Here is a 71,723-nt window from a genome sequence, read left to right as displayed (position 1 = left end):
AAGCACTCTTTGGGTGTGATCTGTCAAGCAGTTACAGATCCATCTAACAGTAACAGGATCCAAACCACATTTTATCAACTTGTCAACGAAGATAGTATGTGGAACCTGAAATCAAGATAAATGATGTCTACAGCATTCCCCCAATCCAGCAAGGTAGTCACTTTCTCAAAAAAAGAGATCAGGTTAGTCTGACTTGACTTGTTCTTGAGAAAACCATGCTGGCACTTAGTAATCACATCCATTCTTTCTAAATGTTCCAGGACCGACTGTTTGATGATTTGTTCTAAAACTTTTCCAGGTATAGACGTCAAGCTGATCCTTTTTTCCCCCTCCTTGAAGATGTGGACCCATGCCCCTCCTGGCTTATTAAATCTTGCCAGAGGGAGCTTAGATATCCTGTATGGGATATCATAAATAGATCCCTGACGGAAGGGCACTTTCCAACACCGCTTAAAGAGGCGGTGGTCCGTCCCCTCTTGAAAAAAACGTTAGACCCGGCCCAACTGGCACATTACCGGCCGGTCTCAAATTTGCCCTTTTTGGGCAAACTTATCGAGAGGGCAGTGGCTATGCAGTTACAGACCTTCCTGGAGGATGCTTCCGTCCTTGATCCCCTTCAGTCCGGCCTTCTCCCGGGCCTAGGCCGTGGGACGGAGATGGTGTTGGTTGCCCTGGTAGATGATCTTCAACAGCATCTGGATCGGGGCGGCTCGGCGGTGCTGATGTTGTTGGACCTATCGGCAGCGTTCAATACGGTCGACCATCGGTTACTGGCTTGCCGCCTCGCCGACGCGGGGATTCAGGGGTTGGCCTTGTAATGGCTTTCCTCTTTCCTTGAAGGTCGGGGACAGAGGGTCGCGATTGGGTCGCAATTGGGGGTGAGCTGTCCCCGAGACACACGCTTGATTGCGGAGTGCCTCTGGGTGGGGTTCTCTCCCCGATGTTATTTAACATATATATGCGTCCCCTTGCCCAGATTGCCCGAAGGTATGGGCTGGGTTGTCACCAGTATGCTGATGACACCCAGCTCTATCTGCTTATGGCCGGCCGACACCCCAGAAAATCTGGACCGGGCGTTACAGGCCGTGGCTGGGTGGCTCAGACTGAGCAGGCTGAGGCTAAATCCGGTGAAGACAGAGGTCCTTTGCTTGGGTCGTCAGGGTCCGGGAAGGGAAATCCCCCTGCCAGCTTTTGACGGTGCGCCGTTGATTGTGTCGCACAGGGTCAGAAGCTTGGGGGTACTGTTGGAGCCTTCCTTAACGATGGAGGCTCAGATAGCAGCCACTGCCAAGTCCGCATTTTTCCATCTTAGGCGGGTGAGGCAGCTGGCTCCCTTCCTGGAGCGTGACGATCTAGCAACGGTGATCCATGCAACGGTCACCTCATGGTTGGACTCCTGCAATGCCCTCTACATGGGGCTGCCCCTGTGCCGAACCCGGAAGTTGCAGTTGGTGCAGAACGCCGCCACCCAGTTGCTATTGGGGCTCCCAAGATGGAAGCACATTTGGCTGGGGCTCCGAGTTCTGCACTGGCTGCCAATAATTTTCCGAGTCCGGTACAAGGTGCTGGTCATTACCTTTAAAGCCCTATATGGCCTAGGACCTGCCTACCTGAGGGACCGTCTCTCCCCACACGTTCCCCAGAGAATACTGAGATCGGGAACCCAAAATCTTCTCGTTGTCCCCGGGCCAAAGGAAGCCCGCCTGAAATCTACTAGGGACAGGGCCTCCTCCGTAATGGCCCCTTCCTGGTGGAACCAGCTGCTGGAAGAGGTGAGGGCCCTGCGGGACCTTGCCCAGTTCTGCAGGGCCTGTAAGACAGCCCTCTTCTTGCTGGCTTATACCTAACTGGCACCCGAAACTGAGTGTAGCTTTATTAGACCGCTGTATGTTTTCCTTTTTAATGTTTTAACTGTGTAAATTGTGTAAAATGTTTAAATGTTTATATTTTTATGTTAGATTTTATATGCTGTAAGCCGCCCTGAGCCACTTGGTGGGAAGGGCGGGATAGAAATCATAAATAAACTAAAAAAAATCTGCAAGCTCTTTTAGAACCCTTGGATGCAATTAATCTGGCCCTGAGGACTTTGCTAATCTGGCTATTTTTCAGCAAAAGTACACAAATGCCCAGGGATCATTTTGTAGAAAATTAGGTGGTGGAGCTCTAAAGCATAACTCATTAGCATATGCCACCACCCTGCAGCCAAAAGCAATCCAACACAAGAAAAGAGAGCTCTGGGTGAGCAAGGCCTGCTTGGGTTGGCTAGGGATCCAGCCAACCCAAGCAGGTCTCGCTCACCTGGAGCTTTCCTTGGCCTCTGCCCCCCCACCCCCCAGTCAAAAGGCCAGCAAGCAACCCGCCATCCAAAATCACATAAGAAGTGGAGAAAGGGTGGTGCAGCTTCTCCGGGGTTAATGAGGGCTGCTGGAGGTGGCTGGCTGACTGTGCGCTCTCCTAATCTAGGGATTGTTATGAAGTTGCACCTACTATTCAATGGACAAGGTAGGTAAGGAGGAGGAGGGGGAACCCTCAGGTTCAGGAGCTGTGCTCCTACCGAATCTGAGGCCTGCGAATGCCACTTTTTAAAGGGCTGTGTTGCAGCAACAGGATGCACAAGCAAGCTGGAGATGCCCTTCCCAGCAGCCGAGCTAAAGGAAGCTGCAGCCCTGCAGGAGAAGGGAAGAATAACCACCTGCTGGACTCTCCCCGTGGTGGAGCGCAGCTAGAGCTTGGCTCAGCCCTTGTGAACCCAGGCTACCGGCCTTGGGGCTTTTTAAAGTGAAAGTGCTGTGGACTCCCAGAGATGGCGGGAAAGGCTTGCATGGCTGAGTTAGAGGGGAGGGTGAGGAGGCAGAGCACATGGCAGGGAGGAACGGGGTGCCTCTCGCACAAGGTGGGCACTGTTTGTTTCCATTGCTCAGGAGGTGGGGTTTCTCGCTCGCTGCCACCATTCGCTGGCGTGAGGATCCTGAAAAGTGGCGGGGTGATGTGCTTGGGCCAGGAGGAGGCGGCTGCCGCTGCCTCTCCCGCTGGAGAAGGGAGCCCAGGGCAAAAGGAAGAGCCTGGGGGCTGTAGCTGGAGGTGTGGGGGGGAGGAGTCTCTCTTGCCAGCCTGGCAGCACAGCAGCCACTGGTGACGCCCAGGAGCTGCTGCCACTGGAGCCCCAGGAAGAGGGGGGGGGAGGGGAAAAGGCAGGCAGGAAGGATGCCACGCCCATTCACCCCTGCCATCCTGTGCAGCCTCCCCCTCCCCTTCCCAAGTTCCTGGCACAGCCCTGCCTGCAGCCAGCCTCTCCTCTGGCCATGGCTACCCTTCTGAATCCTCCTGGCCTGTGCCTTGAGCAGCCCCAGCTGGGCTGGGGGTGGAGACACACATGGTGGGTGGACCAGGGAGACAAAAGCTGGGCACCCACTGCTACGGGGGGGGGGGGGCGGAGGGAGAGGGAGCGGAGGCCCCCTAGTGGGTGGGATGGCCCTGCCCCTACACCAAACTAGCAAAAGCAAGGTAAATGCAAGGTACCCTCTTGGTCAAAAATCATGAAATGGCCACTTCACACTTGGCTGGAATCTGACACCTGGAAGGGACACTAAGATTTGCAAGGGGCTAGATGGCATCTTCCTAGAGATTTCAGGAAAGGATTTTTTTTACCCATAACATAGTTGGAAAATAGAAAAGAAAATCTATGGGCATGGAGGGAGAGGGCATCATTTTGGCAGGTTCCAACTGGAAGAATGAGCTCTCACACCTGAGCTCCACCTCGAAGGAAACCATTGCCACATGGAGGACTAGCTGCCCAGACGAGGTCTTTAAAGTAATGGAAAACTTCCAAGCCTGCCTTAGAGTAAGACTAGAGTTGAAGGGCAGAGGAGTATGTATTCACTCATTTTCTTTGTCTTCCTTGCTTAGTCCGCTGCTGTTCAAGAGTGTGTGTAGACGTTTTCTTTTTAGTAAATTCTGCACTGTTTTGAATGTTAGAGGTTATTCTGTACATCTGTTAGACCTCCGCCATTCAAATATGTTATTTGAAAGAGGCACCAAGGAAGGGAGGCAGTTGGTAGCCATCCCCAAAGTGACCAATCTCTGGGTAGTGGGAGATGCAGGCAGTATGTGTTAATGGCCAGTACAGAAGGAACGCTAAGGGGCTGTTCAGACACACAGTATAATCAGTTGTCGCTGCTGTTTCATACCGTGGCTGATCAGACAGCAACATCTGCTTCCCGGTATTACCTCGTAGTAGCCCCCCCCCCTCCCAATCCTTCTCGGAACCGGAGCATTTTGTTACCTGCTTCTTTGCAGTGTTTTTTGAGTTCTCCGGTTTCACCTTGTAGTTTCCCCGTCTGGATAGTTCTCGACCAACTTCCTGGTGTCTGAAGGCTGTCCCGGAGCAAAAGGAGCCTCAGACATCCGGTTTATGGTCGCCATTTTTTTTTTACTACTTAGCGATATGTGCATAACCACATAATGTTTTAACCTATGAACATGCACATGTGTGCATATGTGCATAATGCGCGCATACAAGTGGAGAAAAAATGAACTGCATGGTGCCGTCGTGTGGATGGCAGAAGACGGTTTCACCACAGAGTAATTCAAATTGCAGTATGGCAGTATGATCGAGAATATCCGGAACAAAGATATTCGGAACAGAACCGGATCAGTTTAACACGGACTCAACACGCTGTGTGAACAGGGTAGAAGAGTGCTGGCCCTCTTGGTGTGTAATTCCCAAAATAGCCAGCTGATGGAGGTTGTCTGAAGAGAAGTGAGGGAAATGAACTCCTCCAAGCATTAGATGGGCTAGGAGAGCACATCAGCAGGCAGAGACTCAGGGCAACCACTGGTGCCTAAACACCTTGGAGGGCTGGAACGGTGTTCACAAGTCCCTGGGGCTGTTCTGAATAGGCCATATTGGATACATGAAACTGAATTCATACCTAATGCTTTTGGCTCAGAGTGGGCTCCAGCAGGGGGAAGCCTGTGCACCCATTTCTCTTCTTTCTTTCTCCTTGCTATGAAGCTAGCACCGGCTTGAGAGTCCATGGTGCCCTAGGCAGACTTGCAACCCGCCGCCCCCCTCCACAGCACCCCGTGCCTCCCTCCCTGCGGCGCTGTGCCCCCCATGCCTCCCCCCGCCGCACCTCCTCCCTCCCTTCCCCACCCCAGGTCTATTTCAGTGCCTGGAACAGCGGTTGAGCACCTCTCTGGGGCTACCTAAAGGCATCCCTCTCCCCTGCAAATCAGCTGATTGACGGGTAAAACCATGTGGTGCTCACTGTCTGTCAATGCCAGGGCAGGCCAGCAGCAGCACAAAGGGACTGTGTCCTGAAAGTGTCCTGTGCCACTGCTCCGTCCTCCCCATTTCTTCCCATCCAGGAAGTGGGGAGGACGGAGCAGTGGTGGCGCCCTTTCGGGACGCGGTTCCTTCGTGCTGCTGCTGACATGCCCTGGCGCTTACAGACAGTGAGTGCCGCGCGGTTCTATCCCCAGCACAAGGCTTGCACCTTAGGTGGTGGCTCTTTCAAGGTGGAAATCACCAGTTCACTGGGTACTTGCCACTTTCCAGAAACATGGGATGGATACCATGTTGGGGAATGGAGTGCACAAGAGCCATAGGTGGCCTGACAAAGCTGCATATAGCTCCTGAGCCTCTGAGTGACTATTACAGCTCTAGAAGGATTCTGTGTTCATTTGTTACTAAGGACAATGGGCTTTCCATGTAAAGGACCATTTTTTAAAAACCCAAGCTTATAACCACTAGGTGTGACAGATCAACAGCAAGAATGGGAAGATCTGGTGGAATTCTGATAACCCTTACGGGTGCCAGCTGGTCCCATCTTGTATGCACGATGATCATGGAAGTTCTTTTGTTTGTTTGTTTTGTATTTTTTGTATGTTTTGTATTTTGCATGGCAACCCCTACTGGGGTCATGGTGACTTCTGGCAACCCCTACTGGGGCATGGAGGACATTCAGAGAAGTGGCTTGATAGCCTGCCTCTGCCTCCTGGTCCTGGTATTCCAAGGGGGTCTCCCATCCTAGTACTTGCCTGCTTAGCTTCTGAGAGCTGACGAGTTCAGGCTTGCCTGGGTTATCCAGATCAGGGCATGAGGTTTTGTTTTTTTTAATCTCAGGGGTATTTTTGCTTCTTGTCCTGTTTAAGTGAAAGTTTAGGAATCCTAAGAGGCAGTTACTTTCATTAATGCAGCTTGATAGGGAGACTTTCCCAGTGAGATGACCCTGAATGCGTAACTGTGAACGTCTTCTGAGAAGAGCCCTCCACAGAGACAGAATTAGATGTGAATAAGAAGGCGAGAGCTGTAAGATACTCCATTAACTAGCCAGCAGAGGAGCAAATTGTTATTCTTGTTCTTGCAGGTGGAAAACTTTCTGTGACAAGCCTGAACTAAGAGAAAGCGCACTCTCAAGATTAGATGTGCTGATGAGAACAAAGATTTAACAAAAAACAACAACACCCTTTAGATTTGGTTTCCCATTTATGATTTGTGTTGCTATACCATTTCCTCTAAAGGTGCACAGTACAACCATTAAATCACATCAGTTCAGTTATTATATGTTCGGATGTCAGACCCCCCCCCCCATTTTCTGCCATGCATTGCTATTATAACTGCAAGGTTCCTTTGTTATATTTTTGCAACTGACCATTGATGTATACCGCTTGCTTGCTATACTTACTATCCCTTCAATTTCTCTTTCCTTGTTCCGTTCCCCCTCCGTTTTGCCCATTCCTTCTCCCACTCACTCTTCTTCCCGCCTAACCATCTGAGAGTTATCTTGCATCCTCGGGAGAAAAGAGTTACAACATGAAACACATTCCCATGTGAATTGCTTGAAATCTGGAAACACTCATATGTTAACCCCTCCCACCTTACCTCTTTGAACCACGTAGTGTTTTGATTAGCCTAAAGAATAATATTTTTTATTGCTTTGACTAGGATGTTGGGTGTAGGTGGGGGGGGGGGGGAGGGAGAACAGGGCTATTTTAGAACAGTTTGGCATTCGTTATTCCTGGCAAGGCCCCAGCAGAGGAAAGAATGCTTGTAACAAGTCATTAATAAAACTTCATCTTTACGAAAGAGAAGTTTACCTGAGCATTACTTGCAAATCTAACATCAGATTCTTACTGTCTTCCTGAGCAGACAAATAAATGAAATATAATTTTAATATAGGTTTATGTCACCTTTTCTTAAATCTTCATCCCCAAGTTCATACGTGCCTCAGTAATTTTTGAGAAATACTGGGATCAGTTCTTTTGCAAGAAAATTTAAAAAACAAAACAAAACACTGCAGCAAGCAAAAATTCCTATTCATTCCTACTGGACTTGGGTTCTCAGGGATTTGCTTTGCACTCTGAGCACTTGCCTCATTATAGCGACCAAGCTCTGGCCCAGTTTGATTACTCCCAGGGTTATGTATGAACAACAAGCTACCTGTTTCCACATCCACCCTGCAACTTGTCAGCCCTGTTTTCTAGTCATAATGGTAGTCATTGTGTTTTTCTTTGAAATGTCTGGCACGAACTCATGTAGACAGGTGTGTCTGCAGTGTGTTACATAGTACATTGACACAGGGCAAATGGCTGATCCTCTGTGAGTGCTCCTTGCCTATGTTGTTATTGCATCATGAACTTTTCTCATGTCTATAATGCTGATGTGCTAGCACTGCCACTTGGTATCTCTTGTATGCCAGGCAGGATGGCACACCTTTCATGCTAGGGGTAGACCTGAAGCATCACTGTCTCCAAAAATTCTTCTTGGTGATTTTTAGTTCATACTCTGCTTGGTTACTGCTTTGTTTCCCAGAAATGTCTGATTTTCAAATATACTATGTGATTTTTTTTTCTTTACTGACCATTCTCCTGATGAGAAAGGAGAAAGTAATGCTGTAACATTTATTTAGAGAAACCGAATGCTATTCAATGTTAGAGCCAGTTTGGTGTGGAGAGCCAGTTCGGTGTAGTGGTTAAGTGTGCGGACTCTTATCTGGGAGAACCGGGTTTGATTCCCCACTCCTCCACTTGCACCTGCTGGGATGGCCTTGGGTCAGCCATAGCTCCGGCAGAGGTTGTCCTTGAAAGGGCAGCTGCTGTGAGAACCCTCTCCAGCCCCACCCACCTCACAGGGTGTCTGTTGTGGGGGAGGAAGGTAAAGGAGATTGTGAGCCGCTCTGAGACTCTTCGGAGTGGAGGGCGGGATATAAATCCAATATCTTCTTCAATATCTTCTTCTATTTCCTTTTCTTTACTCTGACGAGGGAGCTTGAAGAATGTTGAATCTCCTCTCCCCAATAAGGTGTCTTCAGTTACAAGATTAGATCTTGAAAGAAGTGAGGTTGTTGTGCATATTGTGTTTATTCTTGGCTTTAGTAGGTATCTGGCAGGACACATCCACTGTTCATGGCTTGTAGTGATACTTAGTGGTCCCTGTATTACCCTCTGTCTCCTTCTGGATCTGGGTCAAAAAGCTTTAGTGGCCATATCTGCTATGTACCAAAGTCAAAAATATATTGGACATCGGATGGAGCAGGAGAGGCCATTTGCCTGGTCACCTGTAGATTTTCCCACTCACATGGCAGCTATTTTCCTGGCACTGTCCTCATGGCAACGACTTCCTCAACACTGGGAGGCTTATTAGAAAAAACCCTCGTAATAAAATATTGCTATATCATATAACATTACAACAATATGTAGTTTTATTTAAAGAAAAGTAGGTGTCTAGCCCCTTCTGTCACAGAGATATAAAGGAACAGGTATAGTTTAGCAATGAAAGGAGCTTGAGACTAATTTTCTTAAAAAAGAAAGAAAGTTTGGAATTCTGTCACTCTGTTACACATATTGTTATAATGTTATACCAATCCAATGATATTCAGTTGGTGATTTTTTATAAAACTGAAAAGGTTCAAGTGGCCTGAGAGAGGGAGGGAGGGAGGGGTGTTGTTGGGGGCTCAGTCAGGGAAACCGTGGGAAAACCTGCCATGTGGAAGCCTTGTTGATACTTCACTGTATCAGCAGTCGCATCAGCAACAGGGGTATTACACAAGCTCATCCCCATCTGGAAACCTCTATGGTAACATGGAACATATAGCCACATGGCTCTCTGTCTCACTTCTATACTTCAAGAGCCAGTGTGTTGGTTGTGGTTTATGAATAGTCTCTCCCATAGGCATAAACTACAGGGCGGGGGAGGACTTGGGGGCTTGAGCCCCTCCGCCTGGATTTTCCAGGGGGGTGCTGAGCCCCCTCTGAGCAACCAACACAGGACTTGGGGGCTCAGACCACCCCCAGGCAACCAGTGCATAGTGGTTTGTTCTGAATGTCTGTGTTTTCAAGGTGGAATTTCTAAGCCATGTTCTGGCAAGATATATAAAATCCTAGGTGGTGTAAGTGCAAGTTTTCTTTGGGGTCATGGTCATGGGCACTGTTCTGAACTGCCTCAAAATGTGCTTGTACTCACTTGTAGGATATGAGTTTGAAGTGAGAGGAACATTGCCACTATTGTGAACTTCGTATATTGCTCAGAAATTGAGTGCCCAGAAACTGTTTTGTATTCTGCCCTGGGTCAGAGACCCATGAATTTATCAAACAAAGGTATCTGTAATGCCACCGTTTTGTCAATTTCAGTATATTGGTACCCTTATTAATGAAGCAGAAACAAGACACCTGTAACTGAACATCCAGGGAAGCTTATAAAATGTTCCCCTAAAGCTTTTCTTTATTGCCTTTTACTGTCAAATTTGTAACCATTGGTTTGTCCTATGCACATGATATATATATTTGCAGATCATAGTGACTATTCTAAAAGTGAATTTCAAAAACAGGACACAGCAGGAGACCTCTGAGATACCACTATAACCACTGGCCGACTCCCACCTTTTCCTGGGTTTGGCCCAGTCCATGGGCATTGTTGGGGGGGAGGTGCTCCCTAAATTTATGGGGAGGGAGCTTCTCCATAAATTAATAGGTAGTGATAATGGAGGCCCCACCCTGTGATGTCACTGGCTCCTCCCTATGATGTCACTGGATCCCAATGCCTCCGGCTGAGCCCCCCCCCTCGGAAAATTGAAAAGTCTATAGCTTTGGCATCGCCTGCTTTTCTGGATGATCTGTTAGTTGCTTTCCCATTGAATTGGTGTGTGAAGGATGGGCTGAGGTTCTTATCTGCCATACACTCTGGCATTGGCTTCTTTGACCACTATTCTTGTCAATCTACTTTCAAGTATTTCTGCTCCCCATGTTTCCAGGGATGTTGCTGTCCTGCAGCCACTTAAAAGTGTTTGGTCTTCCGCAAACATAAAAGAACTCCTGAAGTTAACAGTCATCTTGGAACACACTTAATGTTGTTAATCACTAAGCAAATGAAATAGTTGCTGTATCATTCCACACAGATAGCAAGGAATCTTCTCTAGATCAGTCTAGACTTCCTCTAGACTTTTTGTTTGAGTAAAAAACTTTAGTCTAGTTTTACAATATCTGAATGTTCTTGAGACAAATGTGACAGTCCCTCCTTAAGTTCCTAACTAACCATTAGGGTAGTAACCATGCAGTTTCTCAGATCGTGTTTTCAGTGAGTCCTCATATGGGCTGAGATTAAGGTTAACCAGGAGCTGGCAGATCTCTGAAGCTGATTATACAGGTGTGGGAGTCAAAAAGTCCAGTTTAGTTTTCTGGATCAAATTTTCTTGTAGCCATTATATTGTATAACATGCAAATACAGTGCTTGATACCAGGTGTTTGAAAGTGGGTTTAATAGCAATGTTAAAATAAGTATAGTGCAAAATTGCTGGGCAATAAGAACTGAGCAAACTCATACTGAAGCTAAGGAAATTCTTACTGAATTGCTGAAGAAAATTTTACCTCTGCTTTCCTACACTTCAGCTAATCTGAGTAGTTCATATTTTAACAAGTGGGAACCCAGAATACTTGATGGGGAGGTCCCCCATTGCTGCAGCCAGGCCCAGCACAGCTCCCAGCCTCTGTTGCCAGACCCACCACGGCTTCTTGCCAACACTATCAAGGATTATGGCAGCGCCAGGTTTCCTGACAATATGTTATAATTCTCATGTATTCACAAATCTATCCAACAGGTGTTGAAGTGTCTTACCTTTCGTGCTTGCTGGTAACCATATGTGTATCGTGGGGAGCTGGCTGATCTGGTAGTGTTGGGGTAAAAGCCCCTCAGCGCAGCGCCTTTGGACACACCTTGCAGCCTGGGCTGTGAGGAAAAGCCGAACCGGGCAATTTCGGGGGGTCTCTGGCTTCCGAAGACTCTGCAGAGCTCCAGTCGAGGAGCACAACTAGCAGGGGGTGCGAAGGAAAAGTGGGGAGAGGAGAGAGTTGGCAGAGGTTTCCTGCTTTTTTCCAATACTCGAAGCCCTGAGAAGCCGCAGAGCCAAAATGGCGAATTAGCTGCAACTACTGGATCACAGAGGTGGAGGAGAGCGTCGGAGGGTGAAGTAACTGCATGCTACTCTGTGCTGCCTCTGTGCCGAACCCGGAAGCTGCAGCTGGTGCAGAACGCGGCCGCTAGACTGTTGCTGGGGCTCCCAAAGTGGGAGCACATACAGCCAGGGCTGCGCGGACTGCACTGGTTGCCAGTTACATACCAGATTCGTTACAAAGTGCTGGTTATTACCTTTAAAGCCCTATATGGCCGAGGACCTGCCTACCTTAGGGACCGTCTCTTCCCATATGAACCCCAGAGAGCACTGAGGTCAGCAGGGAAGAACCTGCTGAATATCCCCGGGCTGAAAGAGGTAAAACTACAGAGTACCCGTGCCCGGGCCTTCTCTGTTGTGACTCCACAACGATGGAACCAGCTTCCGGAAGATATGTGGGCCCTGCAGGATTTTGGACAGTTCCGCAGGGCCTGCAAGGCCATCCTTTTTCGGATGGCCTACACAGACTAAAGAGAGAGACTGCTAAGCAAACTTACCATCCATTGCAATAGCACCAGTATATTAATTTTATCAATTTTAGAATTTTTAGAATTTTAATTAAATTGTTAAATTAGTCTTTGTTTTAATATTATTGTATAATGTATTGACTTACGTTGTTAGCTGCCCTGAGCCTGCTCCGGCGGGGAGGGCGGGATATAAATAAGATGATGATGATGATGACATAAACTATCAGACTGTCTCCGTTCCCAGGATGCTTGTCATGCTATTATTGTGAGTCTCCACCCACCCTTCAAAAACACTGTTCAAAAATACAGCAATTCTGCTCAGTTGCAGTGCTAAATAAGACACTGGGGCATATTCCCCGTGCCCAGACTCACAATATATGAATTTGTTAATTCCTGTGTTTGGGCTTCATTGCAGCACTGAACAAGACACTTGTGCAATTCCACCCGCATCACACCTCTCTGGTTTTGTATTGCCTGATCAAAGTAACTATGCTATGTTGTTGCCCTGACCCCACTATAGGTGGTTGGATACCTGTTACTATCTTTTTCCCATTTGCTAATTCATTGTTGCGTTTAAAGTTTCAGTGAATCACTGGGTATCTTGCAGTTGTGTTTCAAGAGGTTTAGCCAAGCTCACAGGGAGCATTACCAAAGAAAATACTTCCTGTTAACCTATACGAAGTTTACAGTATTTGTCAATTTGGTGTAGTGGTTAAGTGTGCGGATTCTTATCTGGGAGAACCGGGTTTGATTCCCCACTCCTCCACTTGCACCTGCTAGCATGGCCTTGGGTCAGCCATAGCTCTGGCAGAGGTTGTCCTTGAAAGGGCAGCTGCTGTGAGAGCCCTCTCCAGCCCCACCCACCTCACAGGGTGTCTGTTGTGGGGGAGGAAGGTAAAGGAGATTGTGAGCCGCTCTGAGACTCTTCGGAGTGGAGGGCGGGATATAAATCCAAATATCTCATTCAATCTACCTCACAGGGTGTCTGTTGTGGGGGAGGAAGGGAAAGGAGATTGTGAGCCGCTCTGAGACTCTTTGGAGTGGAGGGCGGGATATAAATCCAAAATCATCATCATCATCATCATCATTAGAGAGTAAATTTACAAAATGCAGCTTCTGATTTCTGTCCCGTGACAGGGAAAGAGAATTGTGCCCAAGCAAGGAGATAAAATTGGGAGGCAGGGTTTTAAATTTCTGACGTCCTCTCTGGTTAGTTGAGTGGATTAGCAGGGGGAATTGGGGGTATTTATTGTGCAGTCGCATGCAGTCACTCTGGTCTCAGCCCATTGCTTTTCATAGTCTGAGGTTGAGCAACCCTCCATAGGATTATACCGTTAGGTTTGCTTCTTACAGAAAAAGCAAAGCTGAAATCCTGCTGTTCTGTCATTTATTGCAAGTTTTCCCTCCTCTCAGTACCTCACTTCTTTATGCCAGAGAGGTATTTACCTTCCTCCCAGGTTTATAAAAAATGTTCATTTTGCAGAGGTTATAGGAAGACTTTGGACTAGGTCCCCTGTGGACCTAGAGAGCCAGTTTGGTGTAGTGGTTAAGTGCATGGGAGAACTGGGTTTGATTCCCCAATCCTCTACTTGCAGCTTCTGGAATGGCCTTGGGGCAGTCATAGCTCTCACAGAGCTGTCCTTGAAAGGGCAGCTTCTGTGAGAGCTCTCAGCCCCACCTATCTCACAGGGTGTCTGCTGTGGGTGAGGAAAATAAAGGAGATGTAAGCTGCTCTGAAACGCTGAGATTCAGAGTGTATAAATCTAATACCCTTCTAGATTAGGGGTGTCAAACATGTGGCCCCAGGGGCCGAATTAGGCCCCCAGAGGGCTTCTATCAGGCCCCCAAGCAACTGGCTGTCATCTGCTTCCTTCTTCTCTCTTGCTTCCTTCTGTATAACAACTTGCTTTGCAAGGCTTGCTCAATCACACAGGACCTACAGAGCAAAACCTCTATTTTCTCCATTGGCTGAGGCTCCTCCCTTGGGGAGTAAGGGGGGAAGGCAGAGCTTGTTTTTCCAGGCTCTCTCAATTGCACAGCAGAGATACTGAGCCAAGCCTCTCTCCCTTCTATTGGCTGAGGCTCCTCCCCCCTCCTGGTCCCCTGAGGAAGGAAGGAAAGAGCCAGAGCTTCCTTTGCCCAGTTCCTTGGATCCCACGGGAGAAATACAAAGAAAGCATCTTTAAGACCAATGAGTGCTAATGTTTTTAATCATGTTTTACATTTTTTTTTTAAAAAATTGTGTTTGTTTGTGTCCTTTATAAAGTTTATATCTCTGCTACCTTATCTTAAATAGGTCCACACATGGCATGGCCTGACATGGCCCAGCCCAACAAGGTCTCATTTGTGTCAGATCCGGCCCTCAGAACAAATGAAATCAACACTCCTGTTCTAGATTGTTGCCTCATTAGACTTCCAGAGGGCCTTGTCAATGGTGCTAATGTGGGACCTTCCCACATGAGCTGTCTGTTCCATATGAGTCTGTTGTACAAACACTAGACTAGGGCAGACGGTGTTCTAGCTACAGATAAGTGGCAGCCGCACTGCTCTTATAACCTATGAGTCAGGTCTTGTGGATGTGGCATTAAAGCTACTAATATCTTTGAGGTTTTCTGGTGAGTCATGTTGGAGTGCAGTCAAGGTATACAGATATTACAGTTCTGGATATTGTTAACTCCATCTTTGAGATGCACATTGCAGGTCCTCTGTGATTTGTGATTAGTGTTGCCAGCATACAGTATCTGAAGTGAACCCGGCTTCTTTTTTCCTTCTGTTTTTCAATACTTAAGTACTGCTCTGAGTCCTCTGCCTTCAGAGCAACTGAACACAGAAGGGTGGGATGAAAATTCAGAATCTATTTTATTTCGTGGAGACTGATGTGCCCAGATTCTGTCCGACCTAAAAATAAATTGTGATGTCATGTTAGAGAAATCATTCTATTACTAGAAGAAGGGCAGGCCACTCACAACCATGGAAAAGATAGCAACCTTGGGATTGAATGGTGATTTGTCTCTCTGGTGCTATAAAAACCAAAGTAAATGGGAGTCATCATAAGGTATCATCAGAAGCATCTACATTTTGCTTCCTGTGAGTAATAAGATATTTTGATTACAGGGGCTCACCAAAGAAGTCTGCACAGAAGTTGTAAGGTCCTGTGAAGATTAACAAGTATAGGAAAGTGCCAGTTATTCTAATGACAATAGAAGGTGCATCAGTGCAACTACAAGCTCTTTCTTTAATTTGCAGAAATCCTGAATGATGTCATCCGTAGCATGAAGAAAGATGGTGAATGGAAGGTAGGCATGGGTTACTGCTGTGTAGGGCTTCAGGCTTCATGTAGCCCAGGGGTGGCCAACGGTAGCTCTCCAAATGTTTTTTGCCTACAACTCCCATCAGCCCCACCCATTGGCCATGTTGGCTGGGGCTGATGGGAGTTGTAGGCAAAAAAACGTCTGGAGAGCTACCGTTGGCCACCCCTGATATAGCCTACTACTAAAAATATTTTCTGCATCTTGAAAATTATCTGCCAAAAAGGGCATTATCTGCCTTTGTAGAATCAGGTCCACAGTTTAGCTACACACATAGGGGGTCACAGCTATAATATGGCAGCAAGTGTTGGCAGCATAACTTTTGCTGATATATGAAAGTGCAGGCCAGGCCAGCCATGACATTACTGACTGCAAACAAATCACAGAGGCTGTTGGAATTAGCTACTGGTTCTTCAGGGGCTTAATGTAACATGGGTTGAGTGGGTTTGTTTTCTGTAGGCATTTGGTTGCTTCGTTTTGCTCTGATCTACTTGGCTCTTTTCTTGACTCCCATATGCTGCATCTGTCATTAGAGAGACAGATTTTTGCTGTGACAAATTTAATTGCCAGTCAGTACTAATCAGTGTAGGGTGAATGTGAAAGTATATCTGGGGGTTATCTTGTCCCACATATCAGAGAGTCCAGGTTATGAGAAGGTAGTTAGGCTTCCCAAACCCCCAGCCCTGCGGGGGGACCCCTGGATTAGCAGCCTTTCCCCCCGCTCTCCAAAAACGTGAAAGCGGGGGTGGGGGTGGGGAAACGGCGCGGCCTCCCTTCATGAGGTGCATGCTGGGACTCGTAGTTCTTGCATCCTCTCCAGCTGCCACAGGCGTCTCCTTGGGGAGTCTGGCCGGCGGGGGGGGAGCTCCGCCCCCAGAGGACCATGTGCGTTTCTACCTCCGGAGGCTTCAGTCGCTGATTGAAAGGCTTCCTCTTGGGATGGGGTGTCTGTGTTACTTTGAAGAAGCTGGCAGCAACTCGTGAGTAGAGAGGCCAATCCTCCTTCAGTGTTTCCAGAAATGGGGGGGGGGGGGGAAGTCTGCTGAGTACTTCATTATTCTCTATGTGAAGATCGATTCTCATAGGGTATAATGGGGAATTGATCTGGAGGTTTCGGGGGCTCTGGGGGCGCTGTTTTTTGAGATAGAGGCACCAAATTTTCAGTATAGTATCTAGTGACTCTCCCCAAAGTATCCCCCAAGTTTCAAAACGATTGGACCATGGGGTCCAATTCTATGAGCCCCAAAAGAAGGTGCCCCTATCCTTCATTATTCCCTATGGAAGGAAGACATTTAAAAAGGTGTGCGGTCCCTTTAAATGTGATGGCCAGAACTCCCTTGGAGTTCAATTATGCTTGTCACACCCTTGTTCCTGGCTCCACCCCCAAAGTCCCCAGATATTTCTTGAATTGGACTTGGCAACCCTAAAGGTAATACAGCCTGAATTTATAAGCTCTGCACAGCACCTTTCTGTGAAGGTGACTCCTAAGATATTGAAGGTTGCTGATCAGGGTTTTGTTTTTTGGTTTTTTTTAGCAGGAACACACAGGAATGCAGTTCTGTCTGGCTTGGCATCAGGGGGTGTCGCCTAATATGCAAATGAGTCCCTGCTGAGTTTTTTGTAGAAAGTATGAAATAATGGTGATGTTAGGTGGTGTATACAAATGAGTTCCTGTTAGGCTTTTTCTACAACAAAAGCCCTGCTTTTTGTAGACAAATAGGTGGTGGAGCTCATCCAGGGGTTGTTATGCAGCTGCACCTACTCTTCAATGGACAAGGAGGTGGAACTCTCAGAGAGGTTCAGGAGCTGTGCTCCTGTGAGCTCCCACTGAATCTGAGGCCTGCTGCTGATTATGCTCTTAGAACATTTTTGTGTAAGTCCCATACTCTGAATTTGGAGGAGGGGGCATAGTGGAGAGGTTCTGTGTGCAATTGTTTATTATACATTTCTTTAGGATGTTGTACATTTTGACTAATGTTAATTTTTAATATCAAGATTTAATTTTCCAATAGTTTATATTGTTCTGTTTTGTTTTATTTGAGGAAGGGATAAGAGCCTTGGTACAAAACACCTTCAATATCAACTACTTCTGGCATCACTTTGAGGCTTGGGATATATTTATTTATATTCTCACTTTTTCCTAACAAAGAATGTACTTATCGGTTATATAACTCATACACAAACACACAACACACCAGCAACAGAAACTTTAGTGGGTCAAAACAGAAAAGAGTCAAGTAGATCAGAGCAAAACAAAGCAACCAAATATGTGGTAAAGTAAGTAAGTCTGGGCCGGGCACCTAAATGCTTAGGATATTCCAGAGATGATCAGTCACTTGCCTTTCATTGGGTAATAGGGAAAGGAGAGATAGCAAAAACAGAAGCAGTTTTTCAAGAAGTGCCACATTTTATTAGAGCTGAAATGCATTTTGGGAATAAGCTTGCTTCAGAAGCATAAACCTAAAACAGTTAAACAGCTAAAGTACAGCTACAGAATTTGAATGAATGTCTGTAGGTTACAAATTATATATTCACAATCAAGATAAATTTGACTATGCCTTGGTCTCCAGTAATAAAAGGCAGCTGTTAATAGTTTAGTTTCTCTTTTGGTTTGGTCTTCATACAATGTCCCATCCTGACTTCATTTATTTATTCATTCACTAAGATATTTATATCTTGCCTTTCCTTGTAGCTCAAGGCAGCTTACAAGTCACAATTAAAACATTGCAATTTAAAACCTGTAGAATGATACCCCCTCCTGCAAAAAAAAAAAAATCTTCAGTTTATACCCCATTAAAAGCACTGGCAAATAAAATGACCTTAATCAGCGCCTCCTGTAGATTTCTGTAGATTTCTTCACCTTCTCTGGGAGCCTTTTCAACAAAGTGGGAGCTGCAGTAGAAAGCCCACAGCCTCTGATTTATGTGAGTGGGTCATCCTAAGTGATGGAACAGGCAGTACATGGCAGCCCAAAGACTTTCTAGTCACAGGAGTAGACCTTTTGATATGTGGGTCCTAGGCCATAAAGGGCATAACCAGCACCTTGAACTTGACCAAAGAAACAAACTGATAATTTGGGAGGTGGGGGGGATGAACTGAAGAACTGTGATTGTGTGACTCTAGTGGCTCTTAATGAACAGGCAGGTCTCTACAGGAGCATGTGGTTCTTCAGATATTCTTGGCCCAGACTATTTAGGGTTTCTTTTGCCAAAATTAGCTCTTTGAATTGTGCCCAGATACAAATGGAAAGTTACTGTATTTCTTGCAGTACAGAAGTGATACTTTCACTACAGCATGCTTCTGTCAACAGCCTTACTGCAGTGTCAAAAAGGGTACAGCTGGTATACAAACACAACTGGTAAAAAAGTGTTTCTCCCCACAGAAGCAATTATTGGAGCCTGAGATAGGGCCATGTATTGAAGCACTCCCAACCCATGAACCAGCCCTGTGGCACAGTTGCCAAGGATTAGAACTAAATGTCTGCAGTACCAGCTTCTAGGATGTACCTTCCAAAGAGAAACGAAGCTAAAGAACAGCAATAGCCCTGACTATCACAGGATAGCACAGTTTACTGTATCAAAAACTGCTGAAAGAACCTGGACCATCAACAAGATATCACTCCTGTTTTTTGTCACCAGTCAAAACGACAGAAGTAGTTTTGGCACCAAATCTGGGCCTGAAGCAAGATTGAAATGGGTCAAAATAATCAGCCTTCTCAGGGGTGCCTGGAGTTTTCCAGCCAATATTTATAATAACGCCTTGCTACAAACATTAGAACAACCAGTGGTCTGAGCAAATCTGGAAAACTCCAGGCACCCCTGAGGAGGCTGATTATTATTACTGGAGACCAAGGTATATTCAAATCTGGGTTTTCTTTTGGAATGGCCTAATGATAACGTCTTTCAAGGCTGCTGAGACTGCCTCCCAAAGAGGTCTTTATCATTTCCTATACAGGTCAGTGTCTCCTGGATAGATGTAACCAGTCAACAAGAGTCAAGAGGATAAATTGTAGACTGGACTGCTTCAAGCATCTTGTATTCTTCTCAGGTTGCAATAACTGAGGCTCTAGTGGCTGTGTTGTTTTAATAGTGATTCTGAAGTCACAATGAATGCAGATTATGTATCTACAAAGTGCCTTGTAAACACATTACAATGGTATATTGAGTGATCACTCGACAGAAAAGCTTTAAGTCTTCATCCCAGTATGCACCAAGCAGATTCTTTGGCATTCTCAAAACAGCTGCAGTGGGCAGCTCTGAGCAGATACATGGGTGATGGGAAGTAGCTGGAATGTAAGACAGGTGGTGTGAGAAATGTGAGTAGACTGATCTGCTCAGTTCTGAAATGAGAATGGAGACTTAGTAGTCTTGGGATGGGGCAGGACTCCAGTATTTCGAATTTTAGTGCACAGAAGTGAGATGTAGCAAACAGAGGAGAAGTCAACATGTTTCATGCTCTGACTTCTGCCACCATGCAGCAGTAGTATGATCTCTTGTCTTCTCAGTTAAAAAATGGATCACCAGACTCTCTTTGTTCCTACAGGTACTCATCATGGATCATCCCAGCACACGCATTGTCTCATCCTGTTTTAAAATGTCAGATCTTCTGGCTGAAGGAATCACAAGTGAGTGACTTTAGCAAGGTTCTTTGTGCTCTGCATGATCTTGAGAGCAGGTACCTTGCTTCTTGTCTACATAACATTAACTCCTTCTTCCATCCCACAAATGATGTGTCAATCCAAGCTCAGCTGGATCCTCATGTCTAGCACTGTCCCAACACAGTCTGCTTCTCTCAGCATCTTGATGCTCTTGGTCTTTGTTTCTCTTGCATTTATCCCAGATAACAACCTCTTGATACGTATATGTTTCCTTCAGTTATTGAAGATATTAACAAACGCCGAGAGCCCCTCCCCAGCCTGGAAGCCATCTATTTGCTCAGCCCCATCGAGACGGTAGGTCCTCAGTCACTGGGATGGCTCTCTGCCAATTCCTGCAGAAGGAACACATTTATTGGAAGGTCTGATGGGAGCAGGGTGTGTGTGCATGCTTACATATGTGCATGAATACACACACCATTGGCTGTTACTACTTCCTGAGGTCTTTATGAGCTCCATGCAATTCCCACAGAAACAATCTGTCCTTCCTTAAGTTGTGTATGATTAAGGGTGCATGGTGGCTGAGCATGAAGCCAAGGGAAGCTAGTGGCAAAATGTCCATGTGTGTTCTTGCTACTAACACACAATTTTCCCCTCTGCAGTCAGTGCGTGCTCTGATAAATGACTTCAAAGGCAGCCCCACCTTCTCATACAAGGCCGCTCATGTCTTCTTCACTGACGGTAAGTTAAGGGCTGCTCTCAAGCATACAGGAAAGGGCGAACTGGGAAATGAGAGGTGTTGTGATTTGAGAGATGTATGGTTCTTTGAAGCTTGCCAAGGAGTTCCTAGGATCCCGACTGTCACTTGCATTCCCAGGGAAGTGAACTACAAAATTCACCAGGAGGTCAGACAGAGTAGTGCAAAGATAACCATTTGTTCTATCTGCCAGGAAGGGTAAGATGGATAGCTGTTATAAAATATGATCTGGGTATTGAGATGTGTGTGATGTGCACCCTGGTATGATTGGGAAATTATGGTTCACTTTCCCACATGGGGCAAGCTCCCTAAATCTGCATTGGGCAAGAGGCTTCCTGCCAGCAAAGGCAGGAAGGATTAAAAGATTGGAAACATATGTTAGTCTTTGTTCAAATGCCTGGAGTCAGATTGCCTTAAATAGAACAAGTTGGGGTAAGGGTGTGCATTTGTTCCACAGACATCCAGGGGGAAGATGCCAAAGGTTAAAAAAGGTAAAGGTAGTCCCCTGTGCAAGCACCAGTCATTTCCGACTCTGGGGTAACATCGCATCACAACGTTTTCACGGCAGACTTTTTACGGGGTGGTTTGCCATTGCCTTCCCCAGTCATCTACACTTTCCCCCCAGCAAGCTGCGTACTCATTTTGCTGACCTCAGAAGGAGGGAAGGCTGAGTCAACCCTGAGCCAGCTACCTGAACCCAGCTTACGCTGGGATCGAACTCAGGTTATGAACAGAGAGTTTGACAGCAGTACTGCAGCTTTACCACTCTGTGCCACAGGGCTCTAAAATACTCTTCTGTATTGTTAAGTTTAGCTTAGTGTTATGGTTTTGTTCTTTTCCTTAGATATGTAACCAATAAGACTGATAGCTATTTTCCCTATCTTGTACTCTAGCTTACTGTGCAGCAATAAAGTTTTCCTGTTTGAGAGAACAGACTGTGAGAGAACTCCTCATGCTAACGTTTAAGCATGCAGTAACAGGAGAAGGGCTGAAGTAACCAGGAAACTCTGCCCTTTGTACTTTTTCCGAGGCAGCCTTTACTAGTGCTTCCCACATCACTGGCAGCCTGAGAGGATTAATTTCTAACTTGGGGTGCTGCATGAGGAAGAGGAAGATGCTTTACAGGGACATGAAGATCCTACACACATGTAAACACACCCAGACCCAGGACAGGTTTATGACGAGGAACATGTGAGACAGAAGAGCTCCATGCAGCATGGACTCCTGTGTGCCATGTGTTCCCCATGAGGGGAAATAGTTAAGCCGTATGAAGGACCTCCTGTCTTAAAATGCATTCCACCCACAGGCCTTTGGCTACACACCAAGTGCATATTGTACCATTATGCAATTGCTTGAGAAATCAACAGTAAGGTTGCATGGATGTGAGCCCCCACTGTGTGTATTTGAGCCATGAAAAAACAAGATCTGTCCAGCATACCTCAGGGAAAAGAAAACATTTCTCCTTCAATAACAGCATTTTTAAATTTGTTGGTGCTTCTAGGTAAGCTTGTTGAAGCTTCTTCTGGATTATCTGTACAAAAACAGGAGTCCTTGGTATTTCGTGTGACATGTAGTTGCTGAGGTGGGCAGAAGCGAGCTTTTTTGTAGAGAAACAGGGTAACAGCAACCTCCTCTTATTCTCTTTCAGCCTGCCCAGAAAACCTGTTTAATGAACTGGGCAAGTCTCGAATCATCAAAGCCATTAAAACTCTTAAGGAAATCAATGTTGCTTTCCTCCCCTATGAGTCACAGGTGAGGAGAGGGGCAAGCAGAGCGTGGGATGTGTGAATGTGTGCCTTCTGTTTCCTTTAACTGGATTGTAAAGAGCTGGGGGCTTTCTATAATGGCTGTGTGAAAGTTGAGAAGATTAGCAGAACAGCCCCAAACTGTTCTCTTAGCTACCTCATTGAGAATACTATCTTGTCTTCATAACCAGTCAGACCTCCCTCTTTTTAATCTGGGTCCTTTATCAAACCTGTGCATAATATACTCGACTAGTAGAAAGAAACAGACTCAGTGGTTTCACTTATACTAATTAACTGCTTCATTAAAGCACTATGAGTAACATACTAGAAAAGAAGCCAAATGACAAATTAAGTAAGGCACGGAAATGGGTGTGTGGGGGGAGAGATTAAAAGGATGCTGTATGTGACCACAAGGAAGAGCACTAGAAATGTGGATATAGAATAAATTAACTTTTGCTCAGGCCCCATTACTGTTCCTTAACAGAAGTCACAGCTGGTGGTGAACTATTATAAATTACAAACATTCACTGAAAATTAAACTTGTAACATAAAATTCAAGACAGTCAAAAATAAGAGCAAATGATTAATAGAGCTGAGGTTCAGTAATTTTTGCCTCCCTAACACTCTCTTTCCCATTTCCATTTAATGCTAAACGCTAAACTCCAAATGTTGCTGCCAGAGTTGCCTATCAGAAGCTCAAGACAGTATATGCAGACCTCACACAACTAACCAGACTCCCCTGCCTCTGCCCTGGACCATTTCTGTGTGTGCATGCTTGTTTGTTTCTTGTGCCATACATGTGATGAATGACAGTCCCAAAGAGCTTGAAGTAATAATGCTAACTGGAAAAGGCCAAGGTGCATAATACATAAATTATAGGCTTCCTCAGCCAAGGCTCTGAGATAGGCCTTAATGGTTTAAAGCGTTACATATCCAGAGTTCACAAATAACAATTAGTGCCTGCCCCAGTGTTGATGGCTTGTATGACCTCCTTTTAATACAAATAGATTTAAAATAAATAGGGTCCTCTGTGATTATTCTGTAGCTGTTTCCAGTGAAAGAACATTGCTTGAGCCCGGTGAGTTCAGGGTGACTTCCTCTCTTGGGCTGATGCACCGTCTTTGTCTTCTGATTGTCTTCTCTCCCTCCAGGTGTACTCTCTGGACAACCCCCAGAGTTTCCACAATCTCTTTAGCCCCTACTGCAGAGAAGATAAGAACAATCAGTTGGAGAGGATGGCAGAACAAATTGCCACGTTATGTGACACTCTGAAGGAGTACCCCTCAATTCGCTACAGGAAGTTAGTACAACAGCCGTGCCGTATGTGGAGGAGAGGGCATGGGCAGGTCATTTGCTTGTCCTTGGCTTTCAATCCTGGAATCAACAAGGGTGTAAGAGACCGTATGCTGAGTGGAGTAGCTGGGGGGAGGTGGACGAGAAGAGGTTTTCCAGTTTCCCATAATGGGAAGATTATGGTGTGAGGAGATTCTATCTGTATTTCAACAATAACTAACAGGAGATCTGGATTCTTGCTTAGGCTAAGCCAGTGTGATGTACATGGGACAGTCTCAAAGGTCAGGGACAGAGGGTAGCACTGCGGGAGGGGACATCAACTAGACACCCACTAATATGTGGAGTGCCTCAGGGGGCAGTCCTCTCCCCAATGTTGTTTAATACCAGGAGCTACGGGAGGGCCGGACCCCAGAAACCATGCCCTTGCTGCACCTTTCTGGCCCCCCCACCATAGGTTGCTGCTCTTGTCCCGGTTTCCCTGCACTTGTCCCGGCTTTCCTGCTCTCATCCTGGCTTCCCCGCACTTATCCTGGCTTGCCCGTACTCATCCCAGCTTCTGGCTACAGCCCTGTTTAATAACTACATGTGCCCAGGAGTTTCAGGCTTGGGTGTCACCAATATGCCGATGACACTTGTCTGTACCTGCTGATTGGCGGCTGCCCAGACTCCACCCCAAAAAACCTGGCCAAGGGTTTGGAGGCTGTGGTGGGATGGTTGAAGCAAAGCTAGTTGAAGCTGAATTCAATTAAGACGGTGGTTCTGTGGATGGGGTGGGGTGACTTGGGTCTGAGGAACCAATTTCCAGCCCTTGACAGGGTGCCTTTGATACCAGCACCTGTCGTCAGGAGTCTACGGATGATTCTGGACCCCATTTTATCTATGGAGGCCCAGATCACCGATGTTGTCTGGCGGGCATTTTTCCAGCTGCGTCTAATAAAACATCTCACCCCCTATCTCTCTTACCTCGGTGGGGTAGGGCGGGATATAAATCAAATGAAATGAAATGAAACCTTGCCAGAGTAATCCATGCAACGGTCAGGCTGGATTACTGTGATTTGCTTTATGTAGGGCTACCCTTGAAACTGACACGGAAGCTCTAAGTGGTACAGAATGTGGCAGTGCAAACTGCATTGGTTGCTAGTAGAACACCGGATCAGGTTCAGAGTTCTGGTACGTGCCTTTAAAGGGACCCACGTACCTTCAGGACCACCTCTTCCTTTATGTCCCCCAAAGAGCATTAGGATCAGAGGTGGGCCAGCTGGCCTTAATCAGGGCCAGGGCCTTCTCCATCCTGGCACCAACCTGATGGAACTCTCTGCCAAGTGACAACCATGCCCTGTTATAGCAGCGCCCGCCTCACGGCCTCACTGGACCTCTTTATTTCAGTCTCTTCGGGGTATTTTGCTTGTTTATTTGATGGGACCACAGCAGCTTTGTTTGTTCTTCCCACAAAATATAGGCTCTTGAGAACTTTAACTTAAACCACAGATTTATTATAACACAAAGTTCTTAACTTGGGGATATGGGAGATATTTACACAGGCTAATACGTTGCTCAGTTGTTTCAGGCTTTACAATCACTTTTACTTTTCTTGGAGTCTCTCACAGTTCACAGTTTCCCTTTAACTCACTCTCCACCTCTAGCCAAGGTCTGGCCTCTTGGGATCGATGTGTCTAGTCTCACCCCTCGACTGGAGTCTCTCCTCTCAGCCCTTCTGGTGTCTCAGACCCACATCCACTCCCTCAACCACCTCACTAGATCTTCAGAGTTGTCTCTAGGTGTTTGTGACCGTTCAGGTCTTAACTGACTCACACACACACAGCCCTCTTGGCTGGTTTTGTCGAGCTTGCAGCCTCTGGAAGTCTCTCCCGCCGCTGTCTCAAGCTCCTTCACAGGATCAGCTGTCCTCCCAGCCTCGGTCAGGCACAAACTGACCCTCTCAGTCTCTGTCAGGCTCCAACACTGACCAACTGACTGATTCACTGCCTCAGCAGATTCTCTCTCCCAGACTTTTTTTTTTCCTCCCTGAGAGCCCTGAGCAGTTTGCCCCCACCCTCAGGTCATCTGACGCAGCCCTGTGCGTCTTCAGTTTATGGTTAACCCATTGCTTTCCGTCACACCTGTCTGATCTGCTAAAGTTTTGCAGGACATGTAAGGCAGAAATGTTCTTCAGGGCCTTTGACTGAGGGTGCTTGGCACCCTCCCTCCGCCCCCCCCCCCCCCCATAACTAAATGCTAGCACTGCCATCTTGTTTTAAAATGTTTAAATGTCTGGGATGTTTTAAATATTTATTTATTACATTAAACTTTTATCCCGCCCTCTCCACAAGCGGACTGTTTAAAATACTGTTTTAAATACTATTTAGGGTTTCAAATCTGTTTTTATATTGTATTAAATTGTTGTGAACCACCCTGAGACCCACACAAACGGGGATGGGTAGTAAAAATCCCCCCAATAAATTAATAAATAAAATAGTGGTTGGTGTCATCCTAGACCTTGGGAGATCCAGTTTCAAATCCCTATTCAGCCATGTAGCTCTTTAAGTAACTTTGGCCAGTTGTTATCTTGGCTAAATTCATAGAGCTGCTGTAAGGAAAAAATGGATCGGGGAAGAACCCTGTGTTAGCCTGCTTGAACTCTTTCAAGTAAGGGCAAGGTAAAAAAAAATGTGATAGATAGGGTTGCGATGCACAACCAAATGGCTGCTGTGCTGTGGGAACTGGAGATGTGACAACCAGGTTGCTCTGAATGATCATAGGGGGAGCTGGGCCAGGTTCCTCAGAGGGAAAACCCCTCCCTTGTCTCACTGAAGCACTGGTGTTACCATTTCCACATATCTGATGGTGAAGTGCAGGTGCTAAAAATAGCCTTATGTTCCTTTGTTGTAGTGGCTCTGAAGATTGCTGTCTGTTGGCCCATGCAGTGTTGGCCAAGCTGAATGCCTTCAAAGCAGACAACCCCACCATGGGAGAGGTGAGCAATGCTGGAATTTTCTCAGAGTCTGTGAAATTGAAGCAGGAGGAGTGGGGGGTGGGGGAGTGAGAACAATGTTGGTCTTTGCAAGACAGCTGCTCTGTAGGGATGTAATCAAATTCCTCATCTCTGCTCTTTGACTAAAAACCTTGTTTTAATTTGGCATCTTTCTTATGCAAACTTAACTTTATCTCTGTGTTGTCTTTTTCCTTGCATTGACTCTTCTCCATTAAATGTATGATCTTTTGAATGTTCATACATTGGTATATGAGAATGATGTACATTCAGCATAAAAGCGTACATACAGCATAAAAAAAGCTAAAGGTAAAGGTAGTCCCCTGTGCAAGCACCAGTAGTTTCCAACTCTGGGGCGATGTCGCATTACGACGTTTTCACGGCAGACTTTTTATGGCGTGGTTTGCCATTGCCTTCCCCAGTCATCTACACTTCCCCCCCAGCAAGCTGGGTACTCATTTTACCAACCTAGGAAGGATGGAAGGCTGAGTCAACCTGGACCCAGTTTCCGCCGAGATCGAACTCAGGTCATGAGCAGAGGGTTCCACCTGCAGTACTGCAGCTTTACCACTCTGCGCTATGGGGCAACATAAAAGCAACAAACAAATTCTCCATGCCAGCAACAAAGCTGTGTGGATTGCAACTTTTCATGCACTGAAACACAGAAGAGAAGATTTATCCACCAACTCGTGCCTGAGCAATTCCCAGAAGCAGAAGTGCTAACAGAACATGATTCCAAAACATATTTAGATGGCAGCAATCCTTAAGAGTCTCTGCATTGCCAAAGCGAGGTTAAGGAAGTAAATGCAGCCTTCCATCTAACATGTCGAATGCAACAGTGAGCAATTGGGTATGAAGAGCAGCCTACTCAAAGGTAGAAGTATCTTTCAAAATTTATGGAAGAGCATTTCTTGCAACTGTAGCTATTACCTACTAGTGTGTTCTGTTTAACAAGATGCAAAGGTATTCTGCCAGACAGCTAGAAAATGTGCTCTTCAGAGTTCTCCGTTGTATCCCATAGCGAATTGAATTGAATTTAAACTTACACTAGTAAGGAAAAAACTAGATGGTTCATGGGAAGCCTATGAATAGTCCACCTTTCTCTGAGGATTCAAGGTGGTTTACCAGGTTGCAAAAGCAGTTGAAATAATGTTTTAATCAACAATTACTAAGTAGCCATTATTATCTTCTATACTTCCTATCAACAAAACCAGCTTTCCATTAACCTCCCAAAATTTTCTCCGAAAGAGAACACTTTTGTTTGCAATGTGAAATGCTCCCCTCCAGTGTTCCCTCTAAGCTGAGTTAGTGTGAGCTAGCTCACAGGTTTTTTAGCCTCTGGCTCACACATTTTTGTCTTAGCTCAGGAAGAATGGCCCTAGAGCAGTGTTTCCCAACCTTTTCGATGTAGCAGTACCCTTGACCTCGCTCTTCATAACGCACGGTACCCTTGAGGGAAACACCTATTTTTTAAAAATTGATTTGCTTTCTAGTTACGTGACAGACATAATAGTTTATTTCAGTTAAGTTTCTGTTTATTCATTAATGATGTGAAAATGAATGTAATTTAAACTAATTAAATTAAGGCAGAATAGTGTGATACTTTAAAATTCTTCAAAGCACACAACAGACGCAAGTCCCAACAGTAATGTTAAGGAACTGTTCTGAATGCGATTTATAAACCTCCACCAAACCTCCACCAAACTGCAACACAAACACTTTCAGTGTCAGAACTGACACTAGCCTGGAACGCGCAACTTGTGAATGTCAGCTTTTGTATGCTAAAAGCACACTTTATCAGACAATAGTATGGGTTCATTCAAATATGACTGGCAGCAGAAGAAAGCACATTTTTAACTGAATGCATTTTCTAGCCAGTATAGTCTTTACATTCAAAGTAAAGACTCCCACCAGTCTGGCTTCCGCCCAGGTCATGGGGCAGAGACAGTACTGGTGGATGAGGCGGCTCGGCGGTACTGATGTTGTCAGACCTATTGGCTGCATTCAGTACGGTCGACCATCAGTTGCTGGCCCACCGCCTTGCCGACGCAGGGATTTAGGGGCTGGCCTTGCAATGACTTTCCTCTTTCCTAGATGGTTGGGGACAAAGGGTGGTGATTGGGGGAGAGTCGTCCCGAAGGCACGTGCTTAATTGTGGGGTGCCACAGGGGACGGTGCTCTCCCTGATGCTGTTCAACATCTACATGCGCCCCCTTGCTCAGATTGCCCAAAGGTATGGGCTGGGCTGCCTTCAGTACGCTGATGACACCCAGCTTTATCATCTGATGGACGGCTGGCCTGGCTCTGTCCCAAAATTCTGGACCTGACGCTGCAAGCTGTGGCAGGATGGCTTAGGCTGTCGATTGAAGCTGAATCCAACGAAGACAGAGGTCCTTTGCCTGAGTCACAGCGGTCTGGGCAGGGAAGTCCCCTTACCAGCATTTGATGGTGCGCCACTGACAATGGCGCACAAGGTTAAAAGCTTAGGGGTGCTGCTGGAGCCTGCCTTGACAATGGAGGCCCGGATAGCAGCCACTGCTAAATCTGCATTTTTCCACCTTAGGCGGGTGAGGCAGTTGGTCCCCTTCCTTGAGCGCGACAACCTGGCAACTGTGATCCATGCAACAGTCATGTTGATATTGGACTACTGTAATGCCCTCTACTTGGGGCTGCCCTGTCTCAAATCCGGAAACTGCAGCTAGCGCAGAACACGGTGGCCAGGCTGCTATTGGGGCTTCCCGGGTGGGAGCACGTACAGCCGGGGCTGCGGGAACTGCACTGGCTGCAAATAGTATACCGGATTCGCTACAGGGTGCTGGTGATTACCTTTAAAGCCCTATATGGTCTAGGACCTGCCTACCTCAGGGACCGTCTCTCCCCACATGTTCCCCAGAGGGTACTTAGATCTGGATTCCAAAACCTATCAGCAATCCCTGAGCCAAGGGAAGCCAAACTGAAGACCACCAGAGAGAAAGCCTTCTCGATAGCAACTGCCGGAGGAAGTGAGGGCCTTGCGGGACCTCGCCCAGTTCCGCAGGGCCTGTAAGACCCCTTTCTTCCCGTTGGCCTTTAACTGATGCTGAGCCTTGTTCTGTAGGGGAAATTGAAGAAATACTGCTGCCACTGAAATTATATCACATCAAGGTTGCAAGCACCACATTGATTTGATTATTTTAATTATGGAATGTTAAATTTTATAACATTGTTGTGGATTTTAATTGTCTGTTGTGGTTTTATGTTGTGAGCCGCCCTGAGCCTGCTTCAGTGGGGAGGGCGGGATAGTGGTTGGATGGTGTTGTGGTACATCTACATCTCACAGTCCCCTAGGAAGTGTTCGGGGTACCCCAGGGTACCCTGGTTGGGAATCACTTCCGTAGAGCAAACTAATTTATGCAGGAGCTCACAAGTTTAATGCCAGTAGCTCACAAATTAGAATTTTTGCTCTCAAGTCTCCACAGCTTAGAGGGAACATTGCTCCCCTCCCCACTTCCATAGCTAGGCTGTTCCAAGTCTTTGGACTGATTACAGAGAATGCTGCTTCCTAAGCTGACAGAACACATTCACCTTAAGAGAGGGTATAATCAGGAAACTATCACCTGAGGAGTCAAAATGCCCTTCCAGCTGTTGTTGGCTGTTTTTTTAAATTCATCTATCCAAGTTCCTGTTTCACCCGAGAATAGCATTTGTTTCCCTAAGATACTGTTGTGTTTGCACTGCTTCCTGCTGGCTGAGAGGTGCGTTGCACTCTGTGCACAAACCACAAACGTATGACTTCTTCCATACTGTGGCTTGGAAACTGGGACTTAGTGCTATGATTGAAAAAGCCTGACGTAAACCGTAGCATGGAAGTTGCATGGGGAGGGGAGGGGAGGGGGACGGCCTGCTGCTGTTCTTTTTATAGAATAAAAGGTTTCATGAAATGGACCTTTCATTTCACCAGCTGCCAGTATGCCCCCTCACCTGCCACCATCCTTTGTTTCCATCATTGAGGCAGCATTATCTTGACACCATGACCGCGCCATGATTTCAGTGTTAGCCTCACCCAAGGGCCATGCTGGCCGGGAGTGGGTCTCCTAAAAAGGCTAATGACAGGGGTTCCCCTTGTCGAAGAGGCTTTTATAAATTGAGGTTGAAGAACAGGCCACCGGAGGCTAGCTTTTTTCTTCTGCAGTTAGTGCAGCCTGCCATGTCCTGAGTTACTGCAGCATCCCTGCATTAACAGGATTTGTGTGCTGTCGAATGGGAAGGGATTTTGTACTTTTGAATAACTGCATTTCTGATTGTATTCCTGCATGTTGGAGAGATGGCACGCAGCTGGTGACTAATTAAGCAGCTTAGTTGTGACACTGGGGGAGGGGAGGGGCAGCTGAAGTCCCTCTCCTTATCTTGGTTTTTGCTATGGCACAGGATGGTTCAGCGCATTTGCCAAGGTGTCCAAGCCGGAATCCTGTGGGCTGCCAGGGCAGTGTACACAAAGATACCAGTCCGTTGTAAAAATGTACGTTTATTAAATACTTTCAGAAATAGTTTTTGTTTCTAGGCAACGCAGCAATCTAAAATATTGCAGCAGAAGAAAACAAAAAAAAAGCCTAACTTTTACTAATACATTTATACCTTGCATTAGATGGCACAATCTTAAAATTCCAAAAGGTAGAGGCAGTGGCTTAAGCATTCTCTATGTAGCCATGTATTGCAATGCCAGCATATCATAGTCCAGGCCTCAACTCACCAAAAATCCCCAAAGTCAGCCTCCTTCGCTCATCTTGACCCCTCTGGCACTAGGTAACAATCCAACCAGGACATCCTCACTACTGTTCCCCTATCCCATCTGGTGGGCCCCAGGGTCTCAAGAAGAGCCAATTGTCACATTCCGAACTCTAGCCTTGAACATGATAAAGGCCATGTAGGCAGAGATTTCCAATTGCTAACTCCTGCAAGATGGAATAAGCCTCTTAGTATTCACATTAAACTTTCAGAGAAATCAGGGTTGCTTTCCCTCACAGTGTTTCCTGGGGGAAAAGCAGCCCTATCTGTCCATGGAGGTGTACAAGAGTGAGAGACAGGCTAACAGAGGGTGTCAAACATATGGCCCGTGGGCTGTGGATCCCTTGAGCTGCGTCCTTCTCCTGCTTCCTTTTGCAGGGCTGCTACTGCAGCTGCACCGTAGCTTGCTTTTTTCCCAGCTCCCTCCATGGCTCTTTGCTTCCTGTTTCCAGCTTCTCCCCCCCCTCCCCGCCACACACAGCTTCCTCAGTGGCTGCTTCATTTGGGCAAGAGACAAAAATAAGTCTCTCTCTGTCACACACACACATACACACACTCACTCACACACACTGCTTCTGCTTCCTTCTCTGGGGCTGCTGCTCTTTTGGGGAGGAAAGGAGGGAGAGGAAAGAGAGCAAGCAAGATAGAAAACAAAGTTGGAGTTCCATGGCAGCTTTAAGATCAACAACAGTTTTATTCCAGGTATAAGCTTTTGTGTGCAAGCACACTTCTTCAGAAGGAGGGAGGATGGGTGGGTGGATGGATTCTTCTGACAACCACAATTTACATGGAGGAAATTATTTTGGTTTATTCTTAAAAGTTTTTTTTTTAAGCGGCTTGGATTTCTCTATTCCTATCTGGATTTTATTTATTTTTAAAAGACCTTGAATTAGTAATTAGAACACTTGGATTGGTCCTTATATCTTGGAAAGTAGAGTGATTGATGCCAAAAGATAATAGCACACATTGGTAATGATTGAGTCAGGAAAAATAGCTCTCAGTTCAGACCAGGAGGATGCATTGTCTTGAGTTTCATTATCAACTGCAATTCAGCAGTTTCTCTTAATAATCTTCCTTTGAAATTCCTTTGTAAGTGCACTGCTACTCCTAGGTCAGCCACTGAATGTTGCAGTTTTTAATGTCAGACACGTCCATTTATCCTTTGCATCTTCTTGGACTGAATCCTACTGGACAAAATTGAGATCTAGGTTTCCTGTGTCATTACACATGCTGGTATCTCCATGCCTCTGCATATAACTGTCAGTGGTTCATGTGCAGAGCGCAAAAACAGGGAACTGCCACCAGGTCGACGCGAGGAAAGAAATTGAGCCTCACACCAGCACCTAGTGTAAAATAGTGTATTTACAACTATATACAAACAACTTGGTGCGGTGAATAACATATACTATACAGAGAGACAAAGTGCTTCGCCAGGAACTCACTCTCACCAGAGAGAAATATTGTCTGGCACTGCAGTCCATATATACAATGGTCAGCCAATCACGGCAGTCCACACAGTCCAGCAGGTGCTTTCCCCAGATACAGTCCAGCTTCAACCAGCCTTCTTCCAAGGTTGCTCTGACCTGAGCTGTCAGAAGCTGTCACTGTAGATCCACCTGCTGCTCCATGCTGCATCCATGCTGTGGACTGAGGACTCATACACTAACAATAACACCTAATCCCAGCTCCCTGCTACTGTCACCTGCTATTGCCATTTGGCATCTGAAATCACCTTTATAAAGTTTATATCTCTGGTACTTCAGGTAACATTTTATGTTACACATGGCCCGGTCCACCAAAATTACATGTATGTCAGATCTAGCCCTTGTAAGAAATACGTTTGACACCTCTAGGCTAATGTCTCCTCCTTTATTTGTCACTTCTCAGGGCCCTGACAAATCTCGCTCTCAGCTCCTGATTGTGGATCGGAGCTATGATGTAGTGTCTCCTCTTCTGCATGAACTTACCTTCCAGGCCATGGCCTATGACCTGCTTAACATTGAGCAGGACACTTACAGGTGAGAGACATGAAGCGGGGAGGAGGGTATATGGAGGAGAGGACTGCCATGTATTAATTATCTAGCTTATTTTTTGGCTTCTTCTCTGTCCTTCAGATACGAATCTACAGGTATCAGTGATGCACGGGAAAAAGTGGTACTTCTGGATGAGGATGATGACTTATGGGTGCAGCTCCGCCACATGCACATAGCTGATGTGTCCAAGTGAGCTCTTGTCTCTTTACACATGCGCACACACACAAGCCTTCAGTTCTGACTCTCCTAGATGCATCTGAGTTGGCCTTTTCTGTAGCTGTAGCAGCTCTTCTCAGGACTGCTTCAGTTAAAGTTCAGGTTTAAAAGAAGGCAGCCTTTCCCTGCACCCCTTCCAGCGTTGATGTCCTGTGAGTTGCTGGGAACCCTATCCTTCATGAGCCACATGGAGCTCTGTCCTTTATTGCAAAGGATGAGTCTCATTGTTGTGGTGCATTCTGTTGGGCTCTAGCTCTTCTTGATGTAACTTCCTTCCACAGGAAAGTGACTGAGCTCCTACGTACCTTTTGTGAGAGCAAGAGACTCACTACAGACAAGGTAATACTGCTAGGCCTGTATCTATTTATTATTCTTTCATGGAATTCCAAAAGAACTTATGTTCCCAAGCAATGTATTTCCTGTCGGTTTATGTGACAAGGCCTAAGTTTCAACATAAGAACAGCGCTATGCACCTTCATCTCATTCTCTGGAACTTCTGTGTAGGAAATCAGTGTTCCCAAAACACTTTTCCCTTGCTGTATGGGCAAGAATACTGGAAGAACTTGGTTGGGGGGAACAAAATCTGAACAACTGTTAATAGAGAGATCTTGGCCTTGGAAAGGTAAAACAGGATAGTGTATGTAAATCCATAAGAGAGATGTTTCTTGAAGCAGTTTAGGAAAAAATCCCAGCTTTGTCTCAGGGAAAACCGTCAATTAGAAGGAATGTTCTCACTATCCCAAGGCATAGATAGATGGACATTAACCTCTGAAGCAGTTGACTTAAGGCCAAAATACACATTATGTGTGACATGAGGAGGGACACAGCTTCCAGAATTGACTCTTAGTCACATATTTATGCAGTGATTAATCTCAAAAACCCACTCTGTAACTGTGTGTATCTCCAAAAGCTGTAAGGGAAAGGATGGTCTTCAGGTTTCCTTCCCATGCCATTTTCACCAGCACAAATAGTGATTGGGGGGGGGGGGGATATTTGTCCCTTTTTCTGGCTCCATAAGTCCATCCCAGTGTAGGACAGAAGCGTTAAGCCCCTTCTGAATCCTAGTGCCAGGGAAATTATCTAGTTCAAGCATCTATTTGTTGTTAGACTTCCAGAGACCAGAGATACTTGTTGACTGCTGTGTGAGACAGGATGATGTAGATGGACCTCTGGTCTGATCCATTTGGGCTCTTTTTATGTTCTCCTTCTGCGTTGTAGGGTTTGGAGCCACCTGCAGTGATGGAGAGGTTTTTAAAGGGTAGTCCAGGCATGAATGTGTGACTAAGAGACCCTTTCTGCATTTGTATTTTGCCTCAGTTTCTGAGTACATCAAAGTCTTCCCTTCTACATTATATTCCACTTTTGCATCTGTCTTGCTGCGCTCTTTCTTATGTCTTCTGCGTTTGTTCACCATCATTCAGCATTCAGACTGCTTCCAGCATTCTACTGCTGCACAATAAGCAAAACTCCTTTTGCCACGGTTCTTTGTTCTCATCTGCTTTTGAATTGCTACTCCTTTCTAAAGTAGAATTATTCCTGTGGGGTTTTTAAGTGCCATCCACTGCCCTCCCATTTCTGCCTCTCTCTCTTTAGGTTGATGCCTTCTCCCCCCCCTTCTGTTTTCTTTCTCTGCTTCTCCAATGACAAAACAGCCTTTCCCTTTCTTTTTGTATAATCGCACAGGGAGGGGGGGGTTGGGTCTGTAGTTAAAAGTTTTGAAAGATTCTTGGCTTCCTCTTCAATTTAGACAAAGTGGCCAGTTGCCTTAGTGTGTTAAGCTTTGTACTCATTATAAAAGGGTTGTCTGTTCAAGCCCTTGTTTTGCCAAAAAAAAAAATTAAATTTTTTTAGACTCAGGGATCACAAGTGAAAAAAAATTACTGAACTACAAGGCTATCAGAGTGACTGACTTCCTGCTTACCTTTCCTCTTAAAGGTTCAGTGTTCTATTCTCTTTTCTCATGCCCCATCAGAGGAAAATGCCAGCAATTTTCAGCTAGTATCCTCTTGAGCTCTTCCCACCCTCATTAATAATTTTATTGATGGTTTGTGGGATGCAGATATAAGGGAACTATTTTAAGAACCATTTGAAAGGGATGGGTTGCCAGTCTCCAAGTGGTTTTTTAAATTTCTCTACAAGCTAACAGCTGCGGATCCCCCACCCTGGGGTAGGGCGGAAATACAAAAAGCATAATCCGCCAAGAGTGATGCTCCAGACCAGTGTTTCCTCTAAGCTGAGTTAGTGTGAGCTAGTTCACAGATTTTTAGCCTCCAGCTCACACGTTTTTGTCTTAGCTCAGGAAGGATGACCCCATAGCACACTAATTGATGCAGGAGCTCACAACTTTAATGCCAGTAGCTCCTGAAGTAGAATTTTTGCTCACAAGACTCTGTGGCTTAGAGGGAACATTGCTCCAGGTATGAAATTCTGAGGCAATTCAACATATGCAGAACGAAAGCAAATGATCCAAAACAGCATAATGACTCCAGTGCTGGGAAACTATGGAGTAAAAACAGAATGCAGAAAGGGCCAGAGTCAGGTACCCGTGATTCCACTTGTGTCATGCATAATGTTTATTTTAGCCCTCAGACAAGCATGCTTTTGGAAGTAGCTGACTGGCCACTGTAAGAGAGGGACCTTTTGTTGCTTGAAGTCCTGCCTTCAATTTCATGGAGTAGCTTGACTGTTTTCAGATGTTCCAGAAATCTTGAGCTAGGGCCAACTTCATTGAGGTAGATGCCTCTACCCTCAGGTCTTTAGGATAAGAAAGGATGGTGATCTGAAATATCCTGTTCTTATCTTTGCTTTTGGGGCGATGTCTGTTGCATTTACTGCATCTTCTGTTTCTATCCCAGGCCAATATTAAGGACTTATCACAGATCCTGAAGAAGATGCCTCAATATCAGAAAGAGCTTCACAAGGTAAAGTGGTAAAGAAACTGAGATTGAATATGGGCTGCTTATTCTTTTCTGAGCTGAATGTGGAAACGCAGGAAAGAGGCTGTATCTATCTTCATTGAGGTAGTTGGGACAGAATGTATGTTGTTCTGCAGCATAGCTCCTGGGGGGGCTAACTAATACGAAAGGACGGAGTCTGGAGATATCATCCTGCAAATCTGTGGAAAAACCCCTATTTCAGCAAGATCAACAGTGCTTTTGCAAGCATACTGCTGTGATGTCCTGGCCCCCTTCCGTTCCAGCTCCACAGTTTCATTGTGTAATAACTGGCAGCATATCCCAAAGGACTTCCAGCCTCTAGCAATAGTTTGCTTGAGGTCATTATTGATCCTGAGGAATTTCTGTATAGAGGTACAGCTAGTGCTTCGGTGCATGCAGACCACTTCTGAGTTACTCTGCTGAGTGTCGCGTGCTAACGTTGGATCGGGTTATGTGACTGTGTGCAAGATTAGGAAGATCGAAACATCCTGAAAACCTTTTCTCTTTTTTTCTGGTGATTCTAGCCCTTAAGGCTGCATCAACAGTCTTGAAAGTATGTGAACAGCATCTCCAAAGTCATCTAGGAGCTCAGTGGGATATCCCCAGGTCTGAAACTTCATAGCCCTGTTTTACTGCTTGCTTGTTCCGGCAATGGCAAACCACCCCATAAAAAGTCTGCCATGAAAACATTGTGAAAGCAACGTCACCCCAGAGTCGGAAACGATTGGTGCTTGCACAAGGGACCTTTCCTTTCCTGTTCCCCTGAGTAGCAGAAGGAGAATAAATGATGCAAATAAATGAAGATAGACAAACTTGCTCCGTTTGCAGAATTTGAGTTGTCTTGGTGAAGAATTGTTTTGTTTGCTTTGTAGTCAATAACAGCCCTACCACTTCTGAGACTGCCTCAAATTCAGTTTTGCCACTATTGGCTCTTTAGAGGACCTGCTGTCCCCCAAGCAGATAGTTTGCCTGTGAAGGAATAGGAAGGAACAGCGTAGGACTGTGGCTGATTAACTAACCTATTTATGGCCGAGGACCTGCCTACCTAAGGGACTGCCTCTCCCCATATGTTCCCCAGAGAGCACTGAGATCCAGCTCTCAAAATCTTTTAACAATCCCTGGGCCAAGAGAGGCTAGATTGAAGACAACCAGGGAGCAAGCCTTCTCAGCAACGGCCCCTCGATGGTGGAATCAACTTCCAGAGATGGTGCGAGCCCTGCGGGACTTGAACCAATTCCGCAGGGCTTGCAAAACATTTCTTTTTCAGCTCGCTTTTAAGACAGAACCTGGCTAAACTGATTGCAGCCATCTAGCCATCTTATGTATGATCACGATGTATAGTATTTTATAGCACCTATTTTATCTATTTTTAACTAATTTATTTATGTAATTATTTAAAATTGTTGTTTATATTGTTTTATTGAATCATGGAATTCCATGTCTGTGAGCCGCCCTGAGCCCGCCTTTGGCGGGGGAGGGCGGGATATAAAAATAAAGTTGTTGTTGTTGTTGTTGTTATTATTTATGTACCCTTCTTCTCCACCCTACAGTATTCCACACATCTGCATTTGGCAGAGGATTGTATGAATAATTTCAAGGGTACTGTGGAGAAGCTCTGTGGTGTAGAGCAGGTGAGCATGTTAAAGAGGCCACTAGGAGACTAAACCATGGTTTTCATTTTGTCTGCTTTAAGGTGATGTCTGAATGCAGGCTTCCCAAAAACTCAGGTGGTTTCTTGGGTGCAAAATTGAGATTATGAACCAGTGTTTGCACCTTGTTAAGCTGAAGTTTGTACTGACTGTGGTTTATCATAATATCTAAATACAAGAAAAAATCTCAGTTTGTTCAGTAGCATCAGCATTCCTAGCCTCCTGCATACATTGAGGCTGCTGTCACAATCTTGGATAGTGCACTTTCAAAGCGCTCTAGCAGTCATTTGCAGTTGTTGCTAAAGTGCGTCATCTGCTGTGTCTGAAAGCAGATTCTGCAGAGCAAGTGCTAGTGATGGCTCATCTAAAGGGAATGTGCTCCAGAGATTACAGCCACACCCAAAGGGAAATATAAAAGGCAACAAGGGCTAGTTTGTTAAAAGTCTCTCTTTCAGATTTTAGACATTCAAGACTTCAGTGAAGCCGCTAGTTAGAAAAGGAGAAGAACTGACTGCCCTTGGCCAAGAGTGAAGAGGAGTCTAGGCTTATCACCTCCCCATTCCCATTCTCTTTTCATTTATTTCAATTGACCAAATTTAGTGCCAACAACCTGGCGATGAAAGGGAACATGGGATAATATCCAATGATGATTTTTGAGGTGGGAAAGGAGGCAAGTATTAGACTAACCAGGGTTTATGAACAAACTGTGGTCTGGTGTATATGGTAGACTAAGACACTCCTTGTGGAATAAACCCACATTCAGCTGCATCCAGGAGCAGTGGAGAAGCTCAAAAAAAGCCATAATAAGGCTCTCTCAGTACTCAGGCCAGGCATATACAAATTAAATGAACCATTTACATTTACACTGCTCTTATCTTGGGAGGTGATATTGTTACTCTGTTGCAACCCTGTTGAATTGTTGCTCCTTAAAGCAACTGAAAAGGGGGGATTCCTGTTTCCTAGGACCTGGCCACAGGCACAGATGTGGATGGAGAGAAGGTCAAAAATCCTATGAAGAATATTGTGCCAATTGTCCTGGATCCCACTGTGTCAGCATTTGACAAAATTCGCATTATCCTACTCTGCGTCTTTCTTCAGAATGGTATTCCCTGTTCACTTTCTTTCCTCTGAGCAATTATAGGGGCTGAGGTTCAGGAAAGGAAAGGTAGATTCCACGTAGCCTTTTGTTCTTGCTCTCTGAAGAACTGCGCCAACCTGGCTTGTGCCTCTCTCAGGTGTCCGAGCTGGGCTCGGGTGTGCTTCGGGGACCTTAGGGCCTGTTATTCCTCCTAACCCCACCAATACATGTTACCATGTTGCCACTAGGCAACTTAGGTAATTGCCTCGGGGGCTGGGCTCACAGGGGCACCGAATTGGCTGCCAACCATGTGACTGCAAAAGCAAGGGGGCTGGATCAGTAGCTTCCCCCGGCCACCAGAGAGGGCGCCGCTAATCACCTGACAAATGCAAGTCTGCGCAGGCACAACAGGAGCCTTGTGGGCTGACTGCTGCCATCGCCTGTTGGAGTGGCCCCTAGTCTGGACAGACCACAGCAGCCAAAGAGGCCTGCAGGCATTGGCGTTTTGACTCTGGCTACCTGGAGCAAAGCAGCACTGGTGGAGCACATGCTTCCCCAGGCTCCGTGTGCACACACCCACCATTTTGAGCCATTGGAGAGCGCTTGGCAGGGCGCAAGGCCTGTCTGCCGCCTCCAGCGCTGCCCCTGCCTCTCTCTGTGGTTGTCTTACTGGGTGCTTGGCCAGACTGTTCGTCATTTAGCTGGACTGCAAGACCAGGGAGGCGGCAGGGCTGCACGCTGTGTCCACTGCAGGCGGATAGCTCGATCTGCCTGAGCAGAGGGGACTGCCTAGCGAAGCAGTTAGGGGAACAGGAGACAGATAGACTACCCAACAACTGCTCCGTGAGTGACTCTTAAGCACAGGGAAGAAGCTCCCCCAGCCAAAAATTTGCAGCAGTTAATTCCAGGTCCCATTTGTAACCCTGTGGAGTGCACTCAGGCAGACTGCCCCATTTGCTGTGGCAGGGATGGGGGGGAGAAAAAGGCTGCTTCAGTTCATCCTGATTGGCTTTCCAGCTGGCAGAGATAGCTCCCAGCCCTTAGTCCCACTGGAGACGGAGAAACTTGCCCCTCCCTCTGGTGTGGAGCAGCTAATAGACCCCATCACCCCCCTCTTCCACTCAGCTGACATTCACTGTCTACTTAGCTAGCCCTCTGTGGAGACAGAGAGATTCACCCTTTCTGGCTGTGTGTTTGTGGGGGGTCTGTTCTCCCCGCCCCCCCATGCTACTCTTGCTGCCGCCTGCCCCGTTGTAGTTGAGCCCGGTAGAAGGTGAGGGTGAGGCGTAGACCATCATTTTGTAGGTGCCATGGAGCGCTGAGGGGAGCCTGCCCTCCAGCAGAGTCTGGTATTCATGGAGAAGGCACTTTAACAGTTGTACTAAGACCCCAACATTGAAAACAAGAATCTGGCTCAGAAATCAGTCCAGTGCTGAGGAAAGTGGAGGCTCATCTCAAGAAGTCCAAGCTCTGCAGGCAGTCCCATTCTTCCCCCTCCTTCCTCACACCAGTAAGGCGGAAACTTTGCTAGAGTGAATCACCACCACCTCCCTTCTTTTCCAGGTTTAGCATTCACCTTCTGGATGTTTGTTAGCTGCATCCAAAAAACACCCCCCCCCCCTTTTGCCTGAGAATCATGTTGCACTTTTAGTTTCTGGACCTGGCAGGCAGAAGTTAGTAGTGCCAGTGGAGTTTTGTTTTGAGAAGTTGGTGGGTACAGTGTTGCTCCTATTGTTTGTACTACTGGGGGTGAGTGAGGAAGTGTTGCCTGATTTATTTATGTCTCTTATGCTGTTATCTGGATCTGGGGTAGTATAACAGTTCCAGGAAAATACTGCATACTGCAGTGGATCCCACTCTTGTAATGAAATGTACTGGCAGTCACTAACCCTCAGCCTAACCTTGAGGGCTCTGTAAGCAGAACGATGGACTACAGTCAATAAATGGGTTAACAGAACTCACAGGGATATTGTAAAGATAAAAATGGAGATTAACTATGTTCTATGTGAATTTATCTGGTCTTCTGCATAGAACCTGGATTAACAATGGCTGCTTGTGATGGTGGAGGGTTTGTGTACCCTAAATGGTTTTTAATGTGCTTTCCCCCTTGGCAATTGATGTCTAGTGTGGCTGCTGGAAAATATTGCTTGCCAAAATATTTCACTTTCAAGGAAACTTTCAGGAAATAAAGAGGTTGTGCTCTATCAGCTGAAAAGCCCTTGCAGCACTGAAAGGATTAACGTGAATGAGTTGCTTCCTAGAGAGGCCAAGCAAGAGACAGGGAAAAGAGAAAAGGGTATTTTCCAGGGGAGGGGGAGGCTCTGCTGTTGAATGGCCAAAGAGAACAGGGAGGGGTTCAGATTTGCTAGGGGGGGGGGGGGAGCCTTGCAGCCAACTCCCGGGCAATCAGGGTAATCTTTTAAGTCCTGGAAGAGAGAAATGCGGGTGTTGTGTATTTCTAGCAAGGGGTGGGCGTTTCAGCTGATAGAAAGTCACTGGCTGGGGGGCACCAGAAATTAGCCTTGCCTGGGGTGCTTGATAGTCTAGGGCTGCCCCTACATGTTACCATCTTGGATATCTGTTTAGAACATATTTATAGCGGGAAGGGGGACCAGGTTTGCCAGTGAAGAGCAGAGAGTCCCATACTTGGAGGACTCAAGGTGAGGTATAGAACCCTTAAGTACTCTTCCTGAGCTGTATTCCCTTGGCATAGGTATCAATGAAGAGAACCTTATGAAGCTCATCCAGCATGCCAACATACAGCAAGAGAGAGATGTTCTCTACAATATGCACTGCCTGGGTGCCGCCATCATGCCAGAGGTATTTAATTTGCATGCCACATCACACATGCTATGTAGATATTTCTACCAAGGCTTTCTGAGGAATTTGAGCTGGGTCATGGAATGCTTATAGTATCGCCATTGTGATTTGGTGGCCATGGAAATCGCTGGAAGTATGAGGAGAGGGAGAAATAACTTCTGGGATTTCTTTTGAAGAGGGAATTCTCCTGAGGGTGTGATGCAGTTGTCCTTATGTCTGCTGATCTATTTTTTTCTCAATCTGTTCTTTTTCTCTCTTGCATCTCTCTTTGCCTAGAACATCTGGGCCCAGTTAGGTAAGCCATTGATCTCTTTGCAGCCTTTGACATTCTTACTCCATTTCTTTCCTGCTCTTCAACCCATGTCCCACCACCACCATACCCCTTCCAGTGCTACTCACTCTTTATTCTCCTCACAGGACAGTGGGCAAATGAAACCTGTTAGGAAAGTAAGGCTGGAATCAACCTACCAGCTCTCTCGATGGACCCCAATTCTTAAGGACATTATGGAGGTAAGCAGGGACCTGGAGGAAGAGAGGTTCAGGGGTAGAGAGATTATCCTTGCCTCACTTGGCTTGAAGCTTCAGGGATTCACTGCTGAGAGTATCTGTACCTGTAGGGGTGTGCACACAAAAAATAATGGATTTGGGGGGTTCGGATATATGAAACAAAAAAAAAATTGGTATTTGCCAATATTCCCAAATCCCAGTATGAGTATTATACTGGGATTCGGGAAATGATCAGTATTGCTGAATGTATTTGGCTTAATTATACCCTTCCCCAGCCAGGAAAAGGATGCAAAGTGGGTGGAGGGGGGCATTTAAACACACCTCCCATCCCTTCACCAGCCCACCCATAGCAGCAGGCTGGTTGGGGAAGGGAGGAAAGATTGGCCCCCCTGCTAGCCATTTAAACCTAACAGTTGACAGGCAGACTGTTTCAATGGCCAGCTCTGGTGTGGTGAATGCACCCAAATAAAAGTTGAATAATATTGGCTTTTATTCGGGATCATCTTATCAGTTTGCCAAATCAGATTAAGTATTTATTTGGTTTGGTTTAGCCAAATGCACATTCCCTACTCTAGAGGTAGAGCAGCTGTGTAAAAGAGGTTGGTTCAGAACTCTGATAGGTTGGTTCAGAACATTAGTATCAACATGAGAAATTGTGAGACTCAAAGAGCACTGGTATCTTGAAGCATGTAAAACAAAATTTTGTGTTCTTGGTTAGTCTGTGAACCAGGAGAATAGAAAGGAACTCTCTTCTTTCTCCTTCTCAGCCTGGGCATCCATGATCTTTAGGAAATCAGTTGCACAGGTTTGGGGAACAGAGTGGTAGGAGTTCATTGTGAACTAAAGCAACCTGCATGCATGTTTAGTAAGATACTGCACTGTGCTGCATTCTGCCTCCATGTTGTTTTTAGGATTCTGATGAAATGAAGACAAATCACACACAGTATTGATTAGAATTATTAATCAAAACTTGTTCATTAAATACAGTAGCTCAGTATTCTAGCAATAGTGTGAAACTCATACAAAACGTGTTACATTACCTCACTCAGTGGCATTCATGGTAACATCTGAAAGCTGCAGGGTGGGCTAGCCGTTCACTTCAGAGGTAGAGGACATGATTAGATTGGATCTTCTTAGCAGTAGCAAGGAAGAAGCTGGCACCCACATTTGTGCCTAGCTTTACTTCTGCTGCATTGGCAAGTATTGCAGAAATTAGAATCCTTATTGTTTTTGATAAGCAGATCAAAAGACTGTTATTTTGTTTTTGTTTGTTGTTTTTGATAAGCAGATCAAAAGACTGTAAAAGAATGCCATTATTACTGTCAGAGTACATTAAATTATATAATTTTAACTACATTGACTGGTTTTTAAAGGATGTTAAATTTAAAGTTTATTATGGTTAAATTTAAAGTTTTTATATTTATTATTGTATGTTTATGAAATGTTGTTAGCCGCCCTGAGCCTGCCTAGGTGGGGAGGGCGGGATACAAATAAAATTTTACTTACTTACTTACTTATTTTATTTATTTTTAATTATTTGGTCGATTTATATTCCACCCTTCCCCATACAGGCTCAGGGCAGGTCACAGTCATAATAAAGCAATTAAAATACAGTAATGACTCAATAATATACCAGTAAAACAAAGTTACACAAAATATACATAGGCGGGCAGGCACATGTTTCAGGTAAAACAAATATTTCGGCTCGTTGTAACTCACTCATTCGAGTGAGTGCCGCAGAGAGATCTGCTCACCAATTGCCACCCTTTGTCCTATATCGGCAAGGCGGTGGGTCATTAGATCATAATTGACCGTGTCAAACGCCACCGAAAGGTCTAACAACAATAGCAGCGCTGACCCGCCTTGATCCAGATGCCTTCTAAGGTCATCAGTGAGGGCAACCCAAGCAGTCTCCGTCCCATGGCCAGGACGAAAGCTGGACTGGAAGGGATCAAGGGTAGAGGTATCCTCCAGGAAAGCTTGGAACTGCTTTGCCACCACTTTCTCAATTACCTTACCCAGGAACAGTAGATTTGACACTGAGTGGTAATTGGCCAGGAGCATCGGGTCCAAAGATGGTTTTTTTAAAAGCAGACGAACCACTGCCTCTTTAAGTTTAGCTGGAAAAGTCCCTGTTTCCAGAGACAAGTTAACAATGTCAGCTAAAGGACCTTGGATACCCTCGCCACCTGCTTTAAGAAGCCAGGATGGACAGGGGTCCAATGCGCAAGTGGTCGGCTTCACTGCAGCAAAGATCCTATCCACATCTTCCCGAGAAAGACGGCTGAAGTGGTCCAACATGGGTCCAGAGGACGGACAATGGGCTTCCAGTTCCCGTACTGTATCAACTGTGGCTGGAAGAGCCTGGCGGAGAGTCAAGATCTTGTCTGCAAAATAAGTCACAAAAGCATCACAGCCTATATCCAATTCCCTAGCTTAGATTGCCTGTCAGCACTATAGTTAATGAATGATTTATCCTAGATAATTGGGCTGGGCTCGAATTCACTGACTCAATGGAGGCCGCAAAGAATTCCTTCTTAGCAGACTTCACTGCCTTCTCATAGGTCTTCATGAACACTCTATAAGAAAGATTTCAGGTTTTCACAGCTGGTAACATCATTAGGGTTTGTAGAATCTTTCGGGATCAAGTGCCGTGTTCTACTGGAGAAAGTTTTCCTTCCAGACGTTTCATTCTCAGCTGCGGAGAACATCCTCAGTGGCGTTGCAGCCGGAGCAGGCGCTCAGGCCTTCTTGGCTGCTGTGCATTGAGTGGGGCCAGGGCTGCTGGAGAGCTGCTATTTGTAGGCTGGAGGGGGTATGATGAAAGGGCAATTAGTTTGTGGATGTGCCCATTGTTTGGTGGGGCTTCCTGGAAGGGTAGTGATAAGGAAACTTATCAGCACAATTTTAACAGAAAGGAAGAAGGCATTTTCATCCACCAATCTTGGTACCCAGCTCTGCAAAAACACCCTACAGACTATAAATTGCAGAAAGTCTCAGAACAACCAGCAAATTCCACAGAACAATCAGCACAGTCAACTACCATCTTCCTTATCTTCAAACCCCTTCCAACCTTTCCAGCAATTAACACAGAACAATGGTCACATTCAACAGCCAGTTTCCTTATCACTACCCTTCCAGGAAGCCCCACCAAACAATGGGCACATCCACAAACTAATTGCCCTTTCATCACACCCCCTCCAGCCTACAAATAGCAGCTCTCCAGCAGCCCTGGCCCCACTTAATGCACAGCAGCCAAGAAGGCCTGAGCGCCTGCTCCGGCTGCAACGCCACTGAGGATGTTCTCCGCAGCTGAGAATGAAACGTCTGGAAGGAAAACTTTCTCCAGTAGAACACGGCACTTGATCCCGAAAGATTCTACAAACCCTAACTCTATAAGAAGTTCTAGACTTTTCGTCATGACCTCCGCCACACTCGCTCTAGCCGTCTAAGTTGCCGCTTCATCCTCTTCAGCTCCAGGGTATACCACGGAGCTGATTTAGTATGGCAACTAAGTTATGCCTTCTTCCTTTAACTGACTCTTATACATGTGCTCTGGCCACATCTGTCCAAGACAAACTAACGTTCAAATATACTTATGAAGAAAAAACTTAAGCAAGCTTTTCAGTCCTTACTAGCTCCATTGTAACTTCGTAACACAACTAGCATGCCAATGTTTATATGTTGTTTAGCCAGCGGTTACCTACTGAACAATCATTTGATAGTTCCCAAACATTCATCAAGCAAGAGATTTTCATAGATGCCTTGGCTAGTGTTGACTTATGGTTCCAGATACTTATCCAAAGGATTCTAGTGAATGGCTATGTCTAGTTTATCCAGAACTTAGCAAATCATCTTCTTAGTCTGTAGTCTTTACAACCTTGCCATATCAGTGTAACTAACCTCTGGGCCTTTAATTCCTTATCCAAGTTCTTGGGCCCCTAAATACCAGGGATCATGGGTAACATTAATAAAATACAATGAAGCTACATATTTGATCCCTTTTCTTACAAAAATGTGCAAGTGCTTTAAAGTGGAGACTGCAGGTCAGCTTATCTATAGTGAAGTCACATGAACCCTTGGATTGTCCTTCCTTCGTCCCTTCAAGCGGCATAGATTGCATTTTACTAGGACCTTGCTGTCTACTTTCCCTCTGTTCTCAGGCACTCATTAGAGATTGCCTTATTTTGGATGTTCTCTCATAGTAGACACTTCTAGGTATGCTCCGATTTAACTTGTGTCATGTCCGCTCTGCATCACAGGATATGGAATGTTTCAACCACCCTTGCTGGTCCAAACTATGTTTCCTTGGCTATGATTTTGATACCGCCATTTTGAGAATTTGCAGAAAGGTAGTTGACGCAGCTTTAGTCCAATAGTTAATCCATTCGAGAGAGCCTTCTCATCTGTCCACCTCCCAGCCAGCTACATGGATCTTTGTGAGAAGGGTTGTATGAAATGTTAAGCTCCTCCTGTAAAAAGTCAATAAGCAGGATTAATGTGAAAGTCCCTATTATAAAGCATTATTCTGTTGTCATATAGTCTAGGCTTGTTCATAGAGCCGGCATGCATGCCAGTGAACTTACAGTTGCACAATGATCCCATCTCCCAAAGGCTGATCTGTGAGTAATGCTTTGAGAAAGGAGAGCAAGGCTACTTCTGCCCCGAAGTCTTGAAATGGAGGATGAAACAACTGGCACCTTAAGATGTCTTATATAATCTGCCTTATTTCCTTTCCGTGTTGTTAGGTCAGCCTTCCCACGTTGTGTTCTAGAGTTCAAAAGCTGAAGCTGAGTTTACACTTGCCTTTTCTTCTCCAGTCTGCTGAATGCCTCACCTTGTACCTTGGCCTATTTTTGAAGTCACATTGCATGATGCAATGCACCCTGGAGCCTATTTATTGTTTCTGTTCAAGTAGGAAGCTGGCCTCAGCTGTGCTCTGTGTTCTTACAGGATGCCATTGAAGACAAGCTGGAGAAGAAGTTGTGGCCTTATGTATCTTGCCCTGCTCCAGGCCCCTGTTCTCAAGCTGCTGTGAGGTGAGCAAAAGTGTCACCATATGTGATTCCCACCACCACAACCAACATACACACAAAAACATGGATTTTAATCTGTGTTCTGCATGTTGGTGTTAGATCTCTTTTTAGGGAGGAAAACGGGGCTCAAGAGCAATAGATTTACACCTGCAGGTATGAGGCTCTTTCCCTCAACTGTTGTTATTGTACTCCCCTTTTTTTGTTGGGGGGTTGTGGTGGTGGTAAATGTCTATTGTTCTCTCTCTACACACACACACACACACGTACATCCAACTTCTTACTGCATGTGCAGTTAGTACTACACTGAAAGCCATTTTCAGAAGTTACAAGGTCACCGGAGTAGTGTGCACAAAATTGAACTCATGGTGGAGCCAATCTTACTGGGAGCAACCACTCCAGCATGGAAGAAAATAGTGTCTATCTGAACTGCTTCTAGCTATCAGTTTTCTTGTAACTGTTCCCTAATGCACATGTACATCCCTCTTCCATAGTGCCCGTTTTGGTCACTGGCACAAGACCAAGACAGCAACTGAGTACCGGACAGGACCCCGCCTCATTATCTATGTGCTAGGGGGAGTTACCATGTCAGAGATGCGCTGTGCCTATGAAGTCACAGAAGCCACTGATGGCAAGTGGGAGGTGCTGATTGGTAAGTATGCCAGCAGTGAGCATGACTAAGGCAAAGCTAACTCTTCAAGGTAGGAATCGTTTAGGACAGGGGTGGCCCACGGTAGCTCTCCAGATGTTTTTTGCCTACAACTCCCATCAGCCCCAGCCAGCATGGCCAGTGGCTGGGGCTGATGGGAGTTGTAGGCAAAAAACATCTGGAGAGCTACCGTGGGCCACCCCTGATTTAGGAGAGTCAGTGACACTGAGAATGCTTGTCAAGGAAGAAGAGGAAATATTGTTCTATGTGTTGGGACCAATATTCCCTCTAAGCAGAGTCTTGTGAGCAAAAATTTGTGAGCAACTGGCATTAAAGTTGTGAGCTACTGCATAAATTATTGTGCTCTGGGGTCATCCTTCCTGAGTTAAGACAAAAATGTGTGAGCTGGAGGCTAAAAATCTGTGAGCTAGCTCATGCTCACTCAGCTTAGAGGGAATACTGGTTGGGGCGCATCGTTACCACTTGAAGAGAAGGATGTTCACCACAGCCAGAGACCAGAATACATGCCACTAATGTCAGGCTGTGCGTTCAGACAAGTTATCTGGGAGTAAGCAAAAACTTTCTACAAATGGCTATAGAGAGTAAGCAGTACATCTGTCAAGCAAATCTGGCCTGGGGTAATTCTTTTGCTGTGCAGGGAAAGATTGACTTAAAATGTCTGCTGCTTGTTTTTGACCAAACTGTTTTCACCTCATTGGGGTATTGCCATCTCCCTTGCGTGCCTTAACATTGAATATTGTTGAATTTGTGTTGGAACTAATTTGCTTGCTACATCCTTTCTAACGGGTTGGAGGCATGGAAGCATGTCTTGGGTAGGCGTACAGTCACAACAGTGGCTAGTGAAAGTGACTTTGGTGAGTACTGGGACTGAGGTTCAGTCTGCTGCAAATGCAGTTACAACTACTTTTGTGTGGCCTATGTGACCTACTGCAGTATTTTTAGCAGGGCTACCAGTGGACCAGCCAAGTTCATGTGTACATGGGCTGTGATGAATTCCTATGGTAATCCTGCACATTTTTCTTCTTCTTGGATGCACAGGCTCATCCCACATCCTGACACCCAAGCAGTTCTTGGAAGACGTGCATAACCTGACTGAGCAGACTCCACTGAAGTTTTAAGAGGACCCCTGACTCCCAAGAGACTTGCTGACAGCAGCTCTTCCTATTTATCTGCTGTTGTTCTCAACCAGATTCCCACTCTCATGCATCCATCTCTGCTTCTGTCCTTTTAAGACTGGCCCTCCACCTGGTCTCTCCTTAATGAAGGAGCCTGACATTGGGGGATCTTGTCTTAAGATCAACGCTGAAGATGTGTCCAGCTACCTATTATGAGTTCTTTGTCTCTTACTGTGATGAGGATTCTGGTTGCACTTATCTCCCTTTGTCCTCTTTCCTTCTTTGCCCCCCCCCACCCCCCCAAAAAAATAGGAGAAAGGAGGAGCAGCTGCATACTTGATATTTCTGTCCCTCAACTGATGAAATTGTCAACTGCCTTAAAGGGAGCTTTGAGGAAAAGATCTGCTTTGACACCTCTCCTTACTGTTTTGCAGTTGGTGGGACCCACCAGGATACTGATTTTTTTTTTCTCACTTTGTAAGAAAAAATTGCCTGGGGATGTTGAGGGAAACTGTATGAATGAATACAATACCATTCCACTGACAAACTCCTTGCAGGGAAAAGAACAATAGAGGTAGTAGTCATCTCTGGCATAGCAGTGCTGTTAATAGCTGGTACAAAGTAATGGTTGTGCCTCCTACTGCAGAATGACCAAGATCACATCTGTGCATAGGACTATGTATACTTTTTGTGGTATATATCTCTAATAAAGAAGTACAGAGTCTGTAAATAAATATGAAAAGTAAGCATCTCTGTTGTGCAATTTGAAATCAAATGGTAACCATTCTGAGTGGACAGTGCAACAGACCCAAGCCTGCAGCTAAGATGAAATGTCCCAAGACAACATTTGGTGGTTTCACTCTTTTCCACCCCTTTACCATTTTTTGCATACCTCCCTGGCCCCATAAAAAGGTAAGGTGGTTTCCTGTGCAAGCACCAGTCATTTCCAACTCTGGGGTGATGTCGCATCACGACATTTTCACGGCAGACTTTTCTACGGGGTGGTTTGCCATTGCCTTCCCCAGTCATCTACGCTTTCCCCCCAGCAAGCTGGGTACTCATTTTACCAACCTCAGAAGGATGGAAGGCTGAGTCAACCTTGAGCTAGCTAGCTGAACCAAGCTTCCACCGGGATCGAACTCAGGTCGTGAGCAGAGCTTTGGACTGCAGGACTGCAGCTTACCACCCTGCACCACAGGGCTCCTCTCTGGTCCCATACACTTCATTTTAGAGGTTTGTAGGCCAAAACCTCTTCCTCTGCCAGTGGAAAGCTAGCATGTCAAGAAGTGTTCTAACCTACACTTTTCCTGATGCATTAGCTTTCTGTTTGTGGGACATCCTGCTGTAGCGTGGAAGAGCAACCAAACATGCAGGGCGCCATCTGCATTCTGTGGTAGTGTAGTTACAAGAGGATTGCACCAGATAAACTTTCCAAAATGTTCTGTTTTTTTATACAATGTGTTTTCTATGGACTTGTTCAATGCTTTTCATTGTAATGTTGCCAAAGGGCTCTTCTCACAGTTGTTTAAAGCATTCCCTTCTGCTATCTCAAGTGAGGGAATGTAATTTTGTTTCCAGAACTGATGCAAGCAATGTAACTTTTAAAATCTACAATTGGAATGCCTGTTTCCCCAATACAGAGCACAAATTAATTTTGCTCTACACCAAAACATTCGGCTTCAGCACTGTTCTGCAAAGCAACAAAACTAAACACAGTGATGCCCCTGTGCATTGTGTATAATAACTGCAATTTTACTCCCCCAAAAAAACTTTTTCAAGAGGTAGCTGTGAATTTATAAATATTGAAACCAGATGCATGAGAGTGGGAATCTGGGGGAAGTTGCTGAGAGTCTGAGTTTGTGTGGTTGCTGGGGAACTGCTGTTTGTTTTGAGTGGGCTGTACATGATTGCTGCTGATTGTAGGTGATTGTTGCTGATTGGGGGTGTCTGTGTTGCCTGGGGTGACTGCTGGCCCCACCCTCTTTGCATTTATAAGGCTGCAACTTGCCAGAGGGTGAGAGCTAAAGGGCTCTAGGCCTGTGGCTCTTAGCCTGGGGGCTCTAAAAAGCCCAGGAAGGACCAAGAAGCAGGGGCCCTAGTTTCCTTATGTTCTCAATAGGGTAAGTAAACTTTCCAGAAGGAGCGCTACATAAACACAAAAGGATTTAAAGGGAAGATTGTCTATTTTAAAAGCTATTAGGAAGGTAGGGGGGTGGGGGCTTTCTAGTGCTTTGCACCGAGTGTCATGTGTATGACTATCTGCCCACTGGACAGAAGTCTTGGGTGTGTGCTCAATGCAAGGAACTCCTGGTCCTCAGGGAACGAGTTTGCACTCCTGAAGCCAAAGTGGCTGACCTGGAGAAGCAGAGACAGGCACTTGGAGAAGACTTTCAAGGACTTGTTAGATGAGCCCCACTTCGAACTGCTAGGGAGCATGAGGGTCGAGAGGGAACAGAGCACCATGCTGAGGATAAGGGGAATGCATCCTCAGAAGGGACCTCTTCTTCAGTTGGTGAGCGGGTATCCTTTTGCACCAAGGAACCATCCCTGGGAAGGGGGGTGGTCTTGGTAGTTGGTGATTCAATCCTTAGACAAGTAGATAGCTGGGTGTCAAAACTGCGTACTGACCGCATAGTGACTTGCCTGCCTGGTGCGAAGGTAGCAGATTATGCATGTTGTAGATAGGCTGATAGACAGTGCTAGGGAGAAGCCAGTGGTTGTGGTGCATGTTGGCACCAACAATGTGGGGAAATGCAGTAGTAAAGTCCTGGAGGAAAAATTTAGGCTGCTAGGCAGGAGACTGAAGGCCAGGACCTCCAAGGTAGCCTTCTCAGAAGTGCTACCTGTTCCACGTGCAGGGCTGGGGAGACAGGCACAAATGAGAAGTCTCAATGCGTGCATGAGACAATGATGTAGGGAGGAAGGGTTCAAGTTTGTTAGGTACTGGCACACTTTTTGGAACAAGTGGGAGCTGTACAAAAGAGATTCTCCACTTTTCCCCAGAAGGAACCAGGCTGCTGGCTCTTAAAATCAAAAAGGTGGCAGAAAAGTTTTTAAACCAAATCTTGGGGGAAAGCCAACAGGAGATAGAATCATAGAATTGGAAAGGACCTCTAGGGTCATCTAGTCCAACCCCCTGCACAATGCAGACAACTCACAAACACTTCCCCCTAAATTCACAGGATCTTCATTGCTGTCAGATGGCCATCTAGCCTCTGTTTAAAAACCTCCAAGGAAGGAGAACCCACCACCTCCCAACAAAGCCTGTTCCACTGAGGAATTGCTCTAACTGTCAGGAAGTTCTTCCTAATGTTGAGCCGGAAACTCTTTTGATTTAATTTCAACCCATTGGTTCTGGTCCTACCTTATGGGGCCACAGAAAACAATCCCACACCATCCTCTATATGACAGCCCTTCAAGTACTTGAAGATGGTGATCATATCACCTCTCAGCCGCATCCTCTCCAGGCTAAGCATCCCCATCTCCTTCAACCTTTCCTCATAGGACTTGGTCTCCAGACCCTTCACCATCTTCATTCCCCTTCTCTGGACCCGTTCCAGCTTGTCTATATCCTTCTTAAAATGTGGTGCCCAAAACTGAACACAATACTCCAGGTGAGGTCTTACCAGATCAGAGCAAAGCGATACCATCACATCACGTGATCTGGACACTATAAGTCTGTTGATACATCCCAAAATTGCATTTGCCTTTTTAGCCACCGCATCATACTGTTGACTCATACTACTGCTAAGACAAGTCTCCCCCATCCTATAACCATGCATTGGATTTTTTCTACCTAAATGCAGAAAAACAGGTTGCTTACCTGTAACTGATGATCTTTGAATGGTCATCTGTGCATTCACACCCTTGGGATTCCAGGCACCTGCCTGGCTCCAACCGGTACTGAAAAGCTCTAGAATAGATCTTTATGTCCCGACCACTGGGCATGCCCACGGTGACAACCGAGCATGCCCAGTAGACGGGGCAGCAAGATCCCACCAGTTTCCTTCTGACCACTGAAGCAACTCCAATAACCTCTGAAGAACTGCCAGCGGAGGGGAGGAAGGGCGGGTGGTGTGAATGCACAGATGACCACTCGGAGATCATCAGTTACAGGTAAGCAACCTGTTTATCTTCTTTGTGGTCTCTGTGCATCACACCCTTGGGAGAATAGCAAGCTAAAACTTACCTGGAGGAGGGAGCTGGCACTAGACGACCGCAGCCTGAAGCACTGCGCTCCCCACACGCATCTAGGGCATAATGCTTCACAAAGGTATCCAGGGTCACCCACGAAGCTGCTCTGCAGATGTCGGTAAGAGGCACCCCTTTGAGGAAAGCAGTGGACGTAGCTATAGCACGTGTAGAATGAGCCCTAGGAGGTCCTGGAAAAGGGCGTTTGGCTTGTAGATACGCAAATTTAATAGTCTCCACAATCCATTTTGACAGTCACTGGGAGGAGACCCGCTTTCCCTTAGATGGACCGGAATAGCACACAAACAGGCTGGGCGTTAAACGAAACTCCTTAGTTCTATGGAGATAGAACAACAAGGCACACTTGACATCAAGCGTATGCAGGGCTTTTTGTTCTAGACCCTGTGGGGAAGGAAAAAAGGCCAGTAACACAGTCTTGGAATTTAGGTGGAACACTGACACCACCTTGGGCAGAAAGCAAATGTCTGGAGCAAGGACAACCCCAAGATCATGAAACCACAGGTACAGAGGGTCTGATCTGAAGGCTGAGAGCTCCCTAATCCTCTTGGCGGACGTGATCACCACCAGGAATGCCACTTTCCAGGAAAGGAGGTGAAGAGAACACGAAGCCATCGGTTCGAAGGGGCGATGCATAAGACCTCTGAGAACCACAGAGGGATCCCAAGCAGGGATGACATGATGACCCGGTGGATGCAAACGAAAAAGACCCTTCAGGAAACGCTTGATTTCTGGGTGAGAAAACACAACATAGCCTTCAATTTGAGTGAAATGTGTGGAAATCGATGTTAGGTAAATATGATAGACCAGAGTCTAGTAAATGTATCAAAAACGAAAAAACTGTGCGAAGGCTAGTCTGGTCCAGAGGGAGCCGAGAAGAAACAACGAATGAAATGAAACATTTCCATTTCAAGCTATAGGATTTCCTGGTGGAAAGCTTTCTGCTATTTGATAAAGAGGAGATCCGGCTCCTTTGGAAGATGATAAACTCATCTTCGAGATAGGTGAAGGAGAACTGGAAACCACAACTGCCAGGGCCATCATGGAGCTATCAAAATGCAACTGGGCTGTTCCCTTTTTATCTTGGCCAGCACCCTGGATAACAGAGGGATGAGTGAGAACATGTACAGGAAGCTGTAAGACCAATTGAGAAGAAGGCCGTCGCCCTCCGACAGAGGGTCCAGACCCCGCTGAGCACAAAAGCGATGACATTTGCGGTTGCCACATGTGGCAAAAATGTCCATCTCTGGGTGGCCCCACCTTTGGAATACAGTTTGGAGATAAACTATGTTCAACTCCCACTCGTGTAACTACGCTCCCCCCCACTGAGATAATCTGCCTGGATATTCAAGGTTCCTGGAATGTGAACCGCAAGCAGGGATATCCCCTGATCCAGGCACCAGAGTCAAATTTCTATAGCGAGGAGACACAGCCTCCGTGATACTGTGCCTTCCTGGCGATTGAGATATGCCATCGCCGTTGTATTGTCTGTCATTATTGAGATGGATTTTCCTTTCACTAGAGGGAGGAAGTACTGATGAGCAAATCAAATTGCTGTCAGCTCTAGATAATTGATATGATCGGCCCGTTGAAGTGAGTCCCAAGTGGCTCCCACAGTTAGGCCTCTGAAGTGAGCTCCCCAGCCCAGGAGGGAGGCATCGGTCATCAACATCTCCATAGGAGGAGGAAGGCGAAACGGAGCACCTTGTATCAAATTGGAAAGACCAGAGTAGGAGTTTCTTACTGGCTGTGGCAGCATGAGCACACGTGTGGGTAGGTGACAAGACAATTTGAACACTTCGAGAAACCATAACTGGAGTGGCCTCATACGCAGCTTTGCCAGAGATGTAACCACAGTTGTGGCTGCCATCAGTCCCAGTAACCTCTGAATGGAATGGGCGGAGGCTTTTCCCGAGGCCTCGACGCTGCATGCCATAGTTGATAAAGTTCATGCCCTCACATCCGGAAGGAATGCTCTGCAGACAATGGAGTCGATAAGGGCCCTGATGAAAGGGACTCTTTGGCAGGGAACCAGATTGGATTTCGGGAGGTTTATGCAGAGACCCAGCAATGCTAACATCTGTAGCGTTATCTGGATGTGATGTGTCAGCAGGGAGCTGGAATTGGCCACCAGCAGCCAATCGTCTATATAGGGGAAAACCGTAACCCCTAATAGGCGAAGATGAGGTGCAACTACTACCATGACCTTGGTAAAAACTCTGGGGGCCGTTGATAGGCCAAACGGGAGGGTGGTATATTGGTAGTGGTCTGCACCCACTGCAAAACGGAGGTATTGACGGTGCCCCTGACAAATGGACAGGTGGAAATACGTGTCCTTGAGGTCTATGGTAGCCATCCAAGAGTTCTCCTCCAACAGCGGAAGGATTTGGAATAGGGTAGTCATCCTGAACTTTTTGTAGGCGATACAAGTGTTCAGGCCCCGGAGGTCCATAATAGGCCGAAGGCCCCCATCCTTCTTTGGAACAATTAAATAATGGGAGTAGAACCCGTGTCCTTGAAGAGCTTGAGGGGCAGGTTCGATAGCCTCCTTCTCCAGAAGAGATTGGACTTCAGTCTTTAGGGCGTCCGAGGGTGACGTGTGGGATGGGTGGTGACTCTTGGAACTCGATCGCGTACCCTTGATCGATAATAGTAAGAACCAAGGAGTCCGTTGTAATATTCTCCCAGGCATGGAAAAAGGGGGATAACCGAGTGTCTCCAGGTGCGGCAGTGAGCGTAGAAAAGTCCGGCAGGGCAACATGTGGTCCAGACATTTAGTGGAAGCTGTGAGGGAGGCTGGTTTCTCCCAGGGCCTTTTGACAGTTTGCAGCAACACATTAGTCAGGGGAAGGGCAATGGCGGTGGACACGTCACACTGAATGAAGTCGAAGACCAGATCATCAACCTCGGGCTGAGGTTGTTGAATTGACAGCCCTAGGGAGGTTGCCATGCGTTTGACTAAGTCTCTGTACGATTTAAGGTCCTCCGATGGAGAGATCGGAGCGTCGTCCGTCACTGGCGTTGATGGCATGGGCTCGGAATGATGTTGATCCGAGTCGGCACCGATAGAGCCAGCCGACTCCTCGGCATCGGAAGATTCTGGCTCCGACAGGTTGGGTAGCAGAAGAGTTGGTGTGGCCGGACGTTTCGATGCCGATGCCAATACTGGTTTAGAAGGCTTGGGGTCCTCCTGGCGTCGCTCAGAATAGTAAGCCGAACACCGATCCCAGTCCGGCATGTCCCGAGGGTAGTGCCAAGGATAAGGCAGGTGATAAGGCTGAAAAAAAATAACCCTGTCTGTGGTCCCAGGGTGAAGGGGCACCATGATACTATTGGTACCTGTCATCGTAACCTCTGGGATGATCTCCTTGATCTGGAGAGCTCGGTTTTCCCCAACGCATGGTCGAGAGGGGCCTTCGGGGTTAAGACGGGGAAACATCCTTGCTCCCACACACCGATCCTGACGAACGCTGAGTAAGATCGATCTGCTCCATGTTGGAGTCAGAAACGTGAGCCGATGGCAAAAGGGATCTGCAGGGCATGGGGTCCCTTCGGCGTGGAGAAGCAATGATCTTGGGCGGGGCCACTCTTGGTGGTGAAAGATCTGGGAGCATTTTCAACAGCATCAGTCGAACCCTTTCAAGGGAGGCCTCTGAAGGAGTCGGGGAGGTGTGTTCCCTCACAGCGGATGTCTTCTACTTCTTAGAAGGCTTGTGCTCCTTTTCACGCTTGCATTTAGGCAAAGCGGTCAAAGTCTTCGAGTGTGACTTTGCCTTCGGAGTCGATGTCGGATCAGCTTTCTGTGTGGGCAGCATCTTGGTCGTTATCAGGGTGGACATCGATGCCGATTAGACCGAAGACCCCGGTGCCGAAGCGTGTTCCATCAGCCGAGGAGCTAGAGCCAATTGAAACAATGCCACCTGGAGCCTCGCGGCTCAGTTTTTCCTGGTTAGCTTACTAAACATTAAGCAGTGACCACAGGAATCAGTGCGATGCCCCTCTCCCAAACAAAGCAAGGAAAGGGAGTGACTGTCGGTCGGGGCGAGCTTGCTACCGCACTTGAGACAGCTCTTGAAAAACCCCCACATAGGCGTTAGTCCAATTAACCGGAGGCAAGATGCCCACCGGTGGGAAAGATGGGGGGGAGGGGAGGGGGCCAAAGCCCGGACTCACAAAGACAGGAGGAAGACTTCTTTTTATTTTTTTATAGAAGAAGATGAGGAGAAGATGGAGAAAGGGAACGATGAAGGAGCTAATAATTCTAACAGCAAACAGAGAGCCGAAGGTAGGTCCAAACAGAGCGGCGGTCAGAAAAAAACTGGCAGGATCTTGCCTCCTCGCCTACTGGGCATGCACGGTTGTCGCCATGGGCATGCCCAGTGGTCGGGACATAAAGATCTATTCTAGAGCTTTTCAGTACCGGTTGGAGCCAGCATAGGCGCCTGGAATCCCAAGGGTGTAATGCACAGAGACCACAAAGAAGATCTTTACATTTATCCCCATTAAAATTAATTTTATTGATTTTAGCCCAGTTTTCCAGCCTGTCAGGTCATCCTGTATCCTGTTTCTGCCTTCTTCTGTGTTTGCAACCCCTCCCAATTTAGTATCATCTGCAAATTTAATAAGCATTCCCTCTATTCCTTCATCCAAATCACTGATAAAGATGTTGAACAAAACAGGTCCCAGGACAGATCCTTGAGGCACTCCACTTGTCACTACTCTCCAAGAGGATGAGGAACCATTCACAAGCACTCTTTGGGTGCGATCTGTCAACCAGTTACAGATCCACCTAATGGTAACAGGATCCAAACCACATTTTACCAACTTGTCAACAAGGATAGTGTGTGGAACTTTATTAAAACCCTTACTGAAATCAAGATAAATGATGTCTACAGCATTCCCTCGATCCAGCAAGGTAGTCACTTTCTCAAAAAAAGAGATCAGGTTAGTCTGACATGACTTGTTCTTGAGAAAACCATGCTGGCTCTTAGTAATCACATCCATTCTTTATAAATGTTCCAGGACTGACTGTTTGATGATTTGTTCTAAAACCTTTCCAGGTATAGACGTCAAGCTGACAGATCTGTAGTTACCCGGATCCTCTTTTTTTCCCCTTCTTGAAGATGGGGACAACATTCGCCCGCCTCCAATCTTCCAGCACCTCTCCTGTTCTCCAAGAATTCTCAAAAATAATAGCCAGAGGCTCAGAAATTACATCTGCAAGCCCTTTTAGAACCCTTGAATGCAGTTCATGTGGCTTCTTTAGGCTTTTCCCATTTTTTCTTCTCATAGGAATCGTCTGTGATTGTGCTTTCAGTGTTTCTCTTTTAAGAAACCCCCACCCCTCCTGTACTCCATTCCTCCTAAGTATTTCTGACCCTGGGATTTTACCCAGCATAGTTCTAAGTTTATTGAAGTCTGCCTTTCTGAAGTCCAACCTATAAGTCTGACTACATATAGCTTTTTCCTTCCCTAAGACTGTAAATTCCGAAATCACGGTCACTACTGCCCAGGGTGCCCACTATTTCCACTTCTTCAATCAATTCTTCCTTGTTGGTGAGAATCAAATCCAAGATAGCAGATCCCCTTGTTTCTGTTTTCACTTTATGGAAAAGGAAGCTGTCACCAAGACAAGTCAGGAATGTATTTGACTTTTCATTTTTAGCAGAGTTGGACTTCCAACAGATGTCCAGGTAACTGAAATCTCTCATGATCACTGTATCCCTTCTCTTGGAGAACTTTGCAATCTGCTGTAGAAGTATCTCATCCAAGTCCTCTGACTGACTTGGTGGTCTGTAGCAGACCCCCACAATAATATCACTGTTATTGTCAGAACTGGCAGAACTTCAAGAAAGGCCCAAGACTTAGTTGCAAGTATAGGCGTTTATTAGAGAACTTCAGAGCTTGAGATGCAGAATAACACTGATAACACTAGCTAGTATTCGCTACACTTTATGTGGTTCTGTTGACAACAATAAAACGATCGTTCACACGGATGGAGACAACAGTCTGCTTCTCAGGGTTTGTTATCAGGTAGGGAGGATGGAATCCCACTGGGAAAGAGCAGGCCGGCCTGGCTTCAAAGGCCATCTGCAGATGTTGACCCTGGGCTATCTGTCACACTCCAGCGATCACAGTTTGTTTTTCTCACAAGTATATACCTCCTTCACATATACTGCTACGCCTCCGCCCTTTCTCATTTGCCTGTCCCTTTTAAATAAGTTGTACCCCTGAATCCTAATATTCCAGTTGTGAGTGCCATCTCACCAAGTTTCAGTAAGGCTTATTATGTCATAGTCTCCTTCCTTTATTAGGACTTCCAGTTCCTCCTGTTTGTTTCCCATACTCTGTGCATTAGTGTAGAGACATCGGAATCCACGTTTTATGCATCCTGAGGGTTTGGTTTCCATACAAACCTGCAAGTTCACATTGCCTAGCGTATGCACCGCTCTTTGCAAATCTTTAATGTTCTTTACCCCAGTTTCTGGCATCATATGAGGCTTTGAATTATTGTCTCACTCTACCATACAATTTAGTTTAAAGCCCTCATTAGGTTAGCAAGGCTTTTACCAGCATCCTTTTCCCTACCTCCGTAAGGTGCAAACCATCTCCCAATAGAAGACCAAGGAAATGTCTCTGGTTCCGGAGGACTCATCTCAAAGAAATGAAGGGTTAGCTGTTACTTTTCTACAAGGCAATGGATTAGAGTTTTCCACTGAGATGGTGACAAACAGTATGGACTGTCTGCCAAAGTCTTGAGGCAGCAGGAGGAAAGTTTCAGGCCTAACTTGCCTGAGAAATTATAGATGTTTATATACAAATGCTAGAAATGTCTGAAGTAAAATCAGGGAGTTGGAATGCTTAGTGTTGGGGAAAACATAGACGTTGTGGGTATTTCAGAAACTTGGTGGAATGAGGAGAATCAGTGGGACATGGTGATTCCTGGATATAAATTATATCGGAAGCATAGGGAGGAAAGAGTTGGGATGGGGTGGCTCTGTATTTCAGAGAAGGTATACAGTCCAGTAAGATGGAGAAGGTAAAAGAATTAGATTCGCTTCTAGAAATGCTTTGGGTCGAAATAGTGGGCCCAAAAGGAAATTTAATTATGGGAGTTTGTTATCGTCCACCGGATCAAAAGATACAGGATGATTATAATATGATGAAAGAATTAAAGATAGCGGCTAAATGTAAAAACTGTGTCATAATAGGTGATTTTAACTACCCGCAGATTGATTGGGTCAATATGTCGCTGGGAGAAAGAGATTAAGTTTCTAGACACTCTTAATGACTGTGCTATGGAGCAGATGGTCACAGAACCTACCAGGGGTAGGGCGATCCTGGACTTGGTCCTAAGTAATCCCCAAGACCTGGTGAGAGATGTAAAAGTGATTGCGCCACTTGGCAACAGTGACCATAATGTTGATTTCACCATTTGTATAAATGAGTTGCCCCAAAAGACCAACACTACCACTTTTAACTTTAAAAGAGGTAAATTCTCTGAGATGAGGCATGTGAAGAGGAAACTGAAAGAAAAGGTAAATACAGTCAAAACCTTTGGGCAAGTTTGGAGGCTATTTAAAACTACAATCCTAGAAGCTCAGATAAAATATATACCGCAGGTCAGGAAAGGCACAAGTAGGTATAAGAAAAACCTACATGGTTAACAAACAAAGTAATGGAGGCTGTAAAAGGTAAGAAGGATTCCTTTAAGTGGTGGAAAGCTAGTCCAAGTGAGGTTAATAAAAGGGAACACAGGCTGTGGCAAATCACATGCAAGTCTGTGATCAGGCAGGCAAAAAAGGAGTATGAGGAGCATATTGCAAAAAACATAAAGACGAACAATAAAAATTTCTTCAACTACATTAGAACCAGGAAACCAGCCAGGGAGGCAATGGGGCCCTTGGATGACCAAGGGGTGAAAGGATTACTAAAGGAAGATAGGGAAATGGCTGAGAAGCTGAATGCATTTTTTGCCTCCGTCTTTACTGTGGAAGAGGAGAAGTCTGCCCACTCCAGAACCGCTAATTTTGGGAGGGGTGTTGAAAGACCTGAGTCAGATTGAGGTGACTAGAGTGGAGGTCCTACTACTGATAGACAAATTAAAAACTGATAGGTCATCAGGTCTGGACAGCATACATCCAAGAGTTCTGAAAGAACTCAAAGGTGAATTTATGGATCTCCTGACAAAAATATATAATCTTTCATTAAAATCTGCCTCCGTTCCTGAGGACTGGAAGATAGCAAATGTCACCCCCACCTTTAAAAAGGGTTCCAGAGGAGATCCGGGAAATTTCAGGCCAGTCAGTCTGACTTCAATACCAGTAAGGTTGGTGGAAACCATTATCAAAGACAGAATGAGTAGGCACATTGATGAAAACGGGTTATTGAGGAAGACTCAGCATGGGTTCTGCAAGGGAAGATCTTGCCTCACTAACCTGTTACAGTTCTTTGAGGGGGTGAACAAACATGTGGACAAAGGAGACCCAATAGATGTTGTTTACCTTGACTTCCAGAAAGCTTTTGATAAAGTTCCTCATCAAAGGCTCCTTAGAAAGCTTGAGAGTCATGGAGTAAAAGGACAGGTCCTCTTGTGGATCAAAAACTGGCTGAGTAATAGGAAGCAGAGAGTGAGTATAAATGGGCAGTCTTCGCAGTGGAGGATGGTAAGCAGTGGGGTGCCGCAGGGCTCGGTACTGGGTCCCATGCTCTTTAACATGTTCATAAATGATTTAGAGTTGGGAGTGAGCAGTGAAGTGGCCAAGTTTGCGGATGACACTAAATTGTTCAGGGTGGTGAGAACCAGAGAGGATTGTGAGGAACTCCAAAGGGATCTGTTGAGGCTGGGTGAGTGGGCGTCAACGTGGCAGATGCGGTTCAATGTGGCCAAGTGCAAAGTAATGCACATTGGGGCCAAGAATCCCAGCTACAAATACAAGTTGATGGGGTGTGAACTGGCAGAGACTGACCAAGAGAGATATCTTGGGGTCGTGGTAGATAACTCACTGAAAATGTCAAGACAGTGTGCGTTTGCAATAAAAAAGGCCAACGCCATGCTGGGAATTATTAGGAAGGGAATTGAAAACAAATCAGCCAGTATCATAATGCCCCTGTATAAATCGATGGTGCGGTCTCATTTGGAGTACTGTGTGCAGTTCTGGTCGCCGCACCTCAAAAAGGATGTTATAGCATTGGAGAAAGTCCAGAGAAGGGCAACTAGAATGATTAAAGGGCTGGAGCACTTTCCCTATGAAGAAAGGTTGAAACGCTTGGGACTCTTTAGCTTGGAGAAACGTTGACTGCGGGGTGACATGATAGAGGTTTACAAGATAATGCATGGGATGGAGAAAGTAGAGAAAGAAGTACTTTTCTCCCTTTCTCACAATACAAGAACTCGTGGGCATTCGATGAAATTGCTGAGCAGACAGGTTAAAACAGATAAAAGAAAGTACTTCTTCACCCAAAGGGTGATTAACATGTGGAATTCACTGCCACAGGAGGTCGTGGCGGCCACAAGTATAGCCACCTTCAAGAAGGGTTTAGATAAAAATATGGAGCACAGGTCCATCAGTGGCTATTAGCCACAGTGTATGTGTGTATATAAATTTTTTTGCCACTGTGTGACACAGAGTGTTGGACTTGATGGGCCGTTGGCCTGGTCCAACATGGCTTCTCTTATGTGACACAGAGTGTTGGACTTGATGGGCCATTGGCCTGATCCAACAGGGCTTCTCTTATGTTCTTATGTGACACAGAGTGTTGGACTTGATGGGCCGTTGGCCTGATCCAACATGGCTTCTCTTATGTTCTTATATAGAAAAGGTAGAGAAAGAAGTACTTTTCTCCCTTTCTCACAATATGAAAACTCGTGGACATTCAATGAAATTGCTGAGCAGTCGGGTTAGAACTGATAAAAGGAAGTACTTCACCCAAAGGGTGACTAACACATGGAATTCACTGCTACAGAAGTTGGTGGCGGCTACAAGCATAGACAGTTTCAAGAGGGGATTGGATAAGTATATGGAGCAGAGGTCCATCAGTGGTTATTAGCCACAGGGTATTGATGGAACTCTCTGTCTGGGCAGTCATGCTTGGTGCTTGGGGGGTGTCAAGCATGCAGGTTCAATGACGAGTCGAAGTTGATACAAAGACTACGTTTATTGACAGACCAATACTTTGGCTCAAGCCGTTGCTTGAGAAGAATGAAACCAATACATTGATACACAACTTTTAAGATACACTTCAAAGAGATTCCTACGGGGAGGGGAAGCAGGGGAGCTTTCACACATAGAATATCAAAACTACATACATTCCCAGGGCATTATCAGGCATTCAGCCTTGCAACGCCCAGATGGCTCATCCTCCTGGAGAAGGATTCCTGGGAAGGTGCTGATTGCTTTCTTCCCTCTAATTAACAGTCATAAAGCAAGAGAGGAGCCAGGAAAGAATAATAAACTAACAACATTTGGTTCTCTGGAATCTTACCCAGGCCTGCTTTTAGTCAGGCCCTAAAACCATCAGTTATTGATCAGAATTAGCCATGCTTGACAGGGGGGGCGCACAGTGGGAGGGCTTCTAGTGTCCTGGCCCCAGTGGTGGACCTCCTGATGGCACTTGGGACTTTTTTTTGGCCCCTGTGTGACACAGAGTGGTGGACTGGATGGGTACTGGCCTGATCCAACATGGCTTCTCTTATGTTGTTATAATTTAATTCTGAAGTGCCTATGTGCTGTAGACCTCTATTTCATCTCCTTTAAGTCACAATGGGCTGAGGGTAGCCAAGTTAAGAACTGTGCAAACCAGATCCTCCTAGTCTTGACTGGTACATTACATGATAGGCTTTATTTCTATGAGGCATGCAGCTTACCTGCTCTTAATGTGATGGGGCTTTAGGAATGATCAGGCAACTCCGAACTTTGTATGTAGCAATAACATCTCTCTCTCATTTGAGCGTGAATACTGCCAACAAAATAATCTTTGTTTATCAGAATATTTGCATCCAACTTTTGTGGTGGGGAGGGAAAGGAAAGAAAATGTTGGGGACATCTTTACATATTTTTTCAATATGTACTTAAAACTTACATTTGCACCATAAATCACACATTTACACCTACTGTGTTTGTAGCATAAACCTAGACCTGTTTGTTACTTTGTACAAGATAAGGGTGTGGTTCCAAAGCTGACTTTACTGTCCTGCAATGCGAACTGATCTTTGTTCATACCTGCTCTATTTCACCTTCTCCCCCCACCCCCGCCCTTGGCACACTGGCTTCCTGTCAATATGTGAGCTATAACCAGCGGCTCTCTGGTTGCTGTCTACCTGTTGTGTGATGAGAAGGGTCAGGACCCCAGCAGCCTAACTTAGCCTGGCATATTTACTTGATGTCCTACTGCAGAGCTGCCTTAGACACCCCCAGCCCAATCTGCTCTGTGCAGAGCTTTTAGTCCTGATCTGTACTTGGGAATTATCATCTGCAGTTAATATCCATTTGGATAATTAATTGCTGTATAGCAGCTGCCAAATGGGTGGGTAGTGAATTGGGGTGATGAATTAGTGTTAATATTCGGTTGAGAGGCACTAACACCTGGATAGTTTGGTCCTAGCTATGGGACATAGGAGACGGCTATCTAAGTCAATAACATGTTGTTCTTGAGGGGAACTCTCTCCCACAGCCATGCAGGGTGGTCTTTCAGCACAAGCAATAAACCCAAGAAAGCCCCTTGCAATTTTCCCCATTGGTGCTAAAGGGGCTTGGTATCTGGGAAGATGTTGCCCCTTTGTTAAATTGACACTAATGAGGATAATTGGCAGGGTGACTTAAACCCGCTTTTTGTTGATGGAGGCAGTTCAAGAGGATTTTGTCAGTAGATATAATGTTTAAGTGGCTGGCCAGTTGTGAAAGCAGCTACACCAGGACACCCAGAGACAAGGCAAAGGTTTTAACATACTGGTGGACTTCCCTAGGCATTCAGAGAAATCAGACTTTGTAAAAAGTCTTCCATGAAAACGTTGTGAAAGCAACATCACCCCGAAGTCTAAAATGACTGGTGCTTGCACAGGGGACTACCTTTACCTTTAAAGTCCATTTACAACTCCCTATGTCTTAATGAGGAATGAATATGCACCAGGAGTACATAATACTGAAAGCAGAAGAGGGGCAGGTAAAGAAAAGAACAAAGGGGAAAGAGGTCTGCTCAAGCCAGAGAGCTCATTAATTCCTGGATGGGGGGATTTGGGGGCTATGGATTTTCAAATTGTTTGCCCTTTCACAATTCCTCATGGAATTACAGCAATCTTGTATGGCTGTAAAGGTAGTGACTCTCACATATCCTGGGACAAAAGTTAGAAATCTCTGAGCTCCATATCATAGAAGTGGTCATTTCTGTCACAAGCTATCAGCATTCTAATCTACATCATAGAATCATAGATTTGGAAGGGACCTTTAGGGTCATCTAGTCCAACCCCCTGCACAATGCAGACAACTCACAAACACTTCCCCCTAAATTCACAGGATCTTCATTGCTATCAGATGGCCATCTAACCTTATTTATAAACCTCCAAGGAAGGAGAACCCACCACCTCCCAAGGAAGCCTGTTCCACTGAGGAATCCCTCTAACAGTCAGAAAGTTCTTCCTAAAGTTGAGCCGGAAACACTTTTGATTTAATTTCAACCCATTGGTTCTGGTCCTACCTTCCGGGGCCACAGAAAACAATTCCACACCATCCTCTATATGACAGCCCTTCAAGTACTTGAAGATGGTGATCATGTCACCTCTCAGCCACCTCCTCTCCAGGCTAAACATCCCCAGCTCCTTCAACCTTTCCTCATAGGACTTGGTCTCCAGACCCCTCACCATCTTCGTTGCCCTTCTCTGGACCTGTTCCAGCTTGTCTATATCCTTCTTAAAATGTGGTGCCCAAAACTGAACACAATTCTCCAGGTGAGGTCTTACCAGAGCAGAGTAAAGCGATACCATCGCATCACGTGAACTGGACACTATACTCTTGATACATCCCAAAATAGCATTTGCCTTTTTAGCCATTGCATCACACTGTTGACTCATGTTCACCGTATGATCCACTAAGACCCCTAGATCCTTTTCGCACATATTACCGCTAAGACAAGTCTCCCCCATTCTATAACCATGCATTGAATTTTTTCTATCTAAATGCAGAACTTTACATTTATCCTCGTTAAAATTCATTTTATTGGTTTTAGCCCAGTTTTCCAGCCTGTCAAGGTCATCCTGTATCCTGCTTCTGTCTTCTTCCGTGTTTGCAACCCCTCCCAATTTAGTATCATCTGCAAATTAAATAAGCATTCCCTCTATTCCTTCCTCCAAATCGTAGATAAAGATGTTGAACAAAACAGGTCCCAGGACAGATCCCTGAGGCACTCCACTTGTCACTCCTCTCCAAGAGAACATAAGAACATAAGAGAAGCCATGTTAGATCAGGCCAATGGCCCATCCAGTCCAACATTCTGTGTCACACAGCAGCCAAATATATATATATATATACACACACACACACATACACACTGTGGCTAATAGCCAGTGATGGACCTCTGCTCCATATTTTTATCTAACCCCCTCTTGAAGGTGGCCATGCTTGTGGCCGCCACCACCTCCTGTGGCAGTGAATTCCACATTTTAATCACCCTTTGGGTGAAGAAGTACTTCCTTTTATCCGTTTTAACCTGTCTGCTCAGCAATTTCATCGAATGCCCACGAGTTCTCATATTGTGAGAAAGGGAGAAAAGTACTTCTTTCTCTACTTTCTCCATCCCATGCATTATCTTGTAAACCTCTATCATGTCACCCCTCAGTCGACGTTTCTCCAAGCTAAAGAGCCCTAAGCGTTTCAACCTTTCTTCATAGGGAAGGTGTTCCAGCCCTTTAATCATTCTAGTTGCCCTTTTCTGAACTTTCTCCAATGCTATAATATCCTTTTTGAGGTGCGGCGACCAGAACTGCACACAGTACTCCAAATGAGACCGCACCATCGATTTATACAGGGGCATTATGATACTGGCTGATTTGTTTTCAATTCCCTTCCTAATAATTCCCAGCATGGCATTGGCCTTTTTTATTGCAAACGCACACTGTCTTGACATTTTCAGTGAGTTATCTACCACGACCCCAAGATCTCTCTCTTGGTCAGTCTCTGCCAGTTCACACCCCATCAACTTGTATTTGTAGCTGGGATTCTTGGCCCCAATGTGCATTACTTTGCACTTGGCCACATTGAACCGCATCTGCCACATTGACGCCCACTCACCCAGCCTCAACAGATCCCTTTGGAGTTCCTCACAATCCTCTCTGGTTCTCACCACCCTGAACAATTTAGTGTCATCTGCAAATTTGGCCACTTCACTGCTCACTCCCAACTCTAAATCATTTATGAACAAGTTAAAGAGCATGGGACCCAGTACCGAGCCCTGCGGCACCCCACTGCTTACCGTCCTCCACTGCGAAGACTGCCCATTTATACTCACTCTCTGCTTCCTATTACTCAGCCAGTTTTTGATCCACAAGAGGACCTGTCCTTTTACTCCATGACTCTCAAGCTTTCTAAGGAGTCTTTGATGAGGAACTTTATCAAAAGCTTTCTGGAAGTCAAGGTAAACAACATCTATTGGGTCTCCTTTGTCCACAAGTTTCTTTACCCCCTCAAAGAAATGTAACAGGTTAGTGAGGCAAGATCTTCCCTTACAGAACCCATGCTGAGTCTTCCTCAATAACCCATGTTCATCAATGTGCCTACTCATTCTGTCCTTGATAATGGTTTCTACCAACTTTCCCGGTATTGAAGTCAGACTGACTGGCCTGTAATTTCCTGGATCCCCTCTGGAACCCTTTTTAAAGATGGGGGTGACATTTGCTACCTTCCAGTCCTCAGGAACAGAGGCAGATTTCAATGAAAGATTACAGATTTTTGTTAGAAGATCCACAAGTTCAACTTGGAGTTCTTTCAGAAATCTCGGATGTATGCCATCTGGACCCGGTGACTTATTAATTTTTAATTTGTCTATTAGTTGTAGGACCTCCTCTTTTGTCACCTCAATCTGACTCAGGTCTTTCAACACCCCTTCCAATATTAGTGGTTCTGGGGCGGGCAAACACTTCTCATCTTCCACGTTGAAGACGGAGGCAAAAAATGCATTCAGCTTCTCAGCCATTTCCCCATCCTCCTTCAGTAATCCTTTTACCCCATGGTCATCCAAGGGCCCCACTGCTTCCCTGGCTGGTTTCCTACTTCTAATATATTTGAAGAAATTTTTATTGTTGGTCTTTATGTTTTTTGCAATATGCTCCTCATAGTCCCTTTTTGCCTGCCTGATCACAGTCTTGCATTTGATTTGCCACTGCCTGTGTTCCCTTTTATTAATCTCACTTGGACTGGTTTTCCACCGCTTAAAGGAGTCCTTCTTACCTTTTACAGCTTCCATTACTTTGTTTGTTAACCACGCTGGCCTCTTCTTATACCTGTTTGTGCCTTTCCTAACTTGTGGTATGTATTTTATCTGAGCTTCTAGGATTATAGTTTTAAATAGTCTCCAAGCTTCCCCAAGGGTTTTGACCGTATTTACCTTTCCTTTCAGTTTCCTCCTCACATGCCTCCTCATCTCAGAGAATTTACCCCTTTTAAAGTTAAATGTGGTTGTGGCGGTGGATGAGGAACCATTCACAAGCACTCTTTGGGTGTGATCTGTCAACCAGTTACAGATCCACCTAATGGTAACAGGATCCAAACCACATTTTACCAACTTGTCAACAAGGATAGTATGTGGAACCTTATCTAAAGTCTTACTGAAATCAAGATAAATGATGTCTACAGCATTCCCTTGATCCAGCAAGGTAGTCACTTTCTAAAAAAAAAAAAGATCAGGTTAATCTGACATGACTTGTTCTTGAGAAAACCATACTGGCTCTTAGTAATCACATCCATTCTTTCTAAATGTTCCAGGACTGACTATTTGATGAATAGTTCTAAAACTTTTTCAGGCATAGACGTCAAGCTGACAGGTTGGTAGTTACCCGGATCGTCTTTTTTTCCCCTTCTTGAAAATGGGGACAACATTTGCTTGCCTCCAATTTTCCAACACATCCCTTGTTCTCCAAGAATTCTCAAAAATAATAGCCAGAGGCTCAGAAATTACATCCGCAAGCTCTTTTAGAACCCTTGGTTGCAATTCATCTGGCCCTGAGGACTTTGTTTCATTTAAAGAAACTAGGTGTTTATGTACTACCCCTACACTGATCCTAGGTCTGATATAAATATAGAGACCATGCATAAAGTTGCCAAATTTTGTTCCCATGCAATCAAATTGCATTTTATGGTTCTTACAAGTTAATGTCAAGGTAACAGATTGTAATTTTAACCAGTGTATTCTAGTTAATATTTTTTCTGGAGCTGTATAATTTTTAAATTTTTTATTATATGTACTATATTTATTAAGCTAGAAGATGTTTGACCACTACTGTATTATTTGTCATATCTCATTATTCATACTAATGTCCTATATTTTATTTTCACATTTTTTTTTAAATGTCTTACATTTTACCTATTTAGGTCCATCTTGATTTTTACAATTTTTACGTGGTTGTTGTTGGCCTGCATTGTGCTGTGTATTTGGTCATGGACCGTAATAAACCAAACTGAAACTGATCCTAGGTTGGAACTTCATACCCTCCTTATATGTTCTGTTTTTGCCATGTTGAGCACTGTTTCCCTCAGAAGAGAAGACTGAGGAAAAGTAGGAATTGAGCAGTTCCGCCCTCTCTTCATTACCTGTTACAATTTCACTTTCTTGCCCTCGCAATGGGCCTACCGTGTCCTTGCTCTTTTTCTTACTCTGAACCTAAGAAAAGAACCCATTTTTTGTTGTTGTTTTTAGCATCTTTGGCCAGCCTAAGCTCATACTGAGCTTTAGCTTTCCTAACTTTTTCTCTACAAGCACTGGTGATTTGTTTATATTCATCCTTGGTTATAAGGCCCTCCTTCCAATTCCTAAAGGAGTCTTTTTTATTTCTCATGTCTTTAGAGAGCTGTTTATGGAGTCACTTTGGCTTCTTCCATTTTTTCTTCTCATAGGAATCGTCAAATAATCACTTTGAACATCAGCTAGCATAGAACCACATCTCAACTACTACCTTCCTGCTAAAATTGATAGCAGTAAGTCCACTACTACCACCGTGTAGATTCCTTTTTTAATGTGATATTCCTATTCTGTTACTCTTTTTTTTTGCATTTTTCATGTATCTAATGCTATCGCAGTTTTTTGCTTGACACAACACACTTACATATTCTCAACAGCATTCCTTAGCCATCCACTTTTAGGTACAGACAACACTCTAAATCTTTAAAGAAATGACATGCTGATCTCATTCTGCATCAGGAAACGTATGTACTCTTGCTATCTCAGTCAGTTCTCAAAGCTCCTTGGATTCAGCACCAATATCATGTGAAAGGTAGCTCACCATCCCCTGAGATTGCAATCCTATTCTCTAAAAATATCAGATTTCAACATCAGGCATCAAAGACCGACCCCTGGGGGAAATATATATTTGTTAAGGGCTTGCTGAATGGAAAAATGGTCACAATTGCCTCGATATGTGCTCTGAATGATAACCAACTGAAATTCTTTGAGGAAACTTTACAATCTCTGTATACTTTTCAAGAGGGTGAAGTAATCTGGGGAGGCAGATTTAAATCACATTGCACGCTATGATTTGGATCACTCTTACCTCTCTGTCATATCACCAAGGAAGAACAAAGGTCCAACAAATCTGATAGAATTAGACGTGAGCAAACAGAATTGGAAAAGCTTCTGCTTGGAGACAATGAAAAATTAATATCAAAAGAATATAAATTACTATTGAAATGGTCTACAGAAGAGGAAATAGTAAAATCTCAAATGGTTAAACGGGCAATCAATATAAACAGAGAAATTCAAATGGATACTTGGGAGTACCTTTGGCAGAACTCGATGAAGATATCAACATGTCAGAATATCAAGGAGAACTGTTTTAAAATGATGTATAGGTGGTATATGACTCCGAAGAAACTGGCAAAGATGAATAAAAAG

At 45.5% G+C, this 71,723-nt stretch overlaps 1 protein-coding gene across 1 annotated transcript; it reads left to right on the top strand.

Annotated features, from left to right (window-relative positions):
* The first annotated feature begins 15,154 nt into the window (after window positions 1–15,154).
* STXBP2 (syntaxin binding protein 2) lies at window positions 15,155–50,163 on the top strand. Its single transcript, XM_060240720.1, has 18 exons — window positions 15,155–15,210; window positions 19,765–19,846; window positions 20,097–20,173; window positions 20,479–20,557; window positions 22,222–22,325; window positions 23,470–23,618; window positions 26,501–26,585; window positions 33,252–33,382; window positions 33,479–33,586; window positions 33,895–33,952; window positions 36,469–36,534; window positions 38,100–38,180; window positions 39,162–39,300; window positions 41,990–42,096; window positions 42,514–42,606; window positions 47,557–47,642; window positions 48,131–48,288; window positions 49,345–50,163. Exons 1-18 carry the CDS (start codon window positions 15,187–15,189, stop codon window positions 49,422–49,424), a joined length of 1,707 nt encoding a protein of 568 aa, XP_060096703.1. The 5' UTR covers window positions 15,155–15,186; the 3' UTR covers window positions 49,425–50,163.
* The last annotated feature ends 21,560 nt before the right edge of the window (window positions 50,164–71,723 follow it).

This window comes from Heteronotia binoei, chromosome 5 (genome assembly GCF_032191835.1).
Source record: "Heteronotia binoei isolate CCM8104 ecotype False Entrance Well chromosome 5, APGP_CSIRO_Hbin_v1, whole genome shotgun sequence".
Lineage (NCBI taxonomy): Eukaryota > Metazoa > Chordata > Lepidosauria > Squamata > Gekkonidae > Heteronotia > Heteronotia binoei.
Note: the sequence above shows the minus strand (reverse complement) of the source record. Positions and strands in the feature narration are given on the sequence as shown.

Excerpts from the sequence above, each read along its gene's own strand:
- STXBP2 (XM_060240720.1), top strand. The coding sequence starts at position 15,187 with ATGAAGAAAGATGGTGAATGGAAG. Across the intron at positions 23,619-26,500 it reads CCCTCAATTCGCTACAGGAA|TGGCTCTGAAGATTGCTGTC; the intron begins GTTAGTACAACA and ends CCTTTGTTGTAG. Across the intron at positions 36,535-38,099 it reads ATCAGAAAGAGCTTCACAAG|TATTCCACACATCTGCATTT; the intron begins GTAAAGTGGTAA and ends TCCACCCTACAG.